The 69,893-nt window shown below is 53.6% G+C and overlaps 2 protein-coding genes, 1 long non-coding RNA gene and 1 pseudogene across 3 annotated transcripts; 3 read left to right on the top strand and 1 right to left on the bottom strand.

Annotated features, from left to right (window-relative positions):
* The first annotated feature begins 12,168 nt into the window (after window positions 1-12,168).
* LOC123361470 lies at window positions 12,169-18,811 on the top strand (annotated as a pseudogene).
* Window positions 18,812-21,764: 2,953 nt separating this feature from the next.
* LOC123361466 (homeobox protein NANOG-like) lies at window positions 21,765-25,736 on the top strand. The gene is made up of 4 exons (XM_045001432.1): window positions 21,765-21,945; window positions 23,584-23,852; window positions 24,659-24,748; window positions 25,398-25,736. The coding sequence occupies exons 1-4, from the start codon at window positions 21,765-21,767 to the stop codon at window positions 25,734-25,736; spliced, it is 879 nt and encodes a 292-aa protein (XP_044857367.1).
* A 2,346-nt stretch (window positions 25,737-28,082) lies between these two features.
* Window positions 28,083-35,895, bottom strand: LOC123361469 (condensin-2 complex subunit H2-like). Its single transcript, XM_045001435.1, has 12 exons — window positions 35,864-35,895; window positions 35,666-35,820; window positions 35,297-35,392; window positions 34,832-34,959; window positions 34,604-34,675; window positions 34,213-34,279; window positions 33,339-33,446; window positions 31,556-31,609; window positions 30,643-30,741; window positions 29,712-29,767; window positions 28,979-29,080; window positions 28,083-28,238 (listed from the first exon to the last, which is right to left on the bottom strand). The coding sequence occupies exons 1-12, from the start codon at window positions 35,893-35,895 to the stop codon at window positions 28,083-28,085; spliced, it is 1,125 nt and encodes a 374-aa protein (XP_044857370.1).
* Window positions 35,896-42,732: 6,837 nt separating this feature from the next.
* LOC123361497 lies at window positions 42,733-43,486 on the top strand. Its single transcript, XR_006576170.1, has 3 exons — window positions 42,733-42,802; window positions 43,208-43,278; window positions 43,438-43,486. It is a non-coding gene; the product is annotated as an uncharacterized LOC123361497 (long non-coding RNA).
* Window positions 43,487-69,893: the final 26,407 nt, after the last annotated feature.

The raw sequence follows: 69,893 nt of genomic DNA, 5'->3' as shown, positions 1-69,893 counted from the left end.
CTATCTATGGAGCCTAATCAGCTCTGTCTTTAAACAGTGGAGAGGGACAGGTCCCCACCCTCTCTCTTGATGCCTTCAAATCATCACAGGCTAAGCACAGTTCTATTGCCCTTTACTCATACAATAAGAACAACATTTCATTCCCCCTTCCCCCCACATTCAAGTGGTTTGTAACCCAACCCCAGTCAAAATCTATCACTTGGACAACACAGCTCTGTTTGCTGGATACCTAGGTAGATTAGGTGTGAATGTAAATATAATCTGGCCCTGAAGCCTTAGCCCCCAGCTCATCACTAGCTGTCAGGGAGAGCTCATTTAGACTTTGCTTACAAATCATCATTTGAAATTATTAGGTTGGCCAACATCACCGAAATGAATGCACTGACATCATAAAAAACCAGCTGTATAAGGAAGCAAGGAAGCTAGTCTATGTTCATACTTTTCAAATCTATTATACTTTTTCAGATACACATATTTTATCATACACTATATAAGCTTTTAAAGTGTGTATTAATGTTTCAGTTTAAATTCAGATTTCCAAACAGTCACTAAATTGGTATGTAACTAGCTCACAAAACTAGGGGGGGTGTAGGGAAATCACTGGCAGCGGGGATGCAGGGAGGGGTCACTGCAATGGGGAGCAGTGGGGATGCAGGGAGGCGTCACTGGAATGGGGATGCAGGCAGGGGTCACTGCAGGGGGAGCAATGGGGGTGGGGCATGGTCACTTCACTGGAGAGCAGTGGGGGTGGAGCAGGGTCACTGCACTGGGGAGCAGTGGAGATGCAGGGCAGGGGTCACTCCTGGGGGGAGTGGTGGAGCCGACGGGGGGGTAGGTAAATTATCTACCTCCGCACCCCAGGAAATTCCCTACTGGATCAACAGGGCAAAGTCTTCCACGGGCCATCCCACCCCCACCCCCTTATTCCCAACCACTGCTCCTAGAATCCCCTGCTTCCCCATCCCCCCAGCCATGGGGTCCCCATGTCTCTGTTCTCCCCTCAGCCACAGTGACTCAGCCCTTTGCAGTGGGCTTGGGACCCATCCCTGCCACCAGGGCAGGAGCAACACGGATGTGACAGAGTCCTTGGGGGAGGGGTGGGAGCCAGGACGCCTGGGTTCCATTTTCAGCTGTGCTGGTGACTCGCTGTGAGTTGTGGCTGAGTCACTCCCTCGGTTTCCCCAGCTGTATTTGGGGTCACAGCTGACAGCCTGAGCCAGGGGCTAGCAGTGGTGGGGGCCTGGCTGGGCCCAGGACATGGCCCCTCACACCCTGGGCATTTCTCAGTCGTGGGGGGGCGCAGAGGGATGGATACATAGAGGGGCCTGGAGGAGTGTGGGGGAGGGATTGAAGGAGGAAGAGTGGAGATGGGGCAGGATGGGGCGTGGGGGAGCTGGAGGAGGGGGGGTGGATGGGGCGTGGGGGAGCTGGAGGGGGAGGAGTGGAGATGGGGCGGGAGGGTGTCTGGGGGAGCGGCAGGGGGGGGTTAGTGGAGATGGGGCGGGAGGGGGTGTGGGGGATGGAAGGAGAAGTGTGTTGTGGAAGCTGGGGGAGGGCGGACTGAGACGCATCCACCCACAGCCGCCCCTGCCTGGGAGCTTGTGTTCCCGGCCCTGCTGCTGCCCCCCTGCCATGGTCCCAGAGGGAGAATCCTCCCCCCAGGGAGCCGCGAGACCCCCTGGCTCCCGGCCCCCCACAAACTAACCAAGGGGCCGCTTTGCGTGGCTGGGCCCTGATCAGTTGCTTAATCTGCTAATGGCTGGCGCGGGCCCTGGCCCCAGGGCCCTGCTGCCCCGAGCCGGACCCCCGGAGCAGGGCTGGGGGGAGATGGGCGCGCTCTGCGGGGGTGCCAGGGAGCCCTGCACGGAGGGCCCGCCCCGCAGCCCCCGTCTCTCCGTGCCAGGGGCGGGGGAGGAAGAGGTTAACCGTGCCCGGAACGGGACCTCCCCGCCGCTCCTGGGGGCCGTAATTCTCCAGCCCAAGCCCAAGGCCAAGCCCGGGGGGAGGCGGCTCGGAAAGTCCCGGTGGCCCTTCCTCTACCCCGGCTGCCTGCTGCAGCCTCCGCGGCTTCAGTCGGGGGCTGTGGGCACCCACGGGGCAGCCAGGCCGCCCGCTCCCTGGTCGCAATAGGGCAGAACGGGCTTTGGCTGGCGACCCCTCCCCCCCGGAGGCACAGGACCCAGGAGACCGAGCCGGACCCCTCCCCCGGCGCCTGAGGAATGGCGGAGGAGATGCCCGTGGACCCGAGGACATGGCAGAAGGGGGACAGCCCCGAGTGCCAGGGGAGCGGGGTTCCCCATCCCAAAGACCCCGGGGGGCAGCGGGCTCCTCAGGGCAGCCGGCCATTCCCTGCACCCTGGCTCGGCGCCCCGGGGGGAGCAAGGACTCCTGCCCCCCCACGCCGGGGCGCCGAGCCCGGGGCTCCCCGACGAGGGGGGCAGGAAAGCGGAGACCTCGCTGCCCCTGCGCAAACCCCGCTACGCAGTGCGGGGGCCGGGCTGGGAGCGGCCGGGGCCCCCGGCCGGGAAGGTGCCCGAGACGGAGCGCGACGGGGGGCAGCATCCCCCCGTTTGCAACGGCTACTGCCCCCCCTACGTGGCTGTGGCGTGCGCTCGCCTGCCGGTGTACCGTCACATTTAGAAACCCTCCCGTTTTGCTACTAGTTGCAGTTTCTGCCGCACAACATAACCATCTGGGTTCCTGCTCAGGACTTGCTGCCGCCTGATCCATGAGGTTGCGACTCAGGAGGGACAGGGTTTGTGGTCAAAAACACTCACATTCTGCTTCCTCCTGGCTAATGTGCCAAATTGACCTATTGCAGGGTTCTGGGGGGGTTCTGCATTTTAATTTTATTTTAAATGAAGCGTTTTAAGCATGTTAAAAAACATATATACTTTATATACAACAATAGTTTAGTTATATATTATAGCCATAAAAAGAGACCTTCTAAAAATATTAAAATGTATTACTGGCATGCGAAACCTTGAATCAGAGAGACTAAATGAAGACTCGGCACAGCTCTTCTGAAAGGTTGCTGAACCCTGATCTATTGGACGCTTGAGGCATGCTCTTTCACTTTTTTGTGCGTGAATATATGAAAAGGGAGGTAAGGTTTGGGGGTACAGAGCACTCCCCTGACCCCAAGGTAATAACCAGAGTGGCCCCATTCATTTTTTTCAATGGCTTCCTCCTTGATTATTTCCAATGACTTGGCTGCCTACGCACCTGTCACTGGTCCGGGGATGGTTGTGCATGTGTCACTGGTCCAGGGTTGGTTGTGCCCCTGTCACTGGTCCAGGGTTGGCTGTGCCCCTGTCACTGGTCCAGGGATGGTTGCAAATCTGGAGGGATGGGGTTTGTGGTCGAAAACGCTCACGATTTGCTTCCTCCTGGCTAATGTGCCAAATTGACCTATTGGATGAGTGAGGCGCGCACTTCCACTTTTTTGAGTGTGAATACGTGAAAAGGGAGGTAACGTTTGTGGGTACAGCGCACTCCCCTGACCCAAGGTGGTAACCAGAGTGGCCCCATTCATTTTCTCCACTGGCTTCCTCCGTGATTATTTCCAATGACTTGGCTGCCTATGTCCCTGTCACTGGTCCAGGGATGGTTGCAAATCTGGAGGGATGGGGTTTGTGGTCGAAAACGCTCACGATTTGCTTCCTCCTGGCTAATATGACAAATTGACCTATTGGATGAGTGAGGCGCGCACTTTCACTTTTTTGAGTGTGAATACGTGAAAAGGGGAGGTAAGGTTTGTGGGTACAGCGCACTCCCCTGACCCAAGGTGGTAACCAGAGTGGCCCCATTCATTTTTTCCACTGGCTTCCTCCATGATTATTTCCATTGACTTGGCTCCCTATGCACCTGTCACTGGTCCAGGGATGGTTGCAAATCTGGAGGGATGGGGTTTGTGGTCGAAAACGCTCACATTCTGCTTCCTCCTGGCTAATGTGCCAAATGGGGTTGCAAATCAGGAGGGACAGAGTTTGTGGTCAAAAACACTCACATTCTGCTTCCTCCTGGCTAATGTGCCAAATTGACCTATTGCAGGGTTCTGGGGGTTTCTGCATTTTAATTTTATTTTAAATGAAGCGTTTTAAGCATGTTAAAAAACTTATATACTTTATATACAACAATAGTTTAGTTATATATTATAGCCATAAAAAGAGACCTTCTAAAAATATTAAAATGTATTACTGGCATGTGAAACCTTGAATCAGAGAGACTAAATGAAGACTCGGCACAGCTCTTCTGAAAGGTTGCCGAACCCTGATCTATTGGATGCTTGAGGCATGCTCTTTCACTTTTTTGTGTGTGAATACGTGAATAGGGAGGTAAGGTTTGGGGGTACAGAGCACTCGCCTGACCCCAAGGTAATAACCAGAGTGGCCCCATTCATTTTTTCCACTGGCTTCCTCCGTGATTATTTCCATTGACTTGGCTCCCTATGCACCTGTCACTGGTCCAGGGATGGTTGCAAATCTGGAGGGATGGGGTTTGTGGTCGAAAACGCTCACGATTTGCTTCCTCCTGGCTAATGTGCCAAATTGACCTATTGGATGAGTGCGGTGCGCACTTCCACTCATTTGTGTGTGAATACGTGAAAAGGGGAGGTAAGGTTTGTGGGTACAGAGCACGCAGGGGGAATAGCAGGGGTGGGGAGGCCACACATGATGGCAGCCCCCCACCCCGGTGTGACGAGCTGGGAATGTTCTTAATGTTTTCTCTGAATACTCTGTTTGTGCCTCAGTGTCTCCTATGCAGTTCTAAAGTATCTAGGTGGTGGATCAGGGTATGTGATTGCTACAGAGCAAAGGGCCAGTGCACCTAAATGCCTGGCACTCTGTCTCCTAGCAACTGATGGCCTGGGCCCTCCTCTGCAAAGGTGCCAGCTGAAGGTGTTGGAGACAAAGAGGTCAGGTGACCTGCTGGCCCAGGAAAAGAGCTGAGCAGAGAGGAGGGGCTGGAGGGGGTTTGGGAGTCTGGAGCTGGCTGGGGATGAGGAGGGAAGTGCAGATGGGGGTCTGGCTCACTGCTCCCAGAATGGACCCGGCTGTGGGGTCTTGTTCGCGGTACCTACAAGCTCTGTTTTAGACCGTGTTCCTGTCACCGAATAAACCTCTGTTTTACTGGCTGGCTGAGAGTCATGTCTGACTGTGAAGTGGGGGGGCAGGACCCTGTGGCTTCCCCTGGACCCCGCTGGGGTGGGATCGCTGTGCGAAGCACATGGAGGGGCAGAGGATGCTGAATGCACTAAGGAGAGACCCAGGAGATGAAGATGTGTGAGCTTCTTGCCCTGAAAAAGTCTGCTCCAAGGGAGAGGAGGCTCCCCAAAGTCCTGACTGGCTTGGTGGGGAGCAGTTCCAGAGCATCGCCCAGGGACTCTGTGCCACCCGATACCCACCACAGGGGAGGCGAGTGGGCTTTCTGGACCTGAGAGAGTCCCTAGGAGCATGTGCAGTGACTGTGTTGCAGAGTGAGTGTGCTGCGGGGGGAGAGGAGGGATCCCTCCCCTGGAGCTTGCTGCTGCTGATAATGGGGTGCGGGGGGGGGAGTCCTCTCTGGTCCTAGCCCTGGGGCAGCCTGTCTGCATCCCAAGTTACTTATCCCCAGCCCTGCCCCACCCCAGAGCCTGCACCCCCAGCACCCCAACCCTGAGCACCCTCCTGCACTGTGAACCCCTCATCCCCAGCCCCACCCCAGAGCCCTCACCTGAGGGGAAAAATGTGCAACTTAAATGTGGTGGTCAGTTTGGAGTATCATTGTGTTTAGCACAATACTTGATTATTTTACACCCCTTTAAAGTATATAACTAGTTGTATACAGGTGTTACAAAGTGGGAATGTTCTTAATGTTTTCTCTGAATACTGTGTGGGTGCCTCAGTTTCCCCTATGCATTTCTCAAGGATCTAGATGGTGGGATAAGGGGGTGTGATTGTTGTAGAGCCCTAGAGGGCCAGTGTGATCCTGTCTGCACAGAGAATGGCCAAAACCCTGTCTCCGGGCACCTGATGGCCTGGGCCCCTCTCCTGCAAGCTGCCAATTGAAGGTGTTGGAGAACAGAGAGATCAGGTGGCCTCCTAATGCCTGGAAAAGAGAGAGAGGCCAGAGGAGGGAGTGTCAGTGCCTGTGCGGACTTCCGGGAAGTGCATGGTGTGGAAGGGGATACTGTGATGCTTTGGAACAACTCCATACAAAGCCAGTCAGGACTCTGGGGGAGCCTCTTCTCTCTGAGCGTACTGTCTCCAGGACAAGAAGCTTACACCTTCCTGGGTCTGACCTCGGAGCATTCAGCCCTTTCCACACCGTGCAATTTCTGCAGCGAGTGTGCCCAGGCAGGTCGTGGGGCAACCAGAGGTCCCTGCACCCCAACTCTGCAGTCAGACGTGACTCTCAGCCAGCCGGTAAAATAGAAGGTTTGTTAGACAACAGGAACACAGATTAAACAGAGCTTGTAGGTACAGAAAATGACCCCTCAGTCAGGTCCATCTTGGAGGGTGGGGAGCCTAGACCCAAGTTCTGGGCCTCTCCCCATTTCCCCAGCCAGCTCCAAACTGACACTCCCTCCTCTAGCCTTTGTATCTCTTCTGGACAAGGAGGCCACCCGATCTCTTTGCCCCCAACACCTTCAGTTGGCACCTTGCAGGGGAAACTGAGGCATCCACACAGTATTCAGAGAAAACATTAAGAACATTCCCAATTTGGCACAACAGGAGTAACAAAATTTAATACCGTATATTGAAGCAGGCAAGTGCTGCTTCTCACTTTCCACTTTTAAATGACCCTTGTAATCTTGTGGTTCTGATGCGTTGTAGCTTAATTTTATATCGGCTTACAGGGCAAGAGCGGGGGGATGGACCACCATTTTGGGCACCACCAAAAATTATACAAACTTGCCGCCTATGGGATTAGAGTCAGTATCGACTTTACAATGGTGCCGTGGCACCAGGGCCACCCTGCATCTCACTGCAGACACAGTGCTCAGAATTAAGCAATGTTCTCAAGGCTATTGTACTCAGTACTAGTTTTCAGTTGCCAGCTACATGCTTCAGCCAGGCCACTTTCTCACTAGGCTATATCCTGAATATTGTGACTGGGAATGAGGCGGGGGCAGGGAGTGTAGCGGATGCAAATTCGAGGTGAATATTATCTTGTCAATACTGTCCTGGGTTTATGATGCTTTATGCCATGGACTGAAGCAAAGTGGCTGGTGAATAACCAAGAATCTGGTTAATAATTATCTAAATTCAGCTTTCTTCTTTCTCTCTCTGTGAATTATCACTAATTCAAAATAGTGTGCAAGTTGACTGGATAATGGTAATAGAATAATCTCTTGTTAAAACATTGTAAACCATACTACCTGGTTTTTATATTAAAGACCTACTATACATAATACAATAAATCTGACAAACAAAACCTAGGAAAATTTTATTCTTTCTGCGTCTTATTTACAGTTTTACAGTAATCTCTTGCTTCAGAATGCCTCAAGGGTCACCCATACAGTTTGCAATAGGAATCAACATGTGGCTTGTCAGCTGACTCTTTACTGATTCCTGAACAGCTGGTAACTCAATATTAATCTGACATAGATACTATATGCAGAAGCACAACTCTGTATATATGGGGAGGGGGTGATTATTGACCTTTCTGCATATGTAATAATAGTTTTTGGTGTTTGTAAGACAAGGCATAATAATGAACTTTGTAAAAGTTCCTGTTTGGTGTGAGAGATGTTACTTATACCTAAATTCACTCCCCTTCCCCACACCCAGCCCTATGGATGCTGGCTAGGGAATATCACTACTGTAGTGTCAGCTTTTAAGAGAGCTTCACATGCAGAGCCGTCACTAGGGATTTTTGGCACATAAGGCAAGGAACAGAGGCAGCATGTCCGGCTCTTCCCTATTAGAGGGAAGGATCCACCAACGAATTTCTGCAAAAGAGCCGTATGCGCTGCCCCTCTCCATTGAAGACGACCAGCGGCACTTCGGCAACGAGTACCACAGTCCCTCTCAGAGGGAAGGACTTGCTGCCGAATTGCCGCTGAAGGAGAGACTTTCTGAGCCCCTCACTTTCCGTGCCCGAGGCAAATGCCTCACTCGCCTTGCCCTCGTTACGGCAATGTTCACATGCACCACTTCTAGTATTACGGTAAGTTAAAACAAGCTACAGTACATTGGGACATTAATGCTCTATTACAGTGTTTGCAGTAGCATATTAAAAGCTATAACACTGAACAGACTAGTTAGGGCCGGCTTTAGGAAGTTTGTGGCCCACCCAATTCAAACATTTTCGGCGGGGCCCCAGCAGGGATGACTTTAAAAAAAAGGAAAAAAAAGGTGGGGAAAAAAAGCCTTTCCTTTCTTAGCAACTGGTTCCCTATGAAAAGTTCTGATTTAAGGGATGTGCCAGAATATGTATTTCTGGTACCAATAGGGTTACTATATTTCCAGATTTAAAAATTCCTCCCGGACAGCAATTTAAAAACCAAAAAGTCTGACATGTCCGGGAAAATATGGCTGTATGTTAACACTACCTACAGTTCTTTTTTAAAAAGATGGGACTGAACTAGAAATGAACTCCGCTTCACATGTGTGGGTCCCCGCCACTCCCTGGGAGTGTGCTAGGGTGACCAGATGTCCCGATTTTATAGAGACAGTCCCAATCTGGGGGTCTTTTTCTTATATAGGATCCTATTAACCTCCACCCCATCCTGATTTTTCACACTTGCTGTCTGGTCACCCTAGGGTGTGCACATGTGTGTGGGTACCAGCTGCTCTCTTCTCCCATCATTGAAGCAGGTGTGCAGGGTTACTGCCCAGGGAATTGCAGGGCACCAGTGGACATGGGGCTGGCTGCAGGCAGGGCAAGGGGTGCAGCAATGGCTGGAGACAGGGGTGGGTGGGGTGGGGTGGGGTGGGCTGTCTGGCTTCAAGCAGGGCCATAGGGGGGTGTGGCATAGATTGGCAGTGCTGAAGACAGAGGAGTGCAGGAATGGCTGGCTTCAGGCAGGGGGGGTGCAGCAGGGGTTGGCTGGAGACAGGGCAGGGGGTGCAGGTACAGGGGGTACAGACCACCCGGTATGGTAAGTGCTCCCTCCTCCTCCTCCCTCCCCCACCAGAGGAGCAGCAGCCACCTGGGGCTCCCCTGCTTCCACAGCCCTGGCCATGTACACAGCTGCCGGAGCCCTGGGGAAGCGGCGGGGCTCCAGTGGCTATTTAAAGGGCTGGGGCGATAGAAGCAATGGGGGCCATGGACTTTTTAAGTAGCCCACAGATCCCAACAGCCCTACCCCATGGCTCCAGCAGTGTGGCTGTGGTGGCAATTTAAAGGGCCCCCAGGCCCTTTAAATTGTCCCCTGGAGAAGCCGGGCCACCCCGGTACAGTGCACTGAATCTTGCCAATACACCGAACCGGGGCTTGGGCGCGGGACCCTCTTAGGAGCAGGGCCCGATTCAGGGGAATTGGTTGAATTAGCCTAAAGCCGGCCCTGCCAGTATATCCAGGACATTAGTAGCACACTTTCCCCCCACCAATACCTAGTAGTTGCACTGTCATCTCCCATAGCTACTTAGGTTGCAGCTTTATTGTTAAACCTAAATTGGGAAGAAAGACGACTGATTCAGAACTTCTTTAATGGTTACTTTATCGCTAAAGGGTGTAGTGGGGTGTAGACTTGGAGAGAGGAAGGTTTCTATGATGTAGGCAAGATCAAGTATTTTATCCAAAACCAGAATATGAATGGCGCTGGTCTTCTTGGTGTCTGACCTTGAGCTATTGTCAAAAGTTTGAGGGTGACTCTTCTCCTTCCTCATATTTTGGTTGAGGATTCCATTGATAAAGGGATTGGCCTCAAATACCTGGTTTTAGGACTCTGCCACGGTGTAGTTTTCATCTTGGGTTGCCTGGTCCTAATTATAGTAAAGCATGTACTTTAGTCTTTGTAATTATATGTTATAACAATGTGGAACTAGCTGTTTTACGGGATGTCTCGATTTCATTCCTGTAGTAACATAACTGGTGATAGGAAAGCAGGGAGAGAGAGAGGTGTGTGCTCTGCAAGGCTGCTGGCCACGGGGCCAATGGGTGTAGGTGGGCTGGGTAGGATCGCGGGAGTCACATCTCAGGGATGTGCCCCGCTACCCAGCACTGCTCCAGCTATGAGCTGTCTCCACTGCCTGGGACCTGTGTGGCCCCACCTGCCTCCCTGGGGGAAGAGCCACCTGGGACTGGTGCAGAGGCTGGGCCAGTCTCAGCCACTCACAGGGAACAGTCGGGGAGGGGGGAGGCTCAGCTGGGTCCTGAGAGAGCCTGGCCCGGGTAGGCTCTGCTCCTGCTCCAGCCTGGCTGCTTCCACCACTCCCAAGAGGCCAGAGTTATCCTGCCCCAGGACCAGTTCTGGCTGCGCTGCCATCTCAGCCTCGCAGCCACAGTCACCTCCCATCAGGGCCGGCTACTGTGGCTGGGGGCTAGGGTTTGGGAGAGTAGGTCTCTAGGGGGTCTGGGTAGGTGCTGGGCACTGGGGGGTGGGGAGATCTCTGTGTGTTGGGGGGCTGTCAGTGGGGGAGATCTGTGTGTGTGTGGGTGCTGGGAAGTGTGGGGGGTCTGTGCGGGTCACCGCAGTTGTGGTGGTGGGGGGCACTGGACAGTGAGGGGATCTGTAGGGGGGCTCTGGGTGGGAAGGTGTGGGGCACTGTGCAGTTGTGGGAGGGCTGTGGGGGGTCTTCAGCTGGGGGGCACTGGTCAGTGAGAGGATCTGTGGGGGGTTTCTGAGTGGGTGGGGGAGTGATCTGGGAGTGCACTGGGCAGGGGGGTTTGTGGGGGTCTCTGGATGGTGCAGCACTGGGCGAAGGAAGTCAGAGGGGTCCAGGGCAGGGGATTTGTGGGGGTCTCTGGGTGGTGTGGCACTGGGCATAGGGAGCCGGAGGGGTGCTGGGCAGGGGGTTTGTGGGGGTCTCTGGGTGGTGTGGCACTGCGCGTAGGAAGCCGAAGGGGTGCTGGGCAGGGGGTAGCATGGTGCAGCATGGGCCCACCCCCAAGGGGAAGAAGCACAATGGCAGTGCAGGGCTGGGCTGGACAGCGTGGGTCTGGCAGCTCCTGGTTTGTAAACAGTGCCCTTGTACTGGGCTGGGTGGAGTGGGGCTGTCCCTGCCGTGCCATGACCCATCTCCCATTGCCCCAAGTCAGCCCCTCACTCTGAGGACTCTGCCCCCATGCCTCATGTCCCCATTTCCCCCATGGGGACCCACAAATATGTTTAGCACCGGGCCCACAACAGGTTAATCCGGCCCTGTTTGGGGTGCAGGCTCTGGGATGGAGTTGGGGGTGCAGGAGGGTTGCAGGCTGTGGGGAGTTTGAGTGATGGGTGCAGGCTCTGACCTGGGGCAGGGGATTCGGGTACAGGAGGGGGTATAGACATGTGGGCTCTGGGAGGGAGTTACCAAATCAGCACGTTGTATAAGAGAAAGGAGCTGCAGTGATTTCATATAGACATAGAAAATAATTTAAGACACTTTTACATAGTCAAAATGTGAGAGGCAGAGTTGGAGGGAGGGAGGGAGGGGGCGTCTGTACAATATTTCCCCGCATTCAGTCTCCTGGCTGGAGCAGTAACAGCCCCGCGGCGCTTGTACAGGATAGAGAGGAGCCGCGCTGTCTACGCTTTGACAGTGTAGGAATCGGGCTGCCGGTGCCTTTAAGACCCAGCCCCAGGAACCCTCCCCCTGCTCCGGGGCTGACACGGGGCAGAACTGAAAACAGCCTGTGCCCCCCCCCAACCCCGACACCCCCAGATCTGCGAGCGCAGCAGGTGGCTCATCCCGAGGGGCCCCTGTTCCCCCCCACCCCCCCTCCCTAAACGGGGGTTTTGTCCCCGCACAGGGTCTGGCAGCGTCTCCCCCCTGGGCTTAACCGCGGCTCCCACCCCCCACCCCCGATTTTTCCCCTTCAGCCTCTCTCCTGCCGCTGCCTACAGCAGCTTGATCCCCTCTGGCCAGTAAATTTGTGTCCCCCGCTCAGACCCTGGCAGCCCCCCCGCTGCGATTTGCCCCCTTGAGCCTTTTAAACGCCCCCAAAGAGCAGGCAGCAAATCGTGAGTAGAAGCGAGGGCAGAGAGAGGGCAGTGGCGACAGCGCAGGTTACTGGGCATGCTCAGTTCGGCCGCGCATGCTCATTGCAGCCAAAGTAGCGAATCGGGAGCGGTTCATGTTTCTGTCGGTACACCGGCTCCCTACCTCGCCGGTGGGTGACCTGCGCCCCCGCGGGGGACCCCCGGCTCCTTCCTTTCCCCGCAGACAGCCGGCGTCTCCCCAGGTGCTGGCGGGTGGCCAGGACAGGTCCCACGGGCTGGAGACCCTCCCGCGCCCAGACGCCGGGGGCCCGGGAAATGGGCTGGGGGCGGCGGAGGCGAGTCCCTGCCCTTGGCCTCGGGGGCCGGGTCAGGATTTCAGTAAAGCGATTGGTCAAACGTAGCACTGGCCCGGACTCCTGGGTCCCCTGCGGGAGGGGTTATGGTGGTGGGGGGAGCTGCGCCCGGACTCCTGGGTCCCTTGCGGGAGAGGCTGGAGCTCCAGGAGGTGCTGGTCCCGGACTCCTGGGTCCCGAGGAACCGGTTATGGGGGAGACTCCAGGAGGTGCTGGTCCTGGACTCCTGGGTCCCTTGCGATGTATAAGGGGATCCCTTCTTTCGCTCACGCACCCCCCCACCAGGTCTGACCGGACCCTTCCTGGTCCCAGAGCGGGCCCCCTTCTTCCACCCCGTGGCCCCCCACCCCCTACTGCCGGCCCCTCTGCTGGGGTGCCCCACCACTCCCTACCCCCATCTCTGCCCCCGCCCCTGCAGACACAGATAGCTGCTGACATCGCTAATGCGACCAAGCAGGACGAGGATGGAGACACGTAAGCGTGTGTGGTGCGGGGGGTGAAATGGGGGGTGAGTTTAATTAGCCCTGGGCCCCCAGCACGGACATGGGGGCAAGGGGCCCATCTGCGAGCCCAGACACAGTGAGCCAGCCTGGCTGGGAAGGGAAATCCCCGGCCTATCTGTGTAGCCCTCCCACATCCCGGTCCCACCCCCTGCCGACGTTTTCTTCCTCCATAATGGTCCCGTGGCTCAAACTTCTTACTGGAAGGGGAGGGGGATAGATTTCCTCCCCGGCTTCCTCTTCCTCCACCCCCCCCGTACCCCCCTGGGCACTGCTGCAGGGAAGATCACAGTGCTGGGTTCTTGGCGGCAGTGACAGGGCACTGTTCCTGGGGAAGCTCGCAGCGCTGGGTTCCTGACAGGGCATTGTGGAGGGGAAGCTCACAGCACTGGGTGCCCGGCTGGGCAGTGACAGGGCACTGTCATCGGGGAAGCTCACAGCACTGGGTTCCCGGCTGGGCAGTGACAGGGCACTGTCATGGGGGAAGCTCACAGCACTGGGTGCCCGGCTGGGCAGTGACAGGACACTGTCATGGGGGGAAGCTCGCAGCACTGGGTGCCCGGCTGGGCAGTGACAGGGCACTGTCATCGGGGAAGCTCACAGCACTGGGTTCCCGGCTGGGCAGTGACAGGGCACTGTCATGGGGGAAGCTCACAGCTCTGGGTTTCTGGCTGGGCAGTGACAGGACACTGTCATGGGGGAAGCTCACAGCACTGGGTGCCCGGCTGGGCAGTGACAGGACACTGTCATGGGGGGAAGCTCGCAGCACTGGGTGCCCGGCTGGGCAGTGACAGGGCACTGTCATGGGGGAAGCTCACAGCTTTGGGTTTCTGGCTGGGCAGTGACAGGACACTGTCATGGGGGAAGCTCACAGCACTGGGTGCCCAGCTGGGCAGTGACAGGACACTGTCATGGGGGAAGCTCACAGCACTGGGTGCCCGGCTGGGCAGTGACAGGACACTGTCATGGGGGGAAGCTCGCAGCACTGGGTGCCCGGCTGGGCAGTGACAGGGCACTGTCATGGGGGAAGCTCACAGCTTTGGGTTTCTGGCTGGGCAGTGACAGGACACTGTCATGGGGGAAGCTCACAGCACTGGGTGCCCAGCTGGGCAGTGACAGGACACTGTCATGGGGGGAAGCTCGCAGCACTGGATGCCCGGCTGGGCAGTGACAGGGCACTGTTCCTGGGGCAGCTCGCAGCGCTGCACGCTCCCAAGCCTGAGCTGCCAGGGGTATCGAAATGGCCTGTTTAAGACAGGAAGTGGAGGTCAGCGGGCGGCTGGGAGCTCTTACTGGAAGCCCGGAGTCAAGGACCTCCCGCCCCATTCAGGCCGTGCTGATAAGAGGTTTCCTTTTATCGTAAGTCGCTGCTGGAGCGATTCTCTGAAATCCCCTGTGACCTTAGGGAGGGAGGGAGGGTGGCAGAGAGGGGGCCAGAGCAGGGAGCGGAGGGAGGGGTGAGCTGGGGTGACAGGGCTCTGGGGGGAGGGGGAGAGCTGGGCGAAGGGAGCCAAGGGGCCATGGGGAGGGTGAGGTGGAAGATGGGGGGGGTCTCAGACCCAGTGGGGAAGATGGGGGGCAGGACGGAGACCTCGCTAACATTGCAACGCTTGTTCTAAGCAGCACCAGTGTCGCTAACCGATCGGAAAGGGCAGCGTCTCTGCAAGGGGGTGTGTGGAGCGGCGGGGGGGGGGGGGACTCCAGTAACTTGCTGCACCCGCTGATCTAGCTGGCATCTGCCCAGGGGTTACTAGGGAGCTGCTGGTGAAGGGGAGTTCCCGTGGGGCACTGCCCACGGTGGTGAGCTCCCCGCTGGGATGAGGCTGGGGATTCCCGGGACACGGTTGCAACTGCTGTTCCAGCCAGAACCTACCTGGGAATTTCTGTGGCTGGGGGAGGGGATCCTGAGGAGGTTCTACCCCCACCCCCACCCCAGTGACGGTCTCTTCCCCCCCCCCCCACAGGGCTCTGCACGTCGCTGTGTCCCAGGGGAACCTGCCCGTTGCCCAGCGCCTGGTCAGCCTCTTCCTGCAGGGTCAGCGGGACCTGGACATCTACAACAACCTGCGGCAGGTCAGTGTGGGGGGCTGGGGGTCCCAGCGGGGCAGGATGGGGGGGGCGGTCGGTCTGTGGGCTCTGATACCAGACTGGCCCCTGGCAGATGGGGGGAGCTGGGTATCGGGGGAGGGGTGTGATGCCGACCTGCCCCTGTCAGGTGGCACCAGGCTGGCGGGGGCGTTCCCAGAACCCACGTGCCCAGCCCCAGCGCAGATGGGACTTTCCCTGACAACTTCCTCCCCGCCCTTGCCTGGGCGACGCCCCAGGGTCAGAGCCTGAGTCACGGGGGAGGGGACAGGGACAGACACAGGCACACCTGGCACCTGGAGCACTTGCAGGTCGCCCTGCAGTGATGGGACACAAAGCGGGTCACGGGCAAATCCTGCAGCGCTCTCCCCTCTCCCTCTGGCTCCTTGCACCATTCCCAGAGCACTGGGGCACGCCGCGTTGCACACTCACCATGCACGGCTGAGACACACACTCAGACACTCCCACTCCCTGCAACACCTGTATCCCCGGAGCACTGCACACTCCTGCACCAGGGCATGCTGCATTCCACACTCACGATGCACTGATGTGACACACACACTGTGACACGCGCTCAGACACTTGCTCCCTGCAACGAGCGTGTTCATGGACTTCCACAGGCATCGCACACTCCCACTGCGATGGCCCCATGCACCGGTTGCGCACACACGCACACTCGCTGCGGTGCACTTGCTGGCTCTCACAGAGACACGGCTTGCTGGGACATGCTCGCTCACACACACCATGGCACCTGTGCACAGTCTTACACGCTCATCCCCCCACCCCATCCCCAGAGCCCAGAAGGAACCGCCAGCTCCATCCTATGGACAGGTGCCCCTCACTCCTGACCCGCAGCTCACAGCTCCCCCAGTCCTGGGCTCCCCCCAGCTCTGCTGGTGCCCCTCACTCCTGACCCGCAGCCCCCAGTTACCCAAGCCCTGGGCTCCCCCCAGCTCTGCTTGGGTCCTGGGTGGGGGTCTCTAAGCTGGGGGCAGCCTCCCCCAGTCCCATGTTGTGTGCCCCATTTCCCGTAAACCACCACCTGAGCCAGCTCCAGCCCCTTCTCAGAAGCGTCTGCGTCAACGTGGCTGGCGCCGGGGGCTGCGGTTAGCACCGTCGGGACCGGGCAGCTTCCTCTGGTTACAGGGTGTGCACCAGCCGCTCGCAGCTTGCGTGTCTCGGTGCTGTAAGCTTTGCTGTGGCAATGCCCTGCCTGTGTCCTCAGCTGGGAAACTCCCTGGTGCTGCGAGCTTCCTTGTGTGTGCCCCCAGCTGGGACCCACTGCCAGGCGTTGCGAGCTTCCCTGCAGCAGTGCCTTGTGCCTCTCCCCCCTCAGACCCCCTTGCACGTGGCGGTGATCACCACCCAGCCATCCCTGGTGAAGCTGCTGCTCTCGCACGGGGCGTCCCCGATGGCACTGGACCAGCATGGACAAACGTCGGTGCACCTGGCCTGCAAGCACGGCAGCCCCCAACCAATGCCTGCGTGAGCTGCTGGAGTGGGGCAGCAGCCGACCTGAGCTGGAGGCCTGGAACTACGAGGGTGAGCAGGGCCGGAGGGGATGCGGGGGGACTGGGGTTGGGAAGGGTGGATGCGGGAATGGGGGCTACTGGGGTCAGGAGGGGGTGGGGGAGGGAGCTTGTGGTTTTGAGAATTTTTCCAAACAGCTGACAACTGGGACCAGAATCTCTGGAAAAGCCCAAAAGTCCCCCCCCAAGCCAGGCCAGCACCCCACCACCATCCCTCCTCCTTGTGCCTCTCACCCCCCCCCTCCGTTCTCTCCCCCCAGGTCTCACCCCCCTGCATGTCTCTGTGGCCAGCTCGAACTGGGACATGGTGCTGCTGCTGCTGGAGCACGGGGCGGACATCGACGCTGTGGTGAGCATGGGGGGCGCTTACCCCCACCTCACAGACATGGTGCATGGGGGGCTGGGTACGGGGAAGCCCATTCCCTCCAACAACCCCCCCCCCACAACGGGGGTTGGGTACAGTGGTGGGGAAGGGGATGCAGAGCTGGGAGAGAACTGTGCGAACTGAGGGGGGATTTCCGGGGGGGGGGGGGGGAGTTGTGTCTATGTGTGACTGGGGGGGGGGAGCCTGTCTGTACCTGACGAGTCAGACCCTGCTGTGCACCCCACACAGGACATCAAGAGCGGCCGCTCCCCCTTGCTCCATGCCGTGGAGAACAACAGCCTGGACATGGTGGAGCTGCTAATACAGGTGAGGGCCAGGCCCCCTCCCCCCCACACACACCTGGCCCCTGACCCTTCCCCCCAACCGGGCCCCTGTCCCCCCCTTCAGCTCCCCGAAATGTCCCCTTGCCCCAACCAGGTTCCTGTCACTGTCCCCCCAAACCCTGCCCCTCCCAGCCACCTCACCTGGTGCCCTGCCCTCCCCTGGACAGGACGCTCTGGGCAGGGGGGCGTTGTCTGCCCTGTCTCACCACCCGTCTCCTCTCTCCCCCGCCCCGGCAGAATGGGGCGAATGTGAACGTGCAGTCATACGCAGGGTGCACGGCGCTGCATGTAGGCGGGGGCTGCTGGACGCCCTGCGGCTGCTGGTGCGGAACAGGGCCGACTGCGCGATCAAGAACTATCACAACAACACGGCGCTCATGGTGGCCAAGAACCTGCGGGTGAGTGGGGGGGACACAGGGGGGCTGAGCAGGCAGCTGGGGAGGGATGGCAGGGTGGGGGGGACCCTGGGGGGTGAGTAGGAGGCTGGGGAGGGTTGGCAGGAGGACACGGGGGGCTGCACAAAGAGGCCCTGGGGGGATTATGGGGAGGGAAAGGCTGGGGGTATAGAGGTGTTGGTGTCACCAGGCATGGCCCAGTGTTGACAGAGGGGTGGAAAACAACAGTGCCAATAAAGCCTCCCTGTATTAGGCCTAAATAAACGAAAGTTGCCTTACGCTTGCCCACAGTGCGCCCATGTTTAAACTCGGATCGACCTTACAAGTCAGTAACCGAGAATGGAATGTGTTATCAGTGCAGCACTGATAACAGAAGGCAATTCCTGCTTGCACCTGGATAGCACAGAGGAAGTTAAACAAAATAACCGGTCGGGAAAAAGTTACTAATGAGATAATATGTTTGTTGCCAAGTATGATTTAACCTGTTTAGAGTAATTGCTACTTTATCATGTATCTGCTATATGGGAACATCATCTTAATAATATTTTTAAATCCATCTCCCTGAGAGGCAACTCCCTCCCCTGGCTTTGAGGTGCATGTGTGGTGTCTTTTCAAGCCAATGCTGAAGGTAGCATGCCAATGACTCATCACCCGTTGGCTCTACCACTGCTCAAAACCTGGCTCCTTTTCTGCTCCTGGCAGAGGCAGGCACTACCCTCACTGACAACAATGGCAATCAGAGCTGTTTGCCCCCAGGCTGAATTTAGCCCTCTGTCTCTTTTGTAAAATCTCTTTAGAAAACATATCTTTCCCCTTTGTCTCTGCCACACTTGGAGGTCTGCTCATGAAAAGCAATGTGCGGAGCTCGGTATTAACATTATTATAGTATTAAAATTAACATTTTGAGTGGTGCACTTTGCAAAGCCAAAGGTGCAGGTGAATGATCAATATGGACCCATATATGTGTAATTTTTATTGACATAATAGATCAGTTTTGCCAATTAAAGTAACAGTGACAATAAATAATATTTGTCTTTGTTTATTAATTAAACTCTTAGGTCCCAATCCAAAAGGCACATGCTTCAATTTGACATCATAATTTCATGGCACTACCCATATACATAAAGTTAAGCCTGTGTATACTTCTTTGCAGGGCCTTATTTTTTGATGCAGGTGATACATTTATAATAATAATATCCAGCTCTACCATAGGGCATTTCATCAATAAATCTCAAAGCAAGTAAGTATTGTTGGCCCAGATCTATTGATTTCAATATCTTTGTGGATCTGGGCCATTATCCCCATTTGACAGCTGGGGAAACTGAGGCACAGAGTGATGCTGCAACTTAAGCAATGGCATTATTAATTGTCATTACCATTTTATTATCCTTTAAAATGATGATAGAGCACAATAGCAATATTTACTATTTCAGGCAATAGCAAATATGTGAAAATAAATATATTAAGGATGACATGACTATGTTGCAATACACAGTGCGCATGCTGGAGTTGTGGGAGTCAACAGGAGTTTTGCCAGTGTCATAAGAAAGTAAGATCAACCCCCACTAATAGTTTTATTTATTTAAATTAGGAATGTGAAGAATGCCTGATGGGGAATTGACCCTACTGACCCGGCATGGGGGAGGGGAACGAGACAGCCATGGTTTATGCTGTTTCTTTAGTTCATGCATCCTTTTAGCCTGATTAGGTTTTCCCTGGGTTCCTAGTTCACTGCCCGACTGCCCATGCAATCTAATTTAGGAACAAAATCCCACTTAATTAAGAGTTCATCAAAGTGGGCTGTTACTGTGGCCAGCACACCAAAGGCTCCAGGTGGAGTACAGACAGCACTGGCGCTTTGGCTACACTTAGCGCTTTGAAGTGCAAGTATAGCTTAATACAGGTGCCTTTGTTCCCAAGTGAATGGGCTGCAGATCTATGCTGGCTCAACTCCACAAGAGGTTTGCAGTGGTATTTTCGCTGGAGGTTTGTGTGTATGTCTGGTGCCAAATTCCTGATACCTTTGCATTCTTTTAGGAGGGGGTGTCTGCTGTCTCTCATTCCCCCTTTCTTTGACTGATTTCATTGCGGGGAGGGGGGTCTGGTCTGTGTGTGTGGGAAGCTATTGTCTCTGTCTCTGTCTCTGGATTATTTTGCAGGGAGAAGGGGCTTGGAAAAAAATTCACCAATCAAATTCAAAGGCATCGTGCCCCCCCCCACTTAAATCAAAGGCACTTTGGCAAAGTTTGTTGACTTCAGTGGCTCAGGCTCAGGCAGCTCAAGCCTGGGGTTCTGCAGCAACTTTATTTTTTCCTGCACATGTTCTGCAGGTGTGCTTTTCAAACTCGATATTTTTCAGATTCATCCTGCAAACTTCCTCCCCTCCTCCCTCAAGTGAATGTGCTGCAGAGAAGCTCCTCAATGCTCCTCCCCCATCAGATTTGGAGATTTTTTTGAATCCATTGATTGCAGAAGAGGAATGATCTTCCCAGTATTTATTTTTCATTTTTTAAATGAAAATAATAGCAACTTTGCCTTCTTTCCACTCCAAAATAAATTAAGTATTCTTAACTTTTAAAGCTAAGGCCCCCAAATTAAGCTTTATTTAACACCTTTATACATTAATGCAATTTTGTTTGCACTTTGAAGGTGTTTGGAAATGTATTTTTAAGTGGAGATTTTTTTTTTTTGCACTAGGGTTGGGGAGGAGAAAAAGAGAGGGAGGAGAGAACATAGTAAACAAGGTTTTTGGTTTTTTTTAAGAGCAAAAATTAGGGAATAGGTTTGAAAAATGAGCAGAAACAGCCTGCCAAAAGGCATGAAAAGGAGTAAGAAGTGCAAGGTGGAGCTACACGTTGCCTCCCTCTAAATCCAATCCTGGGAATTTTGTTAATACCAAAAAGCTCATCAAATGAGCAAATCTGCTCTGAACTCACCTCTGCACAATTCATAGATTTAGATAACTGGTAGAGAGAGGAAAAAAACTCTAAAATATTGTTGCATTAATTTGCAAGGAGGCTGAGTGGTTAACTGCTTGCAATTATAGCCCTGTTTTTCAATCTGCAGTGCAGACATACATGCTATCCTCATGCCACGGGGGAAACTCTGGGTTGGGGAAAGAGGGGGCTGTATGCACTAACAAGGGGTGCCTCCCTATGTTTCCAAAATGTATACTCAAAAAGGACCTGATCCTGACACTGAAGTCAAGGGGGGGGGAGGTTTACCATTTACTTATTAATGGAAATAATGGCAGGCCTACTACCCATTCTTAAAGTGAGAAGGAAATTCTGTAGTTACCCTTCCTTGTATATTAAAATGTTTCCACTCTGCATAAAGGATAGCCAAATTTTAGTATCAGAGGGGTAGCCGTGTTAGTCCGAAGAAGTGGGTATTCACCCACGAAAGCTCATGCTGCAAAAACATCTGTTAGTCTATAAGGTGCCACAGGATTCCTAGTCAAATTTCAGGCACCTTTCTGCCAATCTGAGTAAGTCTGTTCCAGAGTGCTGGCCATTTAATGGCCTGTCTACCTCACCTTTATTTAATAATACTTTACACATCAGGGGAAAGGGAATCAATAATTGTCTCTCTCTTATTGATTATCTGTCTTAATTATCCAGCCATGGAACTGATCTGCTGTTGATATAATACTGTCAACATACTCTGAAACATACCTAGGTATGTCTACATACCGCTCTGTATCTCTAGCATGCCCATGCAATGATAGATCTCTGAATCATAGCGACTGTACACATTACAGCTCACACACAGCAGGGGTGAACAGGCTTTGGGGATCCGTTTTTACAATTAAGTTTTGCAAACAGTGTTTGTAAACTATCCAAATTGAGCTTTTTTTTTTTCACTCCGCCCCCATCCCCTTCACACTCTTCCTCCTCCCAATCCACAGACACTCCCCTCCAATCAACTTACTTTTAACATGACAATGGCCTTGAAAATGCTCTCTAATCAAGGCAAAGTTAGGAAGGGCATAAATCTACCCCCACTCTATGGGCATCTGTGTGTGTGTTTGTCTGATAGAGTTTGCCCCTCTCCATCTCCACCTTGTCTTCTCTGAGGTTAGGGGTTTATTTGGGGGTAATGTTCCCCAAACACAAACATCCATGAGTGCCCACCTGGCAATGCCCCCCTACCAGCCTTACCCAGCCGTGGTAGGAACTGGAATAAGGTATGGCGACTACTATTGGAACTGCCCAGCGGAGATGGACAATGTCCCCCACAAAGAGGCAGCAGATGCTGATGTCCCGGTCCCAGAGCCAGAGGAGAAGACCCTCCATAATCCAGGTACGCCAATTTTGGAATGACTGAAAATTATCATCATCAATCTTGCTGTCTGGAATGACTCAACAAGGGGCGGGTGTGGGAGAGCTCATCTCAATAGCTTTCCTCTATCTCCATAGCCAAGTGACCTCCCCCTCTCCCCAAAAGATTCTGCTACCTTATTTTTTAGGGAGGAACAGGGAGTCCGAAACGCTGTCTAATCTGGGGGAAGATCGACCCAAACTAGCTTAGAGGGTATTTCACTCCTAGGTGCAATAACCAGTCCTGTCTGGCAGCAAGTTGGTGCGGGCGGGCGGACGCCCCTCAGAACAGACCCAGACCCAGACCCGCTCCTGCTTCCTGGACGCTAAACGCCAACGCTGCCTTCAGTGGGGGGAAGCCAGACGTGTTTAAATCGAGTTGTGTGGGGGTGCGGGGGGCTGTTCAGAGAGAAGCCGGGCGAGGGGTTGCGGGGGGCTTGGGAGGGACCCACTTTCCGATGGGGATTGGTACATGTCTGGCCCGGGAAGGGAAACCACCAGCCCCGGCCCCTCTTGCCTGGTCCCGGCCATTTGCAGCTCGGGCACTGGGCTGTCCTGCTTGGACCAATTCCAGTCCGCAACAGGCCGGGGCGCGCCCGCTGAAAGCTCCAGCCGTGCAAAGCGGGGGCGCTGTGGCCCCGCCTGTGGCTAACCGGGCGCGAGAGCCCGTGGGGGGCGCAGGGAGAAGTAGCAATAAGCCCCCCCCCCCGGTGCTGGGGCAGGGCTCGAGGTCCCAGGAGGCGGGCGAGGTGCCAGGGAGGGCACCGCGGTGATCCAGACCCAGGAAGGGAGGCAGGCTCTAGCCATTGTCCCGGCTCCACTTCTGGACCAAATCAGGCCTTGCTCCCTTCCTGGGAGGAGGCGAAAGGGCCTGAGTCGGGGGCTGTGAGGGGTGTGATCTCTGCACAGGGATCGGCTCCCAGGGCTGGGTGGGGGACAGGTAGCTCCTTGGTGGTGTCTCTAGCGAGGGTGGCCCAGAGCTCCCGGTGCCCAGCCAGGCTGCGAAGGTGCTGCTGAGTCTGTCATGCTGCTGGTGTCTGGCTCTTGTGGATTCCCAAGGCGCATGCAGACTCCTGGGGCTCCTTCGGGTCCGTCCGTCCCCCCGTGCCTGTCCCACGGACAACACCGGGGAGAAAAGAGCGAATTCAGGCTGTTCCCAGCCCTCAGGAGCCAATTTACCCCCCGGGGCCAATGGGGAATTGCTCTGTACAGCGCCTTCCCCGAGGCTGCCCTGCATCTTGCTCTCCAGGCTGATCCGCGCTGTTACTACTTCGGGCACGTTCTCCCCCTGGCTCCGGCCCCAGCATTTCTTTCTAATAGGAATTGTAGCAGCTGGCGCCGTGGTGGCGTTTAACCCTAGAGCCCGCAGTGCCAGGAACCCCCATCAGGCGTCGCCAGAGAGCGCTTCAGTTTTCGCGGCTGTTTGTGCGGGGTGTCCCTGCAGCGAGGTTGAGACACCCCGTTAAGTCGTGTGACCCTTTGCCGTTACATGCAATAGGCACGTTTCCCGAGCAGGGAGCTCAGGCACCGACCAAAAGCAAATCGGTATCCCCTAGGGATGAACGTCTCCTGTCACGCTGCAGGCGCCCTTAATGCGCCACTTTCCTTTCTCCCTCCCTAGAGCTCTCTCCAGCTTCCTCCAGCTCGGGAACACGCATGCAGTACACCCCGGACTCAGCCAGCAGCCCCAACACGAAGCCCCCATCCCCACACCCTGCGATCCAGATGGGTGGGGTGGAATGCGGGGGAGGGGTGAAGAAGGCCAAGAGCCGCAGGGCCTTCTCCCAGGAGCAGCTGCAAACCCTGCACCAGCGGTTCCAGAGCCAGAAATACCTCAGCCCCCAGCAGATCCGGGAGCTGGGCTCAGCCTTGGGGCTCACTTACAAGCAGGTGAACACCGAGATCTGCTTCTGTAGAGTGTTGGCATCCTAGTGGCTGGGCTGCATCCCTGATTTGAGGTGGGGTCTTACAAACATGGTCGGTTTTTCAGTGGGAGAGCTCCAAGGCAAGGCCAGATTCCCCACTGTCTCGTCTCTTCTGTTGTAATTTACATCTGTGCAAGGAGGCTGTGAAATGCTACCAGTGTCAGAAGTCCCCTCTTGCTCACCTAGGATTAGCCATCCACTTTGCACAGGTGTTCAAGACTCAAGCAAGGGGCATGCAATGAGTCAGTTCCTGCTTGTTCTGTAAGTAGCGTTCACTATACTCTTGGAGCCACTGCTGACCTCATTGCCCCAGCATGAAGGCAGGGGGTGCTGCGCTGCGGAGAAAGTATGGGCAACTTAGGTGTACTCTCTACTCTCAGTACTGACACTAGTGTTACAGTGTCATCCTGTTGGGTGCTGTGCTGCAGAAAGCCGCGTGGATGACTCTAATTTAGGACTGACCCATCTTTCATACAAAAATGGAGGTTCTAACTATTTGTGATCATGAAAGAACCTGTGGTAATTTGCAGTAGGGGTGTCTGTCCCAGTGATTGTAATTATATTTGACCTCCCTACATTCTCCCATTTTCAGCTGGATATAGTGGTGTTCTTCACTTCCTAAATTGTTGTATATAATTGCTATGGCCTGCCATGTTCCAGCCCAGAGGTGGCTGCATTTCAGTGCTGGGTGAAGCAATCTCTTTATGTATTGTCTATAAATATTTTGTGAGCTCTGTCTAAAAAGGGATTTTTATGCCCTATCATGTCCAGGTAAAAACATGGTTTCAAAACCAACGGATCAAGTTTAAACGATGCCAGAAGGAAACTCAGTGGATGGAAAAAGGGACACGCCTATCCCAAGTAAGAAGAGGTTTCATTATGGGCAGTTACCAAGGGGACCTATAATATCTATCTAATGTACGTGTTTGCTATCCGGTTAATATGGGATGCTCATGGGCTTAGTAACCAGCCCTTGCTCAGTGTTTCCAGTACAGCATTCATTCAGTCTCTCTTTACTGTATCATGTCATTTTAGCCTACATTGGGGATTGAATGGATCTGGGGGAAGGAGAGCAGAACTTTCCACTTCTAGGATCTCAGGTCGAGGGACTGGTTAGATTAGAGAATGGCATATGGACACCAGTTGCAATCCAGTCAACCCAGGAGGAGCAGGGGATCTTTCACCTCTAGGATATTGGTACTTGTATTGTGGTAGTGCATAGATCTTAGGGCCCCAGTGTGCACTGGAGATATATATAAAGAAAAGGCAGTCCCTGCCCCAAAGAGTTTATAATCTCCTGTAAAAGCAGCAAAGAATCCTGTGGCTCCTTCGGGTCCATCCGTCCCCCCGTATAGACTAACAGACGTTTTGCAGCATGAGCTTTCGTGGGTGAATACCACGAAATCTCCTGGTTTGTGCTATTGGAGCCTCAGTACTGTTTGCTTATACCTGTGTATTGAACCACCTTCTCTCTCTCTCTCTCTCTCTCTCCCCCAATGGATTTCATCAGGCAGGTTACCTGGATTTCAACCCCAGTTATCACCAGGGTTGTCCAGTTAGTGCCAGCAGGAACATCCAGACTGTGACCAATGTGCATCAGAGCTATGGTAGCAGCCAGACCTATGGGAGTGGCCAGAGCCTGTATCCCTTCGTGGCTATCGAGGAGGAGGGGTTCTTTGGGAAAGCCGGGGGAGCCTGCAGCGCCCAGCAGGCAATGGGCTTCTTCAGCCAGCAAAAGATGAACTTTTATCATGGCTTCCCAGCGAACATGGATTATGCCAGCATGGAGACAGAAGATGGGCTACCACTTCCAGAATGCCTCTGTCAACGCGACGTCCTTCCTGAGTAGAGCTGGGTGCCAGCAGTACCAGTCAGCATGGCACCCTCAAGGGACGCAAAGCAACTATAACCCTTAGGCCTCTCCTTCTTCTTTCCCTCTCCCAGTCTTTCTTCCGTTTCTCTTATCCAGCCTCTGTTTTTTAGGGCCCTGACCCTGACTCCTGAGATGTGTGGAGTCCCCCAGCTCCCATTGACTCCAGTGGAGGGGCTTGGCACCTTGCAGGATGGTTAGGGTCTCTCTCTCCTTCTCTTCTTTAAGAGGTGCCTGTCTGGGTCTGACTCAAGGTGTGCTGCATGGCTCTGAAGTTGGCTTTCCTCATATGGACCCTGGCTGGCTCCAGGAATAGGCTCTGTATGTGTGTGGAAAGCCATGTTCATGCAAGAAGTGTGTGAATGTTGGAACTGGAGACAACAGAGTCTACACCAGTGAGTCCTTTCCCTACCCTCATGCCCTAGTACAGGTGTATCCTTTCTGTAGATCCTTTCCAGAGCTTGGTCCAGTTCTTGTTTGAAATTAACTGATTTTAATTACAACACGGAATGCAAAGTGTACACTGCTCACTTCATAATATTATTTTTAATTACAAATATTTGCACTGTAAAAAAAACAAAACCAAACAAAACCAAGCATGGGGTTTTCTCTGGGTAAGATGCTTCCACCCTTCAGCAGACCCCTCACTGTTAGAAAATGTTCTTGATTATGCAACCTGAAATTTCCCCCCTTTCTGTGCTCCCTCCCTCCACCCGCCAACCTTCATAACATTTGAACATCCTTCAACAGGGGACTCTCTCTCCAACCCTGACCAGGGGCTAGATTTGATCATCTATACTCTTAAAACATCTCAGATTTACTATGATCGTAAATAACTGCAATTCCTTTTTAATTAGAACCTGAATATCTATCAAGCAGTGACAAGAGACAGCCTAATCCTCAGGTGGTGCAAATCAGCATAGCTTCATCAACATCACCATTTGCACCAGCTAAGCATCTGGACCACAACAGGGGTGAATGGAATTCAGATTCTCATTTCAATTCATTGTCTAATTAAGAAAGAGAGAGAAAGAGGAGTAGAGGAAGGAAAAGGGGAGGGATGGAAAGATGGAGAAAGTACAAAGTAAGCAAATGTGGTGGATTAGGTTAATATCCTAATCCAAGAAAATTACCTGTAGTGTTTACAAAGTGGTTAACTTCCTTATGTGTGTCAGTTTGTTTCATTCTAACTGCTCTCCCTCCACATCTCCCCTGCTCTACTCTGCTGGCAGGCTCCCAGCCCTACATAACCCTGGCTATGGCATCGCAAGTCATCAGCGCTAAGAGCAACTGATGTCCTCAGGTATCCATCTGATTCTCTTATAGTAGGAATAATGATAGCTCATGTATCTGTACATGAAGGATCCCATAGCACTTCACAAATTACACACAAACGGCACCCCTGGAATGAGGCCACTCTGGGGGCAGGGGGGGGGCAGGGGGGGGCAGCCAGGCAAAAATAGTCTAGTTATTTCAAACCTGATGCTTAGATCACTTAACCTAGAAATTAGAGGTGGTGGATAAGCCCATTAGATCTTATCTATCCCATTCTCCCAGGGCCAGTGCAGGATTGCTCCCTACTGTTTCTTCTCCAATTCTAGTTTTAAGTGACTCTGTTAATGGGGCTTCCCTCACTTTCCTTGGGGAGACATTGCCACAGGCTAATTAGATTACTTATCTATTTCTTTGTTTAAAGTGGGACAGTGTCAGCTTCTCCTGGACTCAATGTTTAAGCATGGGAGTTGGGGGGAGTGAGAGGTGGGAATTAAAAAAACAAACCCCAACTTGATAGAAATACAATTGTTTTCATAAATGTCTTTTAAATTTCAATAAAAACAGGTTTAAAAAAAAATCAATTGTCCCCTGCAGTGCTGTGAAACTTAAGGTCATGCACAACTTGCAGCTTGTAAAACGGACTCAAAAAAGGAAGTGAAACGGACTAGTTCCCCTGTCCCAAGCCAAGTGCAAAAAGTAAACGAACAGCATCAATAGTGAAAAATGGATTACATGTTAAAGATTTGTTTAGTTTGATAGCAGGTGGTGTTGGTAGTTGATGTAGTAGTTTTTGTTGTTAATGTATGATTTTTATCTCAATGCTGTCTTAATATCTGCACAAGAACTTTTTCCTACTTACATTTTTAATGCAAAGTAGATAAATGTTTACTATCATGGATTGCTGTGTTTATTATTTTTCCCATTTATGTTTAAAAAAGACTTGCAATGAAATTTAACTTGTTTTGTTATACTGTGTCTGTTTTATCACTTTTTTTTGTTTCTATCTAATGTTTTTATAAACTCGCCTTTTACATTTGAATGGAAAAATATTCAGAGATGTAATAACGTCACTTTCATGGAGCGACACACCTCAAAGGCTGGCTTCCCCGCCACCAGGCTGGCGAAGGAGTGCCACTCGCCCAGCCGCCCACAGCTCGCCACCAGCTGGTCCCCGTAGCTGTGGATGTCGAAGGCGGCTCGCTCCTCCTGCGCGGGAGAGGGGGAGTTAGCACTGGGCGCAGTGTCTGAGGGGCCAGGCCAAGCCCCACTCACCCATGGCCACTAGCTGGGGGAGCGGGGGAGGACCCAGGCAGTTACAACTGTCACTGTCTGTCCCCGGCTGAGAGGCACCAGCACAGCTGTGGGGGGAGCCAAAGGCAGGACAGCAGGGGGGCTGCAGGTTGGGTTTGAGGGGCACCGGCAGAGCTGTGGGGGGAGCCCAGGCTGGGGGGCACCGGCAGATGCCAGAGGTGCCCTCAGACTGGCAGAGGGGGCTATGGGCCAGGGTTAGGTGGGCAGCAACAGTGCTGGGAGCCACCCAGCCCTGGGCTCTTTTCTAGGTTATGCCGCTGTTCATTCCCCAGGCAGCGGCCAATCAGACGTGCTCGGCCTGTAGTGCAACGGGGAGGTGGCAGCGCCTTTAAGTCAGCAGGGTGAGAGCCATGCTTGCCAGGGAGTGGGACCCAGGCATGGGCTTCCCTGCAGGGAGCAGAGTGCCAGGCTGAGAGCTCTGGCCAAAGCTGCACGGGGACAGGGACGTGCTCTCCAGCCTCCCTTCAGCAACACCCTGCGTGCCCCACTGCCAGGGGCCCAGCCACCCTCGCTCCCAGCCCTCTGCTGTGCACTCCACCCACCCCTGGGGCTCATCCCTGCAGAGAGCCCAGCCCGGCCTCTGCCCAGAACAGCTCCCCCACAGCTGGGCACAGGCTCCCATGCTCCAGCCTCACCTGCTCCTGCAGCTTGGGTTCCATCTTGTCCTTCCAGTCACGGATACGCTGGGACAGCACCGTCTCGCGGGCGTACTTCTGGGAGTTGGCAACGAACAGCTCCTGGGGCCGGAGAGATGGGGGCGGAATCAGGGAAAAGGAGGAGGGGGGGCAGATTCCAACCCCCGCCCCAGCTCTGCCTCATTCCCACCTCCCCGCCGGGCTCAGGGGAACACTGAAATAGTCATGGGCAGGGGTCACTCATGCCAGCGCTTCCAGACATGGCCGCTCCCCACACCTGGGGCAGCGCTGGCAGGGGCGCAGTCCCCCAGCTGCAATGGGAGTGGTGGTGCTCACCCCTCCAGCACTGAGGGCCCACCCCACAGAGCAGCGGGGCAGCTCCCTCTCTCCGCTGGAGAGCTCAGGCCTGGCCCTCTAACAGCACAGGCTAGAAATGGAGGGTCAGACAGCTAAAAGGCTGAGAGAATCCAATGCTGTCCCTGGCCCAGCTGGGTGGAGGCTTTCCAACCTGCTAACAAGTCCAGCCTCCCCCCCCATCCCTCTTGTTCCTGGGCTGGGAGGCAATGAACATTTACAGGCATCTCTGGAAAGCCACGGCCCATAGCTGCAGCATCAGGAAGGGCCCGGCTTCCCAGGCAGCAAGAAAGGCCAATGGGCAGGTGGCACTGCAGAGCCAGGCTCAGGCAGAGGGGCCCTGCGCTCTGCGCCAACCCCTCAAGGGATGGGTACGTACCACATTTCTCCTCACCAGCTCCTCATAGCTCAGGGAGTCAGGGATCGTGCAGGGGCCTGAAAGGGAAGGGGAAGCTAGAGCTGAGAGCAGCATGGCGCTGCCACTGCGAGACAGCGCCAGCCATCACAGAAACCCTGCCAACCCACTAACGGGGACCTGACTTCCCCAGCGCCAGGGGGCTCGCTGTCCCCGGGAAGCACATGGGGCTTGCTACTTGAGCAGCTGGGTACGTGCACATGTTCAGGGGTGGGGACACACACCACTCTCCTAACATAGGCAGGTTTTGATGAACCCACAGGCCAGATGGGTTTTGCGACACCCCATCCCCCAAGACCCCTTTTTGGATCGGGACCCCCACGGTTACAACACCCTGAAGTTTCAGATGTAAACATCTGAAAACATTAAATTGACCAATTTTAAAACCCTCTGACCATGAAACTGATTAAAATGGACTGTGGATTGTGGTAGGGCTCTACTCATCTCTAACATAGCTGCAACCCATGGAGACTACAGGTCCCAGCATGCAGTGCTCCATGGTAAGTTGGAGCACTGCATGCTGGGACACAGTCCACAGGTGCCCAGCTATGGTAACGCCCACTCTACGTTGTTGCGTAGCCTTGCTGAGCTCCCAGGCTCAGACACATTGCCAGCACAGGCCCCTCAGGGTAAATGAGGCTCCACCAGTCTGACAAGAAAGGGGATCTGCTGGGACTACAGGTCCCCTCAGCCAGCTGCTCCAGGGCTACCGGGTGGACGTCCTCCTGCTCCAGGAAGTCATCTGCATGCTGGGTGGGGCTGCCTACGTGGTCTCTGCCCTAGGAAAGGTGCCCTAGCCACTGGCCAATCCCTGTGGCTGCCCAAGTGCTACCCAGGGCGCTCACAGGAACCTGCCCCTTTCTGCAGGCAGACCGAGGGCACCTCCCATTCGCACTCGTGCCCCAGCGTCGCTGCTGCCTCACCATTCTCTTCTGCAGCTTCCTCTGCGCGGCCATCCGCTCCTTCAGCTGCTTCCAGTACAGAACCTCCAGATCTGCCAAGACACAGTGGGAGCATGGGAACTGCCCTGCCAGGCAGAGTCAGATGGAGCCGGGCTGCGTGGCAGGGACACCCGGCACGGCTCCTGCCCGCGGGCTCTAGGCACAGCCCTGGCTTGGCTGCAGTCACAAACTGGCTGGGTTCCACCCTCGCCCCCGAGGGAAGGAAGAGCTCCAGGACAGGCACACACAGCCCAAGCCCTGGTGCGGGAGCTTCTGCTAACCAACAGGGCATGCAGTTCCCATCCCCCTGCAGTGAGACAGCTGGCTGGGCATCCCACCCCAACCAGTTTGGCCCAGCGCTCCCTGGGGTGGGGATGTGTGTGTCCCGGTGGGAAGAGGGCTCAAAGCACATTCTCCCCCCGACCCTCCACCTCACCGCCTGGATCTCCCACCACATGGGAGCTGGTATATGCTAGAAAAGTGCGTCAACCAAGTGACATCACTAGGGGGTGTGAAAATCCACATGCTGGATCAACGCAGCAAAGCTGACGTAAGTCCCCGTGTAGACAGGCTCTTCAAGAAGAGCGGATTGGCCCTGTCAATGGGAGAACCCCTCCCGTCAGCACAGCTAGTGTCGACACTGCAGTGTCCCGCTGGAGCGTTTCCAGCGTAGACAAGCCCGGAGGAACGCCCTGGGGCTGGGACAGCGCTGACGCACTCTTTGATTTTGCTCTGCAGGGCTCCGTGAAAAGCAGGCTCCAGAGGCGTTTGGGTGTGAGAGGGGAGCGAAGGGGCGTTCAGCGCAAGCAGAGTGGGCAGCAAAGGGATGTTGCCTCTCGCACACATCACCAGCCACATCCCTCTCACCAGCGAACGTTGGCCCTTTCTTCTTGGTGGTTCTGCTGTCAGTTCTGTCGTTCTCTGGGGAGAGACCAGAAATGGGTGACATTAGCCAGCCGGGTTCTGTGGGGATAGCCCTGTCAGTCGGACACCAGCCAGCAGATTACTGGGAGCAAGGGTGGGATTAAGGACAGATGCGTGGCTGACCCAGTGTTTTGGGCACCCGCCGAGGATTGAGGTGACCTGGGTTCAAGTCCCTGCTCTTCCTGACTCCCGGTGTCTCCTAGGGTGAGTCACAATGTCCCTGGGTCTCAGTCCCATATTACAGATGGCAAGGCTCCGCTACTACAGCCATAGGGCCTGGATAAGATGGACAAACACGGATGCCAGATGATGATGCCACCTCCTCTCAAAGAGCCCCGTGGCCATGCACGCTACTTTACCAGCCCTGGTACCACAACACGGTTACAGGGTTACCAGAACCTGCTCTGGAGAGGCAGGGCAGCCTAAGGAGGCCTGCGCCACTGGGGAAAAAGCGGCGAGAGGACCTGATAGAGGGATGCAAACCAGTGGGTTAGGGACAGTCACATCAGATACAGCTCTCTGCTCTCTCATGATACCCGAGCAAAGGGCAGCCACTGATGAGAGGAAACGCCATGTGCCGCGCTCAGTCCTCTCGTAGCAGTGACCTTACTGAGCTCAGAAAGGACCAGACAAGTATCTGTAGATGAGAACACCCACAATTCTATTAGGCAGGGAACAACGTATAAGGAATAGAAACCAGAGTAACAGAGAGATGTTGGGAAGAACTGTCCCCTACAGGCAGGGCCCATGAGCTCTGCATCCCTGGCAGCGGAACAGGGCTCCAGAGAATGAGTTTTCATTTTTAGGACACTTCTGGGGCCCTTAGCTTTAGAGAAAACCTGGACAATGTGAACCATGCCTAACTGATGCAGCTGTATCTGCCTGAGTCTGCAGACAGTCTGAACCAATAGCTCTGTACCATTCTCCTATTAGACCGACTCTGAATCACGATGACACCGCTTTAAATGTCAGCACCATTAAGTGTTTCACTGCCGATCATTTTGGCGAGAACGCCCAACTAGAATGACCTGTCCCATGATTTCAAACCCCCTCCCCAGGCTTGCAAGCCCCCACCTTTTCCCCTGACAGTCTCCACAGTGCAGTTCTACGACAGGCAATGCAAGAGTCTCTGGTGTGTGTGGACCTGAGGAGGGGGGACGGCCTGAACTAAATGGAATTTGTTATCACAATAGGCTGACGGGGTCACTCTGCCTTTCAACATCCATTACCCAGCTGGGGAATTCCCAGGCAGCATATTCTGTTCTGGGGTTTCCTGTCCCTTCCTGATGCAGCTGGTGCGGGTTACTGGGCTGGATGGGAGTCCCTGTGATCCACACCAAATGGCAGGCAGGAGACAGGCTGAGTACAAGGGCCACCGAACCTGGGGGGTGCGGGCGGGCGCTGTGGTCCCATGTGGCTAGAACAAGGGGAGTCCCCAGGACAGAGTCCAGACACCAGCCGCCATGAGCACTGGCCTGCTAAACCCACGGTTGTGAGTTCAATCCTTGAGGGGGCCATTTAGAGAACTGCGGTAAAAATCTGTCTGGGGACTGGTCCTGCATTGAGCAGGGGGTGGGACTAGATACCTCCTGAGGTCCCTTCCAAGCCTGAGATTCTATGATGCTGAGGCCGTGGGCGTCGAGAGGCCATGCCTCTCGGCAGAGAAGGGCCCTGCCAGGGAGCAGGCTGCAGGGTAGGGGAGCAGAGCTGGAGCGAAGATACTCACGGCTTGCAGAGAACCACTTCATGAAGTCCTGCAGCTTCCTGGGTGTCTGCCTCTTCCGCTTGCTGCCGGGCACATTGTCCAGGTCATGCGGCACCGTGAAGGGTCTGCCTGGAGCCGGGTGCAGAGAAGGGAGTAAGCTGCAGTCACAGTGGATGGGAAAAGGAAGGAAGCAGGAGGGGGGCTCTGCCAGTCTCTGCAGCCACCAGCATCAGGCGCAGACTCTAGGGAGACCCCTGGGCGGCTGGGTGTGCGTTAGCAGCCACTGACACCCAGCCATACAGTCACATGCCGCAGGACTCAGGACAAGGTCTGTAAGCGTAGTCCCCGCTGGATCTGTCTTCCACTTCAGAGGCAGCTCCGCACGCTCTGTGGCTCTGTTGCACTGGAAGACGTGCTGCTGGGGCCTGACACCACCCCTCTTCCCAGCACAGAGCAATCCTGCAAGTGCCTGGGGAGACGGGTTTGGGGCTGGCCAGGAAGGAGGAAGGCCCCTTTGCTTTACAGCATCAGGGTGTCAAAGTGCAGCCCAGGATATCTGACAGCCTGGGCTGCAGCCGCTCTCTGGCTGGGTGCTCCGGTCCAGGCAGCCAGGGACACTCTCTCCGGGTCGCACGGCTCAGCTCAGGATGGGGCAGCCACGTTCACTCCACTAGCCACCCCCATCTAGGGGGAACGGTAGTTTGCTCCATGGACAGCAGGAGGCGCTAAGATGGGGGCTTCCCTGCTCACAGCACAGGCGCCCTTCCAGTGGTTCCTGCTTCCTGGGGCTAAACACCCAGGCTAGGATATCATCCCAGGCCCTGCTATGGTCAAGCAGCTGCTAAACCCCGGAGAGCAGCCAGGCCAAGCCACCCATCAGCTGGCCCCCCGTTACCTTTCTTAAAGGGCTTATCCTCAGAGTCGTCAAAGGGGTCAAGGCTTCGCCACGGATCCAGCATCTCCTGGCACAGAACGTGAGTGAACGGTGAATGGGACAGCTCGGTGGCCAGGCTGCCAGTTCCCACTCGATTCCCCACGGCAGTCCCCCGCCCTGAGCAGGCAGGGAGCACCCCGTCTCACCAAAGCATGGCTTAGGCAGCCAGTTCAGGACCCACAGTGATGAGCTCTAGGGCCTGTGCCCATAGGGAGCGGCTCCCTGGCATACACAGTGCCGTGGGGAAGCTCCCAGATCACCAGCCTCCACCTGAGTTACTATCTGGGAACTGCTCATATTCCCAAAGGGACTCTGCTGCCCCTCTGGATGTGTCCCTACAGACCTCTCTCACCTTGATGTGGACACTGGGCTCCACGGCCGGGGCCCGTTCCCGCAGCATGTACCCCTTGCCCTCGGGCGCACTCTAGCAGACAGAGAACAAGGCAGTTCGTTTCCTGAAGCATCGTACAGAGGTGAGAGTGATCAGCTGGGCCTGTGGGGACCCCAGGCTGCTGGACAGGGGTGAGTGCGGCAGCCCCATCTCCCCATGCCACCCCCACAACGACGGCCCTTCTCCTACCTTCTGCTGATGAATGTGCTCGACAGCAGCAGGACTGGTCTCCACGCCCCCTTCTGGGGCATTAGGCAAGAAATCACCTCCTCCTCCTGCATCATCATCACCACCACCCCCGTCTGGTGCCACAGCGCCTACCAGAGAGGAGCACAGTCACTCCTGGTTCCCTTTCCATCCATGGGGCCACAACCAGCATAGGAACAGCCCCTGGAAAGCCACTCATCTTCCACCCTCCCTGCTCCCGAGAGGGAACCTCTCCTTCCATTCTGAAAACCAACCCCCTTTGAAGGCTGCAACTCTTGAGAGAACAAGACTTGGTTTCGTTCATAACATAGGCCAGGCAGAACTCGAGCATCCCCAGTGACCCCTGTGGTTAGGAACCAGCCTGCTGGGCCCATGCTATGGGGGTGCCACCCCATTCAAAGCCCGCCAGCACCCTGGATCTCACACACCAAACTGGCCACATCTCACCTTCATTTTCAGAGAAGTTCAAGACTGGGATAGGAGTCTCACAGGCACTGACCTCCATGGGCGCGTTTCCAGATCCCGGGGCGGCAGTCTGCCCTCCTGGCAGGGATGAGGCAGAATCGGGGGAGAGGGAGAGACTTGTTAATGATGTCCCCCAAGCATCACCCCACTGGGGTCTCAGCCCTTGGCTCCCTGAGGACCCCCCTTGAATAGCTGCTGGGTTGGTGACCAAGGCTGGCTTGTATAGCCAGCTTCCCCCATACCCCTCAGGTCGGCCTCTCCCATGGACTCTGCACCTCCCACATCCCCTCCCAGGAGGTCTTTGGAGTGGCTATGGGAGGGTAAGGGGAGATCCCCAGCCCAATCCTGCACCTGTAGCACTGCCAAGGTCCCCAGCCTGGCGTCTTGCTTGGAAGCACTGCGTGGGTGAGAGGCCCGCCAGCTCCAGCATGAAGGCTCCGCTGGCGTGAGGGGTGCACGTGTTCATGCGGAAATCCTTCCGGCTGGCCAGGATCTCCCCCTTCCGGCTGAGAGGAGAAAGAGGGCGTTAGAACGGCTCTGACCCAGCACCATCGCTGGTTTCCAGGGTGCAGCCAGAGCATGGGTTCGTAAAAGGTCGCATGGGGTGCCGGGAAAAAGGGAAAGAGACCGAGACCTGGGAGAGACCCGCTGGGTCCCATTGAGCCCAGTCACATCCCCAAGCCAGCACAGAATGGGATTTCTTGTTGGCTCAGATCCTAGCGGGGGAGGGGGGGGGGGCTACATAAGGGAGACCAAGATCTCCTTGTCTCCAGGCTGCCCACGCTCTTCTAAGCAGCACAGGCTGGTGTCACATCCCCCTGTTGCTTAGCGAGACAGGACAGGTTTAGCTCCGCTCATCTCTCCCTCTGCACCCCAAAACGCTTTGTTACTCTCTGAACTGCACCCACCCCTGCATAGACCCCCTGTCATAGGTTTATTCCCCACTTTGAACTTTAGCGTCCACAAGATGGGGACCTGCATGGACTCCTCTAAACTTAAACCCTAGTTTAGATCTGGTTATGCTGCCACCAGCTAGAAATTCCAGTGTCTAGCACACTCCCTGTTCCCCCAAAACTTTCCCTGGGGAACACCGATCCAAACTCCTTGGATCTTAACACAAAAACCTCAGCCTGGACCAATCTACACGGGAGGTCCACTTCCTAGACACCACGGTGCAAATAAGTGATGGTCACATTAACACCACCCTATACCGAAAACCTACTGACCGCTATGCCTACCTTCATGTCTCCAGCTTCCATCCCGGACACATCACAAGATCCATCGTCTACAGCCAAGCACTGAGGTACAACCGTATCTGTTCTAACCCCGCAGACAGAGACCAACACCTAGAAAATCTCCACCAAGCATTCTCAAGACTATGGTACCCGCACGAGGAAATAAAGAAACAGATCAACAGAGACAGACTTGTACCCAGAAGCCTCCTACTGCAAGATAAACCCAAGAAAGAAACCAAAAGGACTCCACTGGCCATCAAATACAGTCCCCAGCTTAAGCCCCTACAATGCATCATCAGGGATCTACAACCCATCCTGGACAATGATCCCACACTTTCACAGGCCTTGGGTGGCAGGCCAGTCCTCGCCCACAGACAACCTGCCAACCTGAAGCATATTCTCACCAGTAACTGCACACCGCACCATAGTAACTCTAACTCAGGAACCAATCCATGCAACAAACCTCAATGCCAACTCTGCCCACACATCTACACCAGCAACACCATCACAGGACCTAACCAGATCAGCCACACCATCACTGGTTCATTCATCTGCACATCCACCAATGTAATATATGCCATCATATGCCAGCAATGCCCTTCTGCTATGTACATCGGCCAAACTGGACAGTCTCTAAGGAAAAGGATAAATGGACACAAATCAGATATTAGGAATGACAATATACAAAAACCTGTAGGAGAACACTTCAACCTCCCTGGCCACACTATAGCAGATCTTAAGGTGGCCATCCTCCAGCAAAAAAACTTTAGGACCAGACTTCAAAGAGAAACTGCTGAGCTTCAGTTCATTTGCAAATTTGACATCATCAGTTTAGGGCTAAACAAAGACTGTGAATGGCAATCCCGCCCCCTGACCACGCGGCTCGGAGCAGAGCGGGGCTCAGGCCCCGCCAGAGACACGCTGCAGCTGTTCCGCGAGGTGCCGAGGCTCCGGGTGAGGCTGGGGCCGGGGGCGTTGGCTAAGGGGCAGGGAGTCCTGGGGACAGTCAGGGCACAGGGAGGGGGCGGAGGTTGGGGGGCCGGTCAGGGGGCAGGGAATGTGGGGGTTGGATTGTGGGTGTTCCGGGGGGTGGGTGGATAGGGGTTGAGGCAGACAGGGAGCAGGGGTGGGGTGCCAGGGTAGTGGTTGGGGGTGGGTCTCTAGGGGACGGTGAGGGGACAAGGAGCAGGATGGGTCGGGGATTCTGAGGGGGGCAGTCAGGGGCAGGAAGTGGGTGGGGGTCGGATAGGGGGCAGGGCCAGGCTGTTTGGGAGGCACAGCCTTCCCCACCCTAAAGCTCATTCAGCAGTGTGAGGCTTGCAGAAGAGCCAAGCTGTTAGTTTTTCCATTAGGGCTATGCATCTATTGGGTCTCTGGGAAACGGGGCGGGCACAAGCCCGCCCCATGCTAACGGATCCCCCCCCCCCCCCGAGCCTAAGAGGAGGAACCACAGGGCCTCAGAAACCCACTAATTCCGGGGGACAACTAATAAAAGAACAGGGACAGGAGTGCGGTCAAAGGGTCATAAGAAGGGAGCCTGACGGGGACACCGAGCAGAGAACCCCGGACAGCGCCCACTGCTCCTCGAAGGCGTCAAGGGAGCCAGCGGACGCCGCCCAGAGGAACTCCGCCCGGAGACATGAACGGACTAAGGATCGAAAACAAGCCCCACAGTCGCAGGAGTCTCCATTGGCCAACCGCCTCTCCCTGGTCACGTAGATGGCCATTTTTGCCAGGGCGAGGAGGAGGTTGACCAGGAGGTCCCGCGACTTCGTGGGGCCATGGATAGGGAGTGCGTGGAGAAGGAGGTGGGGGGAAAAGTGCAGCCAGAAACGCAAGAGGATATTAGTGAGGAGCTGGTATAGGGGCTGCAGCCTGGCGCACTCTACGTAAACGTGCGCCAGGGTCTCCCTCACGCCGCAGAAGGGGCAGGTGTCTGGGACAGGGGTAAACTGCGCCAAGTACACGCCCGTGCTCACGCCCCGTGGGGGAGCCGCCAACTGATATCCCCGACGGGCCTCGGGACCAGGGTGGAGTACAGGCTGGCCCACCGGGGCTCCTCACCCTCCACAGGTGGCAGGAGGTCCCGCCACTTGGTGTCGGGGCGGGACACGCGGGTGAGGAAGTGAAGGGTGTGGAGCACGAGCGCGTAGAGCTGCTTCCTTGGCGCGGTTTGGAAACGGACCGGCTGCAGATCGTGCAGCCGGCTGGCGGAGAAGGGGCGGGGGGGCCGGTCGGGTCCACGGGGCAGGGGCCCGATGAAGAGGTCCGGAGGGCTCGGGGTGGGCGGGGCGTGCCCTCACGCAGGACCCAGTCGAGGTAGGCCCAAGCAGCGGGCGGCAAAGCGGCCTTCACCTCCTGCAGTACGCGCCGGGGAGTACAAGGTCTGGAGAGCCCCATCCGCCGAACGAGCATCAGGGGATCCAGCCAGTCTCCCCGGACGTAGTCCAGGAGGTCTCCGACCCTGGTAGCTTCCACCAGGACCAACCTCTGGCCCACCGCGGGGGACTCCGCCACCTGCACACGGAGCTGAGGGTTGTGTAGCAGGGGCTCCGCGAGGAGATCTGCCCCCTCGGTGGCCGCCACGGACCTGGTCGTGGAGAACAGCTTCCAGGTCCGGAGGAGGTCCTGGTAGAAGACTGGCAGCCCGGAGAGGTCTCGAGGAAGGCCCCTCGGATCGAGATAAAGGAGCTGCCGGTCATATCGGAGCCCTCGGAAGCGGCGCAGGAAGGCGTGTGCCAGGGCTCTCCATGCCGGACTACCCGCACCATAAAGGAGCCTCTGCAGTGGCTGGAGGCGGAAGACGTGGACCTGAGTGCGCAGGCACTTCAGGCCCTGCCCTCCCTCCACCAGGGGCAGGTGGAGCACCCCTGCAGGGACCCAGTGCAGTCCTGGCCAAAAGAACTCCAGCACCACCCTCCGGAGGTTGGTCAGGAACACCGGGGCCGGGACCAGGGTGTTGAGCCGGTACCAGAGCATGGACAGGACCAGGTGATTGAGCACCAGTGCCCTCCCTCGGAGGGAAAGGCACCGGAGGAGTCCTGTCCATTTCCGGAGCCGCTCCGCCACCCTGCCCTGTAAACCTTGCCAGTTCTCCGGCGGAGAGGGATGCGTGGCAGAAAGGTAAACGCCGAGATAGAGCAGCGGACCCGCGCTCCACCGGATGGCCTGAAGGTGGAGGGAGCTCGCCTGCCACCCGTCCCCAACCACCAGGCCAGAGCTCTTGACCCAGTTGACCCGGGCGGAGGAGGCCGCCGAGTACACGGCCTGGCAGGCCTCCACCTGCGCCAAGTCGCCCGGGTTCTGGACCACGAGGAGCACATCGTCGGCGTACGCCGACAGGACCAGCCGCAGCTCCGGCTCCCGAAGCACCAACCCCGTCAGCCTCCTGCGGAGAAGACAGAGGAAGGGCTCGATCGCCAGGGCGTACAGCTGGCCCGAGAGGGGGCACCCCTGCCGCACTCCCCGCCCGAAGCTGACCTGCTCGGTCAGGGTCCAGTTGAGCCTGACCAGACACTCTGCGGAAGCGTACAGCACCTGGAGAAACCCCACAAACTGGGACCCGAAGCCTAACGCCTGCAGAGTGCCCAGGAGATACCCGTGGTCCACCCTGTCGAACGCCTTCTCCTGATCCAGGGACAGGAGGGCGAATGACAGACCATCCCTGCACCCGAGCTCTAAGAGATCCTGGACCAGATACAGGTTATCGAAGATGCTACGGCCTGGGACGGTGTAGGTCTGGTCTGGGTGGATCACGTCCTCCAGCACGGCCCCCAGCCGCAGCGAGATGGCCTTGGCTACGATCTTGTAGTCCGTGCTGAGGAGCGAGACGGGACTTCTTTCATCATGTGTTGTAGGTTATTGATGCATATTTGAGCTGTGTAGTTGAGAAAGCAGATGGAAAGGTAGGCTACTTACTGTGATGATACATGAAAGTATACATTGATTCAATAAGTAAATATGTTGTGCCACATTCACATGATTGTTTAAGTCCAAATACCCTTGAAATAACAACAGACACCTGATATCGCAACATTTCTGTGTATTTACTGCTGCCAAAAATTTAGTAAAATGTATTTTGAGATGCATACCGGACATACAATAGAGGGCCACATTAGTTTTGCTGTACAGTTCAGTGGGTCCATTAATTGTATACAAGCATGCAAACAGCTTAGTCACATTTTTTAAATTAAGTAAGACAGAGCACATTGATTACAAATCATTTTGTTTTTATAGGACACTCTTACATATGCGTATTTGATTTGTAAAACGAAGGATCCCTTGCATGTCTGTCTATATTAAATGCATTAATAACTTTGTTGACTGTCAACAGGTACAAGCCATCTCATCAGTAGTTTCCACTGTCATTCTCTCAGGCAGAGCTACTCAAATGAAAGTGAAGGTAAATGCTAACACACTTTCATACATAGCATGAGAAAAGCACAATTTCATTGTGAGTTAAACACAGTGTGAAACAGCAAATACAGTGGTATGTTTGATGTGGAGGAGTAGTCTAATAGTAATACATGTAATGCTTTTGGGAAATACAATATAATGTATATTTCATGGTTTGCTTCACTGGAAACTAATTGAATTTCTAATTTTTTGTTTTTTAAATAAACACAGAGTGAATTACTTCAAAATGATATATTATTGCTTCCTTACCACACACCAGGTCATTGGATTATTGCGGTAAGATGTTTTGCATTGTATTATAATTTCCCTTGTTGCGGGTTTTCAGTGAGTTCAGTGCATGCAAAGGAAAGAGGAATGTGAATGTTATAAAAAAATCGCTACTGTCACTTTACATTGTTCATGTATCCTGGAAGAATACATTCTGCAAAGAATTGATTGATTTCACAATATGCTTATATTGTGTGTGTTGATAAATCAGTATAAAGTTTTTGAAAAAAATCTCATTACCAATAAAATTTGTGAATATATTGAAACTTACAGATAGCCTTGATGGAAAAAAAAGGAATTGTTAATAATTGACCCCTTGTGTGATGAGATCAGATATGAAAGAACATGCCTGAGGAATTGGAGGTGATTTATTAGATACTTACTTTTACATTGGACATTAACTGTTCCATTGAAAATTTTTTAAAGGGAATGTAACAATAGTGAGACTAATATCTTCCTGTTAGCTACAAGTAAACATTGAAACAGCATGTACTTCTACTGAATATGCTTAATAATGGACTTTGAGTGAACTTGTGTGATTTGACTCTGGGGAAAGACTTCACAGAATGTGGACACGAAACAGTCGCACGTTGCAAGTTTGAGAATGTGTTATCAACATGGGGCACAGCAAATCAGGTGATACATTGTGTAAGTGTGAGACAATAATATGAAAACAAGTGTGTATATATGTGAGCAATAAGTCATTTCAATTACTAATTAAAAAGAGAGAGAATGGATTTTTATCTATGTCCAGAAACCAGAGGGGGGGTGGGGGAAGGAAAGCAAAGCTCATTTCTGCAGTCTGCTAATGTACTCTCTGAAAAATTCAGAAACTTCATCAAACGATTAACTAGTAAATCCTCATCTGATTGGAACAGTAAAATTGTTCAGCATCCCAGACAAAGTGATGGGCACAACTGCGGACCACTCATCTTAAAGGTATTGAATACCAAATTGCCATTCATATTGGTTATGTATGTTTACTTATCCATGTTGAAAGTAAATGCCAGAGATTACCAGTGGGCACTGCACCGGTGTCCTTGCCAGGGTGTACGGGGTGCACTTCTGGCCCCAAGAAGGAATGGGGTCTCCAGTGGAAGGCGCGGTGCTGGGGGGACCAGATTCTACCAGCCAGCCCTTCCTGACAGCTGCTGCTGCAGTGCCCAGGAGCACCAGGCGCTTGTAAATCACCATAACCCAGAGCCCCTTTTGCTCCCCCACTATAGGCAGCCCTGCCAGAAGCATTCAACAGCATTGCTGGACCCTATGGCTGGGCCGCTGATGCGGGGGCGATGGGATAAAGGGGGCAGGGCCATTAAAGCATAAAGCACCGCCACAGCGGAAGTGTAATGTCAGCCATGTACGGGCCAGAACCAGTGGCCAGTACTTACCGGTACACTGGACCGGCCCACTTTCACCTCTGGTAATTATAATGTGTATTCTAAATATCTGTGTTGTTAGTTTGCAGAAACGTATTTGCAGCACAAAGACATCAGTGTGGTAGAAACAACACAGGAGGCTAATACTGCGTTTAGAAGACATATAGCAATTCTTCTAATGAAGGAGTCAGGTAATTACTTTCTTCCATGTATTGTGGACTCATTAGCCACATGTGAAGATAACATGAAGAGTGGAACTTTGTCACATAGTAGACAGTTATCTTAATACCCCTAAAGTGGGATATCTCACAGGTTTGGTTCTCTAATGTTGACTATGAATCAATAATATCTTTAAGTACAGAAAAATTTGAATGGGGTGAATGATTGCTATCGATCGACCAGTGGAATGAAATTTGCATTTTTAGATACAGGTGCAGTAAAGTAAAAATTTGAGAAAATATTATTCCAAAAAAAGAAGAAAAAAAGTTCAAACCATCGACTGGATTAAAATATTGACAATTAATAAATCAAGATTTGCATTTTCAGTGTTGGTCATACCATATTCATCATTTCATAATGCTATATTTATTTTTAAGAAAGCGTGGAGGACTACTGCATATACTGCAACTTTATCAACTGTGAAAAAGAAATTGAGGATTGCACGATGGTAAGAAACATAGGATTGAATGAGAGTAATCATTTTCTTCATGCTGATAGTCATATATTAGGTAACACTGCCATGTGGAAAGAATAGCATGAGTGAATGCAAAGTATGTGTAACATGATAACTTCTGTGATTTCATTTCTTAATTGTTACTTATCAAAGGTCCAGTGTGATCCTTGCAAGAGGTGGGCACATATACCCTGCATTACAGAAGGAACCAATCAAGAAAACCAGACAGATAAGAAAGAGTACAACTGCAAAAAATGTGCATAGTTCACTTCATTACCCCCTGTAACCGGGTCCTATCCTGGGCCACCCCCTCTGCTGAGCTCTGTGCTCCCTCAATAAAGCACTGTGAGGCTTTTCTTACTGCAGCACCCCTGGCTTTTATTTACAAACAGTATCGCTGGTGGTGGGAACTACGTACAAACTTACAAGGCTTTTTATCTCCTCTTTACAGGGGGTCTCCCTTCAGCCTGGAGACTACCCCTTCCCTGGCCATTCCCCCTTTGCACTGGCTGCCAACCAGCCTTTATAGCTCTTCAAGGAGTAGGCCCACAGGGGCAGCCAGTTCCAGAGGCCAGGCACCAGACTTCTCCCCAGCCCCAATCTATTTCTCCTGATTGGAGCTGGGGGAGCAGGGGTAATTAGGTGCTTTTGCACCAGCACCCTGCTACACACCTCCCTCCTTAAGCTGGTGCCAGGCCTGGCCTTCCTCGGCCTCGCCTTCCACGGCCAGGGATTTTATTCTGAGGTTGGGCACCCTGCCCAGCCGAGGGGTCCCCTGAAACAACCCCATGGGGCTTTTGCACTCCCCACCCACAAAAGCCACATTGGGTAGGGGGTGAGGCACCCCACAGGTCCACGCTTACCCAGAGGTCCTCACACCATTCACACGGCTGGGCCGGCCGCGCCAGAGGCTCCTCTTTCCTTTCCAGTGGGGGTGATGGCTCAGAGCCCACTGCCCCGAGTCGGCCCCCTGTCTCTGGTCCAGGTCCTCTGTCCCTTTGCTGTTGGGCCTCCCTCTGCTGAACGCTTTCTATCTCCCCGAGGGCTCCCTCCCCCAGGTAGTCCTGCCCCGGGAGCTCCCTGGGCTCCTCAGTCATTCCCTCCTGTTTACTTTCCTGGCTCTGTTGTCTAGGCTGTTCTACTTCTCCCCCCGGAGGTTGTGGGGCCTTCTCTTGCTCCTGATCCGCCTCCCCCAGGGCCTTGCTCTCCCTTTCCAGGGTTCTTTTTCCCCTCGTTCTTGGTTGCTTCCCCCCGGCCGCCTTTCCCCTCAGGGGAAAGCGCCAGTCTTGCCCTAGGACCACGGGGTAAGCTAACCCTTCAATTACCCCCACCCGCTTCCAGGTAAACTGCCCGTCTATTTCGAGAGGTACCCGGGCCACGGGACAACATTTCCTATCCCCATGGATGCAGTCCACATCCGTCCACCAGGGATAAGCCAGTGCGGCTTCACCAAGTGCCGCTGTACAAAGGAGCGGGCGGAGGCCATGTCCACCAGACCCCTCTGGGTCCTTTTCCCTACCCACACCGGGATGGTGGCCAACCCATGCCTCTTTTCCCCTGCCCCAGTCCTAGTCCATCCACAAAAGTCCACTGCTCCGATCCCCATCACCAGGCAGTCCCGACTTTTGTGTCCCGGCTGACCACATCGCCAACACATGAACTGCCCTGGGCAGCTAGGGGTCCCCTTGGGCTCCTCCCGTCACTTGTCCAGCGGCCTCACCCTGCTGTGCTCACGGGGTTTCCTGCCCCCCGCTGGGTCTCGCAGGACTCGATGCTCCCTCACTGGGAAGTCAGCCTCTGCACACTCCTCAGTCCTTTGCACGGCCGCTTCCAGAGTGGCCGGCTGATGTCACCGCACCCAAACCCGCATGCTGTCAGGAAGGCCCTGTAGGAACTGTTCAAGGACCACTTGGTCCATTATCTGGCCCACCGTGTGGGCATCGGGCCTCAACCACTGGGTTACCCAGTCCGTTAATTTTTGTGCAAAGGCCCGGGGCCGCACACGCCCTGTCCATCGGGCTGCCCGAAGCTTCTGGCGGTATTTCTCGGCCGACAACCCGAGGCGGTCTAAGATTGCTGCCTTCACCGCATCGTAATTGCTCTCTGTTCTGTAAATAAAATGGAGGTTTTGGTTAGCTGTCTGCTCTCTGGCCTCAAGTGATTGTTTCCTACACCGGCTGCCCCAAGGACTTAACACTGGCGACGAGGATGGGATCCTGGTGCTGCTCCAGTAACAGAAGGAAGTAGAAGTCAAAGTAAAGACCAAACAAAGAAAAAAAGCTGCTTGTTTGCACTGACTGTGAAAGTGAAACTAAAAATCATGGCTACTCTGACCAGGCCCCTGGAGCCTTTTGATGAGAATACAGAGCAGTGGCATGTGTATACTGAGCATTTTGAGCTTTTTGGTATTGCAAATGACATTACAGAAGCGAAGAAGGTGCCAATATTCTTAACTGTTGTAGGGGCTAAAACCTACTCTCTGCTACACAGCTTACTGCACCCTGTTAAGCCTGAGACTAAATCTTACAGTGACATTGTGGAAATCCTGGGGTCTCATTTCTCCCCCAAACCACTGGTAATTGCTGAAAGATATAGGTTCCACAAAAGAGACCAAAAGGAAGATGAAACAGTTGTACAATTTGTAGCCATTTTAAAAAAGCTAGCAGAACACTGTGAATTTAAAGAGATGTTAAATGATGCCCTGCGTGACAGGTTAGTGTGTGGCTTCTGCAGTGAAGCTATACGGAAGCGCCTACTGACAGAGGCTCAGCTTACATTACAGAAGGCTGTTGATATTGCTGTCTCCATGGAACTGGCTTCAAGGGAGGCACAATACATCGGTGCATCCCCTAGGGTGCAAAAAGTGTCACAAGAACTGACCCACAAAACGGTGCAGAGTCAAGAATGTTACCGCTGTGGTAAGCTGGGTCACCAGGCATCAGAATGCTGGTGTAAGGACCTGGTGTGTCGACACTGTGGCAAAAAGGGACACATTAAGTATGCCTGTAAACAAAAGAAAAAGAGGCCTGTGGTCTGGCCGACAAAAAGAGCAACCTTGCATACCCTAGAGCAGACCCAGGATGATCAAGGTGACACCTCCTCACAAGAGGAAGTGCCACTGCATGTTTTGTCTTTGGCAGCGGGCTCACATGAATACTGGGTAACCCCCTTATTGGAGGGCAAACCTATACGCATGGAACTAGACACCGGTGCAGCTGTCTCGCTGGTTCCTGAGACTGTGTATAAGGAAAAGCTACAGCATCTTCCGCTTAAGGCAACAAAAACTGTTCTGAAGATGTATACAGGTGAAGCTGTGCCCATGTTGGGCACTATTGATGTTAAGGTGGAGCTCAATGGACAGGCGGCTAAATTGCCACTGTTTGTGGTGAGAGGTAACTACCCAGCCTTAATGGGTAGGTCTTGGCTTGGGAAGATTCAGCTGAACTGGGCAGAAGTGCACCGGATGACTAAATAAGAAACCTGTCTAACCCCTATACTAAGGAAACATGCTGCTGTTTTTGGAGATGATTTGGGAAGTATGAAGGGAATCACTGTGACATTGAACATTAAACCTGGCAGTCCACCAAAATATCTGAAAGCCCGAACTGTGCCATATGCCATCAGGCCAAAAGTTGAAGCAGACCTGGAGCGCCTGGTCACCAATGGAGTCCTAATACCAGTTACCCATAGCTCATGGGCCACTCCTATCGTTCCAATAGTGAAGAAAGATGGCTCTCTCCGGATTTGCGGTGATTTTAAAGTCACTGTCAACCCAGTGTTGTGTGCAGAGCAATACCCGCTTCCCCGCATCGATGACCTCTTCGCAGGCCTGGCTGGGGGACAAAAGTTCAATAAGATTGATCTGAGTCAAGCATATTTACAGATGCACGTCGATGAAAAGTCCCAAGAGGTGTTGACTATTGTGACTCATAAGGGGCTTTATCGATACTGTCGCCTACCCTTCGGAATCACATCGGCTCCCGCCCTGTTCCAGAGGGCTATGGACCAGATCTTGTGTGGCTTGTCAGGAGTTCAGTGCTATCTGGATGATATCCTGGTCACTGGAAGAAATGAAGAGGATCACTTAAGGAATTTAGAGGCTACCCTACAAAGACTGGAAGAGTATGGCCTACGAGTTCGCAAAGACAAGTGTGAATTCTTCAAGCCCTCTGTTGAATATTTGGGACACGTCATCGATTCCGCAGGTCTTCATAAGGCCCCTGCAAAAGTTAAAGCTATTGTGGAGGCTCCCCCACCTCGAAATGTAAGCCAGCTGCGCTTATTTCTAGGACTACTGAACTATTATGGAAAGTTCATCTCACAGTTAGCCACACTGCTAAAACCACTTCATGAGCTCCTTGGGCAGAACAAGGCCTGGAAGTGGACTGAAGCCTGTGATGTTGCATTTAACAAAGCTAAGGATGCATTGTTAAATTCTGAAGTTCTAACGCACTTTGATCCATCCTTACCCCTGCAATTGGCCTGCGATGCTTCCCCTTATGGAGTGGGAGCGGTCGTGTCACACATTATGCCTTCGGGAGAAGAAAGACCTATTGCTTTTGCTTCACGCACTCTAAGCAAAGCAGAAACTAACTACGCCCAAATCGAACGTGAGGCATTAGGAATTATTTTTGGAATTAGGAAGTTTCATCAGTACCTGTTTGGGCGAAAGTTTACTCTTCTTACAGACCATCGACCTCTGACATCAATTTTTGGACCCTACACAGGCATTCCCCCATTAGCTGCTAGTCGTTTGCAACGTTGGGCATTGATACTTTCTGCACACACATATGAAATCAAATATCGGAAATCCAGTCTGCACGGCAATGCAGATGGCCTCTCGAGGTTGCCTTTACCGGTCAAACATCAAGATAGTGCACAAAAGGAAATCTTCTACTTTGAACAGGTAGAGAATACACCCATCACTGCTACTCAGATAAAGAAGGCAACCCGCGTTGACCCAGTATTATCCCAAGTTATGGACCTGGTGATGCATGGAAAACCTCGACAAACCTCTCCGGTCTCACCCGACCTTGTTCCCTACATGTCCAGGTGGACGGAGTTATCGGTCCAATCTGGTTGTTTGTTGTGGGGGAGGCGTGTCATTATTCCACCACCCCTGACATCACACATGTTAGAACAGCTACATTCCGGTCATTGTGGAATAGTGCGCATGAAGGAAATTGCACGAAGCTATTTTTGGTGGCCTAGATTGGACAGTGCTATTGAAGAGAAGGCAAAAGCTTGTATGTCATGTCAGAGTGTAAGAAATGCACCCCAGTGGGCACCCCTACACCCATGGGACTGGCCTGAAAACCCGTGGCAACGTATTCACGTTGACTTTGCTGGCCCCCTTGAAGGAAGCATGTTCTTGGTGGCAGTAGATGCCCATTCTAAATGGCCAGAAGTCTCTATAATGCAGTCCACTACTGCAGAGAGTACTATCCAAAAACTACGAGGACTCTTTAGTCGTTTTGGTCTGCCAGAACAACTTGTGAGCGACAACGGACCGCAGTTCGTCTCTCAGGAGTTTCAAAATTTTATGAAGGCAAATGGGATACACCACATCACGTCAGCACCATATCATCCGTCCACCAACGGATTAGCTGAAAGATTTGTGCAGACAATGAAAAACGCTTTGAAATCAGCAAAGGGACAACACTCCATTCAAAAGCGTCTGGATACCTTCTTACTTTCCTATAGAAACACACCTCATGCTACGACCCAGGCTTCCCCAGCCTTTCTAATGATGGGACGACAGCTGCGCACTTGCTTTGATCTGCTGAAACCTTCTGAACCCAGACAAACTGTGCAACATCAGCAGCAATATCAAGTCATCAGACGGGCACCCAGAGCAAAAGACCGAACCTTTAGCCCAGGACAGCCAGTTTTGGCTCGGAATTATACTTCCAGAGCTAAATGGGTCCCGGCCACAGTCATCACTCAAACAGGACCTGTTTCCTATACAGTCCGGACTGCAGAGAATCTTACCTGGCGGCGACATGTAGATCAGCTGTTGCCAGGTCATGCCAGTCTTCAGGACCCATCTGCAGTTGAGGGGTCTGACTTCACCCCTCCTGGTGAGACACCGAATCATGAGTCACCTGTTCCTGACTGTTCTCCTCCATTACTGCCGGCAGCTGAGATACCCCTTTGCCCAGCACGAGCTGATACCACCTCCTCACCTATTCATGCTGCGGACCCTGAGCCCCTAGTACTTTCGGGTGCAACAACACCAGAAGTTCGCCGTAATCCACCTAGAGACAGAAGGCCTCCTCATCGGCTGGATCTTTAGTTAGGGCGAACCCATGGTTATGGGGCAAAATAATCCCCAGGGTTTAGCCGGGAATGGAGGCAGTCTACCCTCCTTCTCTAGTTTAGTGTGTGTTTTATTTAGGGGATGTTCTTATTAGGGGGGGAGGAATATGTTGTGTATTTGGTTGTCATGGGTTTTGTTACTATGGCAACTGAGCTAGACTATTAAGGGATAGCTCAGCCGGTTTCAACCGGCTGAGGAGCTCTCTGTTCTGTAAATAAAATGGAGGTTTTGGTTAGCTGTCTGCTCTCTGGCCTCAAGTGATTGTTTCCTACACCGGCTGCCCCAAGGACTTAACAGTAATCCCTGGCTTGGGTCTCCGTCAGGGCCATATATGCAGCCTGCGCCTCCCCGGTGAGATAAGGGCCGAGCCGTAGGGCCCAGGTGGTACGATCCCAACCGGCTCCCACGGCCACCCGCTCAAAGGTGCCCAAAAAGGCATCGGGGTCATCGGCGGGGACCATTTTACAAAGGCTGAGGCCTGGCGTTTGGGTACCATCCCCCACAGCAGGACTCACCAATTTCTGCAGGAGCTGTTGCTGTACGGTTGACTGCTCTTTGATAAAGTCCTGGAGGGCTTTCTGCTGCTCGGTCTGCCAGACAAGGAGAGCCTGCCGCTCCACCTGGTGGGACTCCTGGAAAGACTGTAGCATCTTTTGCATTTCAGTTTGCTGCTCGGCGAGCCGTTGCAGGGTGCTCTCCATGCCCAGGCTGCCACACTGCATCTATGGCACAGGATCCCGGACAAGCCCTCACGTGTAACTGGATCCTTTCCTGGGCCGCCCCCTCTGCTGAGCTCTGTGCTCCCTCAATAAAGCACTGTGAGGCTTTTCTTACTGCAGCACCCGTGGCTTTTATTTACAAACAGTTCCCACCACCAGCGATACTATGTACAAACTTACAAGGCTTTTTATCTCCTCTTTACAGGGGGTCTCCCTTCAGCCTGGAGACTACCCCTTCCCTGGCCATTCCCCCTTTGCACTGGCTGCCAACCAGCCTTTATAGCTCATCAACGAGCAGGCCCACAGGTGCAGCCAGTTCCAGAGGCCAGGCACCAGACTTCTCCCCAGCCCCAATCTAGTTCTCCTGATTGGAGCTGGCTGAGCAGGGGCTAATTAGGTGCTTTTGCACCAGCACCCTGCTACACCCCCCCCCCAAAAAACAATTAAAAAACCCATAGTTTAAATGCCTCTTGTTCAAAACAAAATGCAACCCAAAGGAATATAGTTTTATGTATAATCAGATTCTAATAAAGCATGTTTTTTATTTGAAAAAATTATTCTCTGTATTTGTGTCCATATATATAATGCAAATTATAAAATTATAAAAGTAAATTTAAAAAAAGAAAGTGGTCTCATCATGAGCGTTCTCCATACCCCCAAACCTTACCTCCCTTTTCACGTATTCACACACAAACAAGTGGAAGTGCGCACCTCAATCATCCAATAGGTCAATTTGGCACATTAGCCAGGAGGAAGCAAATCGTGAGCGTTTTCGACCGCAAACCCCATCCCTCCAGATTTGCAACCATCCCCGGACCAGTGACAGGTGCGCAACCATCCCCGGACCAGTGACAAGTGCGCAACCATCCCCGGACCAGTGACAGGTGCATAAGCAGCCAAGTCACTGGAAATAATCAAGGAGGAAGCCAGTGGAAAAAATGAATGGGACCACTCTGGTTATCACCTTGGGGTCAGGGGTGTGCTCTGTACCCCCAAGCCTTACCTCCCTTTTCACGTATTCACACACAAAAAATGTGAAAGAACATGCCTCAAGCATCCAAAAGATCAGGGTTCGGCAACCTTTCAGAAGAGCTGTGCCGAGTCTTCATTTAGTCTCTCTGATTTAAGGTTTCGCATGCCAGTAATACATTTTAATATTTTTAGAAGGTCTTTTTTTATGGCTATAATATGTAACTAAACTATTGTTGTATATAAAGTAAATAAGGTTTTTTAAAAATGTTTAAGAAGCTTCATTTAAAATTAAATTAAAATGCAGAACCCCCTCCCCCCGCCCCCCAGAACCCTGCAATAGGTCAATTTAGCACATTAGCCAGGAGGAAGCAGAATGTGAGTGTTTTCGACCACAAACCCTGTTCCTCCTGATTCGCAACCGCATGGACCAGGCGGAAGCAAGTCCTGAGCAGGAGCCCAGATGGTTACATTTCACGGCAGAAACTGCAACTAGTTGCAAAACGGGAGGGTTGCACAATGTGTCGTCACAACCAAAAAAACCAAAACCAAACCCCAATTGCCGCCCCGTCCCGAGGTGCCGCCCCAAGCACGTGCTTGGTAGGCTGGTGTCTGGAGCCGGCCCTGCTCTTCATCACGCAATGTCTCTTCCTCCTCGCTCCGTGCAACTCCCGCCTTGCAGGTGTCCACGGACAGTGGTGGGGTAGTGGTGGCATCACCCCTTTTTTTGGAACGTAGTTCTGCCATAACAGACTCAGCTCCCCAGCATGCGATGAGATCCAGTACCTCCCGTTCGGACCACACTGGAGCTTGTCTGCGAATCCGAGACTGCATGGTGGACTGTGCTGATGGTCACCTGTGCTGCTGGTGACCAAACAGGAAATTAAATTCAAAACGTTCCCAGGGCTTTTCCTGTCCACCTGGCTAGTGCATTGGAGTTGAGAGTATCGTCCAGAGTGGTTACGAGGGAGCAGCCTGGGATAGCTGAGGCCAATAACGTTGAATTGTGTCCACAATACCTTTAACCCAGGATTGCGATCTCAATTTAAGTGCTGCTCCACTTGCTGATGTGGAGTACAGAAATCGAATTAAAGAGCCCTTTAAATTGAAAAAAATGTTTGGTCATGTGGACGGAATCATTTTTTCGAAATAACAGAGTAGTGTAAACCAGGCCTAAGCTTGCTTCCAGGGCCAAGTTCTTTGAAGGATGTTATGTGTCTCTAGGAAGCCTAATCCAAACAGTGACTAAAGTTTACCAAGTTTCAGAGTAGCAGCCGTGTTAGTCTGTATCCGCAAAAAGAACAGGAGTACTTGTGGCACCTTAAAGACTAACAAATTTATTTTAGCATGAGCTTTCGTGAGCTGCAGCTCACTTCTTCGGATGCATAGAATGGAACACACAGACAGGGGATATTTATACATACAGAGAACATGAAAAGGTGGAAGTATGCATACCAACAGGCAGAGTCTAATCAATTGAGATGAGCTATCGTCAGCAGGAGGAAAAAAAACTTTTTGAAGTGATAATTAAGATGGCCCATAGAAGGTGTGAGGAGAACTTAACATAGGGAAATAGATTCAATTGGTGTAATGACCCAACCATTCCCAGTCTTTGTTTAAGCCACAGTTAATAGTATCTAGTTTGCATATTAATTCAAGTTCAGCAGTTTCTCTTTGGAGTCTGTTTTTGAAGTTTTTTTGTTGCAAAATTGCCACCTTCAAGTCTGTCACTGAGTGGTTAGAGAGGTTGAAGTGTTCTCCCACTGGTTTTTGAATGTTATGATTCCTGATGTCAGATTTGTGTCCATTTATTCTTTTGCGTAGAGACTGTCCGGTTTGGCCAATGTACATGGCAGAGGGGCATTGCTGGCACATGATGGCATATATCACGTTGGTAGATGTGCAGGTGTACGAGCCCCTGATGGCGTGTCTGATGTGATTAGGTCCTATGATGGTGTCACTTGAATGGATATGTGGACAGAGCTGGCATCGGGCTTTGTTGCAAGGATAGGTTCCTGGGTTAGTGTTTATGTTGTATGGTGTGCGGTTGCTGGTGAGTATTTGCTTCAGGTTGGGAGGCTGTCTATAAGCGAGGACTGGCCTGTCTCCCAAGATCTGTGAGAGTGAGGGATCATCTTTAAGGATAGGTTGTAAATCTTTGATGATGCGCTGGAGAGGTTTTAGTTGGGGGCTGTAGGTTTACCAAGTTTGCTGTAGTCTCTGCTGAACTAAATACTGTTGGAGTTTCACAGTTTGGATCTGGAGGGCATGGGCAAAATTAATTGAAACAAGAGCATTAAATCTAATCCTTCAAAAACTTGAGAGATCATAAACGATTGTTTTACATTCACTGTGTGTAATATGGGAGAGTCCAACTCTTACCAACCGGAAGGGGTGTACATATATTCTTTGTGAAATTCCCTTAGGAAAGAGGAAATGGATAGCTTCATTTCAGAAAGAAGTTAAACACTGAAAAGATCATAATTACATTTCGGTCACCAGCAAAAGGTGAATTGAGCTGTCATAAGAAAAAGGATTACTAGAATGGGATACACCAATCTTGCATCATTTCTGCTTTTCCTACAAACATCTACCATTGCATGGTGTGACGAAGTGGGACTGTTCTTAACGTTTCCTCTGAATACTGTGTGGGTGCCTCAGTTTCCCCTATGCATTTCTTAAGTCTCCAGTGTCCATAAATCGCCAACAGTCTGTCTCTTAGCAATAAATGACCAGGGCCCTTCTCCCCTTGCAAAGGGATTCTAAAGGTGAACAAAGAGATCAGGTGACCTCCTGGCCCAGAAAAGAGACAAAGGCCAGAAAGGAGGGGCTGGAGGGCGTTTCAGTTTGGAACTGGCTGGGGACGGGAAGTGAGTGCAGAGGGGTTGTCTGGCTCGCTGGGACCCAGAATGGACCCGGCTGAGGGGTCCCGTTTGCTGTACCATGTTCCATGTACCATGTTCCTGTCATCTAATAAACCTCTGTTTTATGGGCTGTCTGAGAATCATGTCTGACTGCGAAGTGGGGGTGCAGGACACTTTGGCTTCCCCAGGACCCTGCCTGGGCAGACTCGCTGTGGGAAGTGCACAGAGGGGCGTATGCTGAATGCTCCAAGGAGAGACCCAGGAGGTGAAGCCGTGTGAGCTTCTTGCCCTGAAGACAGTCTGCTCCATGGGAGAGGAGGCTCCCCAAAGTCCTGCCTGTCTTTGTGGGGAGCAGTTCCAGAGCATCGCCCGGGGACTCCATGACACAAGGTCAGCTCTTTCACAGCTCAAGTGACATTAACGAAATAGCCCAAAGTCAAACACATCATCTATTTGAAGGAGAGGGTAGTTAAGGACATTCAGGTCAATTGGGACAAAATACAACATTGTAACAGGTTGGACTCACCCCCGCGGCGCCTCCTGCTGGTTGCTCTGGGGAATTAGCTCTCTGCAGCACTGGAGCGCCCTCTGCAGGCCAGTGATCCACCTGTCTTTTGGCCCCCCGTGTCCCTCCCTGGACCCGGTGCCCTCTTACATGGGGTGCTGCCCCCTAGCAGTAACCCCTTTCTCTTAGGATCTCCCCTCCTCAGGGAACCCTCACCCTCTATCCCCACCTTGCCTCAGTATTGGCTACTGCCAGTCATTGTCTAGCCCCACACTCTGGGGCAGACTGCAGTATCAGCCTACTCATCACAGGCAAAGGGGTTTGGACCTGCTGCTTTGGCCTACTCCTGGGCTGCCCTCTGCAACCCCCAGTACCTGTTGGCCCACTGCTAGGCCGCAGCCTGGGGCTTTCTAGGCTGGAGCTCCCCAGCTCCTCAGCCTTCCCCAGCCCTGCTTCACTCAGGTATCCAGTCTTTAGCCCCTTGCAGCTAGGCCCTTCTCTCTCTGAAGGCAGAGAGAGACTGTCTGGCTTCTGGCTTCCCTGGCCTTTTTATAAGGCGTGTGGCTCAGTTTGGGGCGTGGCCTCACCTGCAGCCACTTCCCCAATCAGCCCAGGCTAAAGGCTGTCTTCTCAAGCCCTGCCAGGCCACTTTTTAAAACCCCTCCGGGCCGGAGCGGGGTCCACCCCGCTACAAACATGGTTTCACAAAAGGTAGATCGTGCCAAACCAACCTGATCTCCTTCTTTGAGAAAGTAACAGATTTTTTAGATAAAGGAAATGCAGCGGATCTATTTTACCTCGATTTCAGTAAGGCATTTGACACGGTTCCACATGGGGAACTATTAGTTAAATTGGAAAAGATGGGGATAAATATGAAAATTGAAAGGTGGATAAGGAACTGGTAAAAGGGAAGACTACAACGGATCATACTGAAAGGTGAACTGTCAGGCTGGAAGGAGGTTACTAGTGGAGTTCCTCAGGGATCAATTTTGGGACAAATTTTATTTAACCTTTTTATTACTGACCTTGGCACAAAAAGCGGGAATGTGCTAGTAAAGTTTGCGGATGACACAAAGCTAACACAGAGAAGGACCGGGATATCATACAGGAAGATCTGGATGACCTTGTAAACTGGAGTAATAGTAATAGAATGAAATTTAATAGTGAAAAGTGCAAGGTCATGCATTTAGGGATAAATAACAAGTATTTTAGTTATAAATTGGGGACGCATCAGTTGGAAGTAACAGAGGAGGAGAAGGACCTCGGAGTATTGGTTGATCACAGGATGACTATGAGCCGCCAATGTGATATGGCCGTTAAAAAAGCTAACGCGGTTTTAGGATGCATCAGGTGAGGTATTTCCAGCAAAGATAAGGAGGTGTTAATACCGTTATATAAGGCACTGGTGAGACCTCATCTGGAATATTGTGTGCAGTTCTGGTCTCCCATGTTTAAGAAGGATGAATTCAAACTGGAATAGGTTCAGAGACAGGCTACTAGGATGATCTGAGGAATGGAAAACCTGTCTTATGAAAGTAGACTCAAAGAGCTTGGCTTGTTTAGCCTAACCAAAAGAAGGCTGAGGGTGGATATGATTGCTCTCTCTAAATATATCAGAGGGATAAATATCAGGGAGGGAGCGGAATTATTTAAGCTTATTACCAACGTGGACACAAGAACAAATGGATATAAACTGGACACTAGGAAGTTTAGACTTGAAATTAGATGAAGGTTTCTAACCATCAGAGGAGTGAAATTCTGGAACAGCCTTCCAAGGGGAGTAGTGGGGGCAAAAGACATATCTGGCTTTAATACTAAGCTTGATAAATTTATGGAGGGGATGGTATGATGGGATAGCCTAATTTTGGCAATTAATTTGGCAATTGGTCTTTGATTATCAGCAGGTAAGTATGCCCAGTGGTCTGTGATGGGATGTTAGATGGGTTGGGATCTGAGTTACTACAGAGAATTCTTTCCTGGGTGTCTGGCTGGTGAGTCTTGCCCACATGCTCAAGGTTTAACTGATCGCCATATTTGGCGTCAGGAAGGAATTTTCCTCCAGGGCAGATTGGCAGAGGACCTGGAGGTTTTTCACCTTCCTCTGCAGCATGGGGCACAAGTCACTTGCTGGAGGATTCTCTGCAGCTTGAGGTCTTCAAACCACAATTTGAGGACTTCAATAACTCAGACATAGGTTAGGGGTTTGTTATAGAAGTGGATGGGTGAGATTCTGTGGCCTGCATTGTGCAGGAGGTCAGACTAGATGATCATAATGGTCCCTTCTGACCTTAAAGTCTATGAGTCTATAGTCCCTGAAAACCGAAATTTGAGTCTAGATGTGCAGAACAAAGCGTAGCTAGATACATCCAAGACTGGAAACCCTAGTTTACATTAATTTGAATAGTAGTGCTAAATTTAGAGCTTGACTTAATCCACCTCTGTGTAATAGGAGTTACAGATTAAGATAGTTAAGTAAAGAACACATGGAGAAAAAAAGCCACGAGTGTTTCAAGTCTGTACAGGACTGTTCCCCCCCCCCAAAGGAGTTACATTCCCATAATAATTTCAAATGCAAAATCATTGAAACAATAGTTATCTATAACACTCTATTCCTAGCATCCTCTAGTCACTATGTATGAAGTGTTGTATGTATAAATAGGAGATCTACAGTATCTGAAAAATGCATCTTTTACGCCTTATACCCTGTAATTAATAGGCAATGCATTTGAGAGAGGATTAAGGGATAGGGAAATGAGAAACAAACTATACTGGTACACTCTCCTATACCGCTCATTTTTAATCAAGAGATATTAAACTGAGTGCCCTTCCTGGCTTCCGTGATAGATGAAAAAAGGAGCCATTGGCACTTTTAGAAAGATTACTAAGGTGTCTTGGACAATGCTCCTTTTTGCCAATAAGGCAAATGCTAATACCCAAGGCTACTGCTAAAAGCATACAAACTAAAGCGAAGTGTATCTCATTAGTAACTAAGTTTATTACTTTGTGGGGAATGTCAGAAGAAAATAAAAACACTAGTTTATTCCATGCCACCAGAGGCCATAGTAACGGTCACCAAATGGAATTTGGTTGCATGTTTCAAGCAATGAGTTGTCATGCTCCAAACCTGCAGAGCCACATCAGCACTAGTCTGGCAAACTACGAAATGAAATGGATTAACACTTTTGCCATGCCATACAATCAGAAGCATGCACATGTGCCACACCTCAAAGTACTTGAAACAGACGTCTGCCCTAAAGCTGGGCTTCCCAAGAGAAAAATGGAAGACATCTCTGTGTACCCAGTGAACATCATTGTAAGGCAACGAGGCTCAGCAGCAGAGTTAAAGGGAACTGCTTTCGCCAGTGACAAGATCCGAGATATCCCGCCCTAAAATCCTCCTGGTGGTTACACAACCTGCTCCCCTTTCTCCCAACTGAACTGTAGCAGGACCCAAAGCCTGTGCTGCCTTCGTGGCGAGCCATTCACTTCGTGACGCGGAGCTCACAAATGTCATGACACGTCCTGTTCAATGCTGCCTGGTTACTGAGGAGAGGAATGATGGTCAGTGGTTAGGGCCCCTGACGGGGACTCAGAACAAGAGGCCTGGAACTGGGCCACACTGCTCACAGAAAAGGTTTTGCTGAATTCCAGATTTACAAACTATATTAACCCTGGCTTGGGCAGAAGCAGTTCTTCATTACACTGAATCTGCAAACACTACTACTGCATAGTAAGCAGTAGAGTCAGATGGCAGCTGGGCTTTAGCTTCCTGTGGCAGACATGGAGCTGCAATGTAATCGTTTTACACATTACTGTATGTGACATGCCTAGTGAGGTAAAGTTACCACATACAGGGTAATTAGACTTTCAGAAAAGCAGCACCATGGCTCTAGATAAAACAACCTTCCAAACCCACACATGGGGGGCAATTCCAAGACAATGGCATACGTCAGGTTCCAGCCCAAGTTACAACCCTATTTTGCCAAGGCTTGGAGCCTAGAGATCCAAGGGACATTACGTGACTAAAAAGGACTCGGGGTGGGGGGATTGCGAGTGTGGTGTTTCCGGTGAGAGACACAGGAACAGATCTGGTGGGAGTGTCTGCATGCCACTCTGATCTCTAAGCTCCCTGCCTTAGCACACAGCTGTGTAACTTTGGGCTGGAGAACGAGGCCTGGTATACACTAGAAAATTAAGTCGGCTTAACTGCTTCACGCTGGGGTGTGAAAAATCCACACCCTCTGAGCGGCATAGTTAAGATTACCTCCCCGACCGTAAACAGCGCTAGGTCAATGGAAGAATTCCTCCATCGACTTAGCTACCACCTCTCGGGGAGATGGACAGTTGGTGTAGGTAGTGTCTACACTAAAGTGCTGCAGCACTGCCGTTAAGTACTGCAAGTGAAGGAAGAAGAAATATGAAAGCAAAGTTAATACAAAATAGTTGGCTGAACATGAGAAATAACCCAATAATAACTACAGGCAAACATATGGGGGGGGGGCGGGGGAAGAGGGGGAAAGGGAAAATGGGATGCACACATTCCTGCTAAACGCTCATGATTCTGAGTCTGAAAAGGAAGTAGAATAGTGTATCTAAGTTGTTAACAAATGTCTTCTTCCAAGAACGCTGAGCAAAGGTCATAGGCTGAGCCCAGAACAGAAGAAGGGACTAACGTATGGCTGCTGAAACATAATCCTGAGCTTTTTCCTTCTCTTCTGGCATTTAAACACTGAAGATACCAATTTATACCCCAAATCTATGTTTGCAAAATTCATTATATCAAATGGCGGTGGCGAAAAAATTCTGGAAGACAGGACGGTTGAATTCACAACTGTCAGCACTGAAGCAGGTTTATGCCTGAACTACAGTCCAAACAGCTAAATACTGACTGACTGTTTTTAGCACACTCCGTTTGGTTTAGTCTAAATCTAAAACAGGAATTGGAAAAGCAAGTAGACTGATAAAAGGATGATTTTTCAAGAGCAGACACCAAAGGGGTTTCACAACTTAGACTGGAGGCTCAATTCTGCTGGTTGGCGTGGCGGGGGTGGGTCGGGCAGGGAATGCCGTGGGGACGGTGGCTGGTCGGCGTGGGGGATAGGGCAGGGGGTGTCGTGGGGAGGGGGGCTGGTCGGCGTGGGAGATTGGGTAGGGGGTGACGTGGGGAGCGGGGCTGGTCGGCGTGAGTGGATCAGGCACGGGGTGCCGTGGGGAGGGGGGGCTGGTCGGCGTGGAGGTTGGGGCAGGGGGTGCCATGGAGAAGGGGGCTGGTCGGCATGGGGGTTTGGGCAGGGGGTGCTGTGAGGAGGGGGGCTGGTTGGCGTGGGGGGGTCAGGCAGGGGATGCTGTGGGGAGGGGGGCTGGTTGGCGTGGGGGGGGTCAGGCAGGGGATGCTGTGGGGAGGGGGGCTGGTTGGCGTGGGGGGGGCTGGTTGGCAGGGGATGCTGTGGGGAGGCGGGCTGGTCGGCATGGGGGGATCGGGCAGGGGTGCCGTGGAGGGGGGCGAAGGGCTCTCTAAGCTCCTAACTCTAGTATTTACCCCCCCGGCCGGCAGGCCCGAAGTCGCGGCGTCAGTTCTGGCGCCATGAGCGGCTGTGGCGCACGGAGGTGGAGGGATACCAGCGGGACACCAGCGGGCTCTGGCTGGCGCTGTCCACACTGGGCCTGGACCAGGTAAGGTCCCCCCACACCCCCCGCCAGATGCCCCCAGGATCCCAGCGGTCCCTCTGCCCGGCTGACCCCATGTCTCTCCCCAGAAGGGCCAGGTGGTGGGGCTGATCCAGCTGCACTGTGGGGGGGCGGCTCTCCCAGGTCATCGAGGCCCAGGCGGTGGCGCTGCCCCGGCACAGCTTCTCCAGGAACCCCCACCCCTCCTCCACCCTGCTGGCCGCCGTCCGGCACGGGGCAGAGCGCAACGGGCAGGTGTGTGGCGGGGAAGGGGGGGGGTGTCTCTTGGAGGGTTGTGATTAGTGCCTGGAGTGAAGGGGGGATCTGGCTGCCAGAGGGTTGTGGGTTGTGCCGGGGGTGGGCGGGAGTGGAAAAGCACGGCAGGTGGCTGCTGGAGGGTTGTGGGTAGTGCTGGGGTGGGCAGGAGTAGAGGGGGGCTGGCTCCCGGAGGGTTGTGGGTAGTGCCGGGGTGGGCAGGAGTAGAGGGGGGCTGGCTCCCGGAGGGTTGTGGGTAGTGCCGGGGTGGGCGGGAGTGGAGGGGGGCTGGCTCCCGGAGGGTTGTGGGTAGTGCCGGGGTGGGCGGGAGTGGAGGGGGGCTGGCTCCCGGAGGGTTGTGAGTAGTGCTGGGGTGGGCGGGAGTGGAAAGGCAGGGCAGGTGGCTGCTGGAGGGTTGTGGGTAGTGCTGGGGTGGGCAGGAGTAGAGGGGGGCTAGCTCCTGGAGGGTTATGGGTAGTGCCGGGGTGGGCAGGAGTGGAGGGGAGCTGGCTCCTGAAGGGTTGTGAGTAGTGCCGGGGTGGGCGGGAGTGGAAAGTCAGGGCAGGTGGCTGCTGGAGGGTTGTGGGTAGTGCTGGGGTGGGCAGGAGTAGAGGGGGGCTGTCTCCTGGAGGGTTATGGGTAGTGCCGGGGTGGGCGGGAGTGGAGGGGGGCTGGCTCCCGGAGGGTTGTGGGTAGTGCTGGGGTGCGTGGGAGTGGAAAAGCACGGCAGGTGGCTCCCAGAGGGTTGTGGGTTGTGCGGGGGGTGGGTGGGAGTGGAGGGGTGCTGGCTCCAGGAAGGTTGTGGGTAGTGCCGGGGTGGGTGGGAGTGGAAAGGCATGGCAGGTGGCTTCCGGAGGATTGTGAGTAATGTCGGGTGGGCGGGAGTGGAGGGGGGCTGGCTCCCGGAGGGTTGTGAGTAGTGCCGGGGTGGGCGGGAGTGGAGGTGGCAGGGGGCAGTGCCAGGGTGAGGGGCAGGCAGGGGGGAGACGGGGGCTGGGGAAGGGCTGCACCCATCTGACCCCCCCCCTCTCTCTCAGTTCCACGTGGTGGAGCTGGGCCCGCACCAGCCAGATAACGCTGCCCTACTCAGTGCCCGCGCCAGCCTGGCCTTCAGGGGTGCCCGGCCTGGGGACTTCCCCAGCGCCGTGCACGTGAGCCAGGAGAAGGGGGTGGGTGGCTCGCTGGGGCGCCTGGCAGCAGCGTGGGGCTCGTGACCCCAGTCCCTCTCCTCTCCTCCTCTCCCCACAGTTTGCCCCACGGCTGGGCCTGGCCCTGGTGCTCACCAAGCACGCTCTGCTCTTCCTGGCCGACATGGAGACCGCCCAGCCCCTGCACCGCGTCCAGCTGGCCTGGGACATCGTTTTCGCCATGGTGCCCAACCCACCCCGCCACGGCCTCGTGGGGGTGTGCCGCAGCGGCAAGGTCAGCTGGGGGTGTGTGGCCTGCCCAGGGGAGAGGTGAGTCCTGGGCAGCTCTAGGGATAGCTCAGTGCTTTGAGCATTGACCTGCTAAAACCAGGGTTGTGAGCTCAATCCTTGCGGGGGCCACTGAGGGATCTGGGGCAAAATCAGTACTTGGTCCTGCTAGTGAAGTCAGGGGGCTGGATTCAATGACCTTTCAAGGTCCTTTCCAGTTCTAGGAGCTTGGTATATCTCCAATAATAATAATTATTATTAGCCCTGCACCCCTGACAGCCCCTCTCTCCTTCCCCACCCCCTCTGCAGGTGCTGTCGGTCTCGCTGGGCCCAGACCCCCTCCTGCAGCTGCTGTCGCGCCGCCCTGCCAGGCTCTATCTTACCCAGCGCCTGCTGCAGCTGGTGGGGCGGGCGCCGGGGGGGCTCTGTCGGGAGGGGGCTGGCGCTGAGAGGTGAAAGCAGGGGCTGGCCTGAGTCTCCCGGCAGCCCCAGGGGCTGGGGAGGGGAGGAGTCGGCCTGAGGTTCGTAGCAGTGGGGATGGGGGGGGTAGGAGACCCTCTCTGCAGCTCTCCTGTCACTGACTGGGGGGGGGGCACCCCAGCTGCAATGTCCTGCATCCTTCTGGGTTTTACAATAAACGGAAGAAGCTGGAGCCCTGGCTTGGGGCTGGCCTCCAGCATCCAGCTGTGTGGGTCTCTGCCTGGGGGTCCTGGTGGGGGCAGGGGGGGAGAATGTCTCTCTGGCTGGGAGCCCGGTGCAGGGGGCTCTGGTTAGATGCCGGGGGGGGGGGGGATGGGATGGGGGGGTTAGGGGGGATGTGTCTCTGGCTAGGAGCCCAGAGCAGGGGGCTCCGGTTAGATAACGGGGGAGGGGAATGTCTCTGGCTGGGAGCCCGGAGCAGGGGGCTCCGGGGAGATAACGGGGGAGGGGAATGTCTCTGGCTGGGAGCCCGGAGCAGGGGGCTCCGGTTAGATAACGGGGGGGGGATGGGGTGGGGGGGTTAGGGGGGATGTGTCTCTGGCTAGGAGCCCAGAGCGGGGGGCTCCGGTTAGATAACGGGGGAGGGGAATGTCTCTGGCTGGGAGCCCAGAGCAGGGGGCTCCGGTTAGATAACGGGGGAGGGGAATGTCTCTGGCTGGGAGCCCGGAGCAGGGGGCTCCGGTTAGATAACGGGGGAGGGGAATGTCTCTGGCTGGGAGCCCGGAGCAGGGGGCTCCGGTTAGATAAGGTGGGGGGGGATGTCTCTGGCTGGGAGCCCGGAGCAGGGGGCTCCGGTTAGATGCCGGGGCGGGGGGGGGAATGTCTCTGGCTGGGAGCCCGGTGCAGGGGGCTCTGGTTAGATGCCGGGGGGGGGATGGGATGGGGGGTTAGGGGGGATGTGTCTCTGGCTAGGAGCCCAGAGCAGGGGGCTCTGGTTAGATGCCGGGGGGTGGGGGAGGAAATGTCTCTGGCTGGGAGCCTGGAGCAGGGGGCTCCGGTTAGATAACGGGGGAGGGGAATGTCTCTGGCTGGGAGCCCGGAGCAGGGGGCTCTGGTTAGATGCTGGGGTGGGGGGGGGGAAATGTCTCTGGCTGGGAGCCCAGAGCAGGGAGTTAGATGCCGGGGGGTGCGGGGGCCCTCTCACCACACACAGCCCCCAGCTCTGGCCTGGCCATTTATTAGTCACCAAGGGGGTAGCAGATCTCGGCCGGTTTGCAGCTGTTGGGACAGGGCTCTCAGAGGGAGGCCCAGGGCCCCCTCCCTCCTGCACCCCAGCTGTCCTGGCGCAGGGGCCCGAGCCACTCTTGGCTGCTGTGTGGGGCCGAGCTGTCCTCTTCTGTTGTGCTGCCCTGCGGGGGGGGGGAGCTGGGGTTAGTGGAGGGTGACAGGGCTGGAGGCAGTGTCCCTACCTGCTCTGCTCCCTGCCCACCGGCCGCCTGACCCCGGCATCTCCTGTGCCCTTCAGCTCATCGATGATCTCCTGCAGCAGGTCCAGCCTGGGGCGCAGGGGCAGGTTAGCAGGGAGGTGGCCCAGGCCCCCTCTCCCCCCCCCCAGCGCTCCCCATGGCGGCTGCAGGGAGTGATGGCTGGATCTGTCAAGCCATCGGCCTCCCTCCTCCTCTTCCTGCCCCCATTACACCTGCTTCCCAGCCCCAGCCCCCCTCGCCTCCCCGCTCCCCCCACTCCTAGGCCTGCAGCGATAACGGGGACATGAGCCAGGGTCAAGCATGTGCAGCTCATGGGGTGCTGCTCCCCATAACACATGCTCTAGGGTGTTCTCAGCCGTGCTCCCTCCCCCCCCAAAAGTTGGGGGACTGCAGCAGAGGCTGCTGGGTAAAATGCTGAGGGGAGTGCTGGCCTCTGCTTCCCACCCCACTGCAGGGCTGCCCGGCCACTCACGACTGCAGGGTGCCAAAGGGGCTGTCCAGGGTGTCCCTGCCTGCAGGTATATGGGATCTTGGGGGGCAATTACCACATGGATGGGGTGCAAAATAAACTTTATTAATAAATGCAAAAACAGGGAAAATTCAATAGTGAGGGGTATGGGGTTGTTAAGGTAGACAATTGGGGAGGGGTTTCTTTTTGGTGAACAGTAAGGGGGTTTCAATAGTGGGGTACAACACAGTAGGATACAATACAGTGGGTAATCAGTTAACACTGAAGTACAAATGTAACAGGTAGCTGGCGATTTCTATGTAAAAAGGTGTGTCACAGCAGCATATAACCAACTAACAGTTATGGATAAAATGTGTTAAATAACAAACAATTTTAGGTAAAAATGTGTCAGTGGTGTAAATGTGGAATGTGAGGGGTATCAGAGAGGAAAACAGTAACCAATGGGGTTTTATGCTAGAGAATTAAACTTAGTGAGACAGAACAAACAGGCTGTAAGTTTAAGCAGCAGAGAGAGTGTAACAAGGTAGAAAGACACAGAGAAGCTGGGGGGGTGCAGTGGGAAGACCGACTTAATTACAATTATACAGAACACAGCAAAATCTTATCTATGATCTAACTTAACCAAGACTACACAAATTAGCAAGTAACAAAACACAATGCAACAATTCTCTAAGCCTAACTTACAAAGTATAATGCTAAATCTTTAACTTAATGGGTGCACCTTATGCTAAGGGTAGTTTCAGAGGATTGAGTGGTGTGTGTCCAGGACACAGCTCCAAAGAGGCGGGGGTGACTGCAGCAGTGGGGTGGCTGCAAGCAGGCTTATTTCTAGCAGCAAAGGCACTGCAGAACTAGAAACAGATTACAGATACAGACCGAGGAGTTAGCTTGGGTCTGTCTGTTGGGGAAACAGAACCAGCAGCCAGGACAAGGGGGGGTGTAAGAGAGGTTTTAAGACACAGACAAAGGTTTAGCTTGAGTCTGTGTGCTGGGGAGACAGAGCCAGCAGCTAAAATAATAAAATAAAAGTATAGAAAGTTTCACAGAGGGATTCTTACAAGCCCCCAAGGCAGCAGCAGAGGCAGAAGCAGCAAGAACATCAGAAGGCTCGGTACAGTCTTGATAATCAGGAGATCTCTCAGGTAGCAATTCGTTCTTCGTGGGGGGGGTTTTCAAAAATGGGGGTACGCTCAAAAATAAAACGAGAGCGGAGAAAGGACCACCCAGAACCCCCTGGCTGATCAGGCCAGGCAGCAATGCAAGAACCTTTCTGAAGTCTGTTCAGAAAATGTCTGTTTATAAAGGCAAACCCTGGCAGCTTCCCGCCAGTAACTCTGATTGGTTCCCCTTCTTACAGGGAGGAGAGAAGGCAGGGAAAAAACTGCAGGTAGCCACAGAGGCAAGTTTGGACTAGCCCTGAGCCCAGAGGTATGACTCATGCCCAGGATCTTAAAAACACAATAGGTCTTGCAGCTCTGGACAGTGCCCACCCTACACCAAGCCCAGGTTTTAACAAGGTGATAACAGGACTAACCCTTTGAACAGGGCAGTGGTCCCACTTAGCATGCAGCACAAGTGGCCATCCCTTTGAGAAGGGCAATGGCTCTTGTTAAACAACTTAAGGGGCCCTCCCTTTGAGAAGGGCAGTGGCCCTGTTAAACAATTTAACAGCCAGGGAGGGGCGGCCACAGGAGGAGAACAAGAACAAAATGGAGTAAGGGGACAGCTGTAAGAACAAAATGGAGCTGTAACAGACACAGGGCAGGCTCACGGGCCAGGTCGGTGTGTTCCAGGCCCTGCAGACAGACAAGGGGGGAGTCGGTGATGGTGGCAGATTGGGGGAGGAGCTCTTGGGGGGGGGGGTCCTCTCTCCGTTACCTGCTGCTGCTCCTGCATTTGTACCCAGGTGGAGAAATCGATGAGGGTCTGCAGGGGACACCCCCCGGGCCCTGTGCCGGCCCTGCTATGCTCGCCTGGGGAGGAGGGAGTGGGTCAGCGTGGGACACTGCCCTGGCCAGTGGGGAAGGAGGGGCCCCGAGAGGCGGCGGGGGGGGGTGGTGCTGGCCAGGCCCTGGCAGGGGGAGTGTTAACAGCCTGGGGGCAGTCACACCCCAGGAGTGGGGGCCAGCACTGCTGGGCAAGCCCTGTGCTCCTCCTTGGTCCCGTCAGCCAGGCACCCAGGGGCTCCCGAGGTAGGCAGCAAGAGCAGCACGGCCAGGGCTCCACAAGGGGGGCTGCCTGCTACCCCCCATCCACGGAGCTCAGTGGAGCCCAGCGTGCAGGGGCTGTTGGGGAACCCACCTGGGAGGTGTGACTCACCTGCTGGGGCCATGGGGGGTGCAGCACGCCCGGGTGGCCCCTGTTTGGCCAGCCCCACGCCTGCCGCAGCATGGTTGGGCCGGGAGCGCCCCCTGGAGGCTGATGAAGTCCTGCAGGGCCTGGATGCCAGAGGCAAAGCGGCGCTCCAGGGTCTCCAGCGAGGCTTGGGCCTGATCCAGCAGGCAGGCTGAGGCTTGGAGGCTGCTCGGGCAGGGCTGGGGGCCGGGCCGGCTCCTAGGGGTGACACAGCCGGGGTTAGATGCTGGGGACATGGGTGTAAAGCCTGACGTCCCGACAAACTCAATGAATACATTTTATCTACCCTGTAACGTTACCAGTTAGCTACCCCCTCAACACTAACCTAGCGTCTCTCCTGTCGCAAGAGCGCCCCAGCTCACAACTTCACAACAGCCTGTTGTAACTAACTCCCACGGCAACCCTCTTTACGCTTGCTTTCCCCAGTACCCCCGGCAGCCACAGCTTTACACCCCACAGTGGTAGGTCTATTGGCTGAGGTACCAGGCAGGTCATGGGTAAGCTTCACCTCTCTCTCCCATGCGCTTTCCTTGGAATGGGCTGTATTTCCACAGCAGGTTCTGCGTCCAGCACAGGAGACTTCCTGTGGGCAGCACCTCCCCTTCCTTGGGCATCACTTCCCGCTCTGCAGCCATATCTGCCAGTGGGGGCTGGAGTGGGGCCTCACAGGGTTGCCCCATTCTAGGCTCTGGGGGGTTGATAACAGTAGTTAAACCCCAATCATCAGATTCATCACCACTGATGACTGATGCTCTCCCCTTCGTGTCTCTGTTCCATCACAGCCAGCCCATCCTAGTTCTGCGCAACAGCCTGATTGCTACTAGCAGACGTAGTGGTCATCTCTCTCCCAGGGAACCGTACCAACTGCCCAATCGCCAACAAGCGATTCCTGTCAAGAGTTCTGATCTCTCTCCCTCCTTCTTCTCTCTGGAGCTGATCTAGGGGAATCCCAGGTTGTTTCCGAACAGCCTGATAGGGTTCTGATTTCCAACGGTCCCCTGCCTTGTTCTTCCATTTTACTCCCGAGTTCCTTATCACAACCCAGTCACCTGGGAGTAGTTCTTGCTCTCTTATGCACTGGTCATGTCAGGCCTTATTCTGCATTGCGCTCTTCACTGCCGCAACCATAGCCAGTCAATAGGCGTTTCTCCTGTTGTTGCGTTAATTTCTTTACACATGAAGGTGTCAAGGCCACCTCCATCTGGAGTCACTCCAAAACAAATATCCACAGGTAGTCTCACTTCCCTCCCAAACATTAGACAATAAGGGGAGAATCCAGTGGCACCATTCCTGGTACAATTATAAGTGTGTACTAGTTGTGAAACATGTTGGCTCCATTTGTGCTTTTGTAGTGGGCTGAGACTCCCAAGCATGTTCAAAAGCGCCCTAGTGAAACGTTCTGGCTGTGGGGCCCCTTGTGGGTGATATGGTGAGGTCCGGGACGTCTTTGCCCCAATTATTTGTAGTAGTTCTTTGATAAGTTTCAAAGTCACCCCCCAGATCAGTGAATTCTGGAAGGCCAGCAGTAGTGTACAAAGTATTTGTCCAATACTATCTTGGCTACAGTGGGAGTGTGCTGATCTTTCACGGGGAATGCTTGTGCTTACTGAGTGAAATGATGTTACCACTAATATGCTAGTGTTCCCTTCATTGTCAGTTTCTAGGAACACACAAGATCCATTGGTCCCTTGCTTTGGATGTTAACTAACTGGGCACATGAGCTTGGAAGACGTTACCCAAACCAACAACTGGCACAATTCTTACCAATATTCCTCTATAACCCTCATTAATCCAGGCCAATGGAACAGTCTTCTTTCCCTCCCAAGTGTCCGGTCTACCCCAAAGTGCCTCCTTCATCATGGAAGGACTTCAGCACCAGGTCCCTGAATTCTCCTGGCAACACCAACTGATGATAATGGTGATGAAGTGAGTCCCTCGTCTCTCGACAGAACAGGCCTCCTTTCGATGTCAACTGGTTCCACTCTCTCCAGATCAGTTTTGCATCGGGGTGGGCATTCTGTATGGTGTTCACAGGTCTTCCCAGTCTTTCAGCACTCAGGGTCACTTTCAGGCTGGCAGCTCTTGAGTGCGAATATCTTCCCCTTGCAGTCTGGGAAATGAAGTAAGATCCAGTTGGGTGGCATTTGTATGCAGCGGGAGGGGCTCCCAGCAGTTCGATGATGCCATTGTGCATCTGATTAGAGCTAATAGGCTGGGACTCAGCCACCTTACGCAAACCTCTCACTCCAGGAGCTGGGATGTCAATCCATTCCTGGTCTGGCACCCTCTCTGTTCAGCCTGCGGGATAATGCATCAGGCTGTGGGCAATACTATATGTGGAAATCATAGGTGGCCAATGCTGCTAACCACCTGTGCCCTGTGGCAGCCAAACAGGCTGACTTCAAGACCTAAATTAAGGAAGTGTTTTCAGTACAGATTGTGAATTTTCCTCCATAAAGATAATCATGAAATGTCTCTGCCACAGCCCACTTTGGTGCTAAGAACTCGAGTTTGTGAGCTGCCTAGATATTAGACTCCTACTAGTATAAGCAACTGGTCCCCATCCACAGTACTGGTTTTACAATGGGGCCATGCCCACACTCAAAAGGGGCCCCACATACACTCCACCCCAAAGATCCCACCCCAGCTCAGCCTCTGCCCCCGCACGGCCCCACCTGCTGACCCCTCCTCTCTGCCCCCTCCCCCCGTGTGAGTGGCGGCATGACCTGAGGGTGGAGCATGGGCAGGCCAGGGAGAGGGGCCATGGTCTGGGTACCAGGGCCCACAAAAGGTTAATCCAGCCCTGCCCACCCATCTGTATATTCCTGATAGACGATTCCTCCAAATCTTGCCATATTTGCATCACTGTGTAGGAAATAGAACAGGAGTACTTGTGGCACCTTAGAGACTAACAAATTTATTTCAGCATGAGTTGTAGCTCACGAAAGCTCATGCTGAAATAAATTTGTTAGTCTCTAAGGTGCCACAAGTACTCCTGTTCTTTTTGCGGATACAGACTAACATGGCTGCTACTCTGAAACCTGTGTAGGAAATATGGTTTGTTAGTATCAGCAAAAGCTAACACAGGAGCAGGCACCAGTGCATCCATTAACATCAAAAAAGCATTCTCACAAGCCAGAATCCACTGGCTTCCAAAGGGTTCTT

This window comes from Mauremys mutica, unplaced genomic scaffold, assembly GCF_020497125.1.
Source record: "Mauremys mutica isolate MM-2020 ecotype Southern unplaced genomic scaffold, ASM2049712v1 Super-Scaffold_2380, whole genome shotgun sequence".
NCBI classification, from domain to species: Eukaryota; Metazoa; Chordata; order Testudines; family Geoemydidae; genus Mauremys; species Mauremys mutica.
Note: the sequence above shows the minus strand (reverse complement) of the source record. Positions and strands in the feature narration are given on the sequence as shown.

What these genes read in the sequence shown, in the direction of transcription:
- LOC123361466 (XM_045001432.1), top strand. Translation starts at nt 21,765, where the DNA reads ATGAGTGCCCACCTGGCAATGCCCCCCTACCAGCCTTACCCAGCCGTG. An exon ending in GAAGACCCTCCATAATCCAG is followed by an intron (nt 21,946 to 23,583) that starts GTACGCCAATTT and finishes CTCCCTCCCTAG; the next exon opens with AGCTCTCTCCAGCTTCCTCC. An exon ending in AAGGGACACGCCTATCCCAA is followed by an intron (nt 24,749 to 25,397) that starts GTAAGAAGAGGT and finishes GGATTTCATCAG; the next exon opens with GCAGGTTACCTGGATTTCAA.
- LOC123361469 (XM_045001435.1), bottom strand. Translation starts at nt 35,895, where the DNA reads ATGCTCTGGCTGCACCCTGGAAACCAGCGATG. An exon ending in GGACCTTGGCAGTGCTACAG is followed by an intron (nt 35,393 to 35,665) that starts GTGCAGGATTGG and finishes CATCCCTGCCAG; the next exon opens with GAGGGCAGACTGCCGCCCCG. An exon ending in GCAGCGACGCTGGGGCACGA is followed by an intron (nt 29,768 to 30,642) that starts GTGCGAATGGGA and finishes CTTCCCTTTCAG; the next exon opens with GCCCCTGCACGATCCCTGAC.